The 72,089-nt window shown below is 36.6% G+C and overlaps 1 protein-coding gene and 1 pseudogene across 4 annotated transcripts; one reads left to right on the top strand and one right to left on the bottom strand.

Moving 5' to 3' along the window:
- Nucleotides 1-12,583: 12,583 nt before the first annotated feature.
- LOC111155426 (YTH N6-methyladenosine RNA binding protein 3) lies at nucleotides 12,584-51,520 on the top strand. 4 transcript variants are annotated; one of them, XM_022515577.1, is made up of 6 exons: nucleotides 12,844-12,879; nucleotides 13,365-13,389; nucleotides 16,741-16,886; nucleotides 19,213-19,298; nucleotides 28,286-29,884; nucleotides 48,407-51,520. In XM_022515577.1, exons 3-6 carry the CDS (start codon nucleotides 16,829-16,831, stop codon nucleotides 48,428-48,430), a joined length of 1,767 nt encoding a protein of 588 aa, XP_022371285.1. In that variant the 5' UTR covers nucleotides 12,844-12,879; nucleotides 13,365-13,389; nucleotides 16,741-16,828; the 3' UTR covers nucleotides 48,431-51,520. The 4 variants fall into 4 exon arrangements, with proteins under 4 accessions (XP_022371287.1, XP_022371285.1, XP_022371288.1 ...); XM_022515579.1 differs by lacking the exon at nucleotides 16,741-16,886 and having other exon boundaries at nucleotides 12,584-12,879; XM_022515578.1 differs by lacking the exons at nucleotides 12,844-12,879; nucleotides 13,365-13,389 and adding an exon at nucleotides 15,133-15,620.
- A 14,702-nt stretch (nucleotides 51,521-66,222) lies between these two features.
- LOC111155481 lies at nucleotides 66,223-66,501 on the bottom strand (annotated as a pseudogene).
- Nucleotides 66,502-72,089: the final 5,588 nt, after the last annotated feature.

The raw sequence follows: 72,089 nt of genomic DNA, 5'->3' as shown, positions 1-72,089 counted from the left end.
AGAAGAAGCAAAATAGGCAACAATTCTTAAAGATGCAGAAAATGTTACAAGACCACCTCCATGACCAAAATGACACCTTGTCCAGCTTGCTTTCCGCCAAACCACCTTTGGCCAAATTATTTCCAGCTGAAGAGTAATGCTACACTATGTAATGAGCAGTGTGCTAGGCAATGATGACATCAAGATGAAATCCCTGATCCTTATACTCAAGGGGCTTAAAGAACCAGGAAGGAATATGGGCAGCACAAGGGATGCCCAGGTTACTAAGGTACACAGAGAAAGGTATCTGACTGCACCCGATAAGATCAAGGGATACCCGGCAGATGGTATCATAAGAGAGCCCTGAAGGATGGGTAGGCAGTTTCTCAAAGAAAGGGCTGGGGAGAAAGGAAGTGTATAAGAATTTCAGGGCAGAAGCAACAGCCTATGCAAAGATATAGTCAAGAGTAAATATGGCACGCTGAGAGAGTTCTACATGAATATTGAGGTTAGCAGGTAGGAAAATATGTGTGTATGAACTGATGGGAATTAGAGGGAAGATGGCAAGATAGAATTCTAGAAAATGACTGTGCTCAGTATAGTACTCTACAGTGTGGAGAACTTGCATTTTTATTTATGTGTAGTTTAGTTTATATCTTAAAAAAATTCTTCTTGTAATGTGACATATTAGACCTAATGATACTGCAATAATACAAATATACAAATGATTAAAAATAAATTTGGCTTGAGGGGGGCACCTGGTTGGCTCAGTAGGTAGAATATGGGACTCTTGATCTCAGGGTCATGAATTCAAGCCTCACATTGGGTGTAGAGCTTACAATGAATGAATGAATGAATGAATACATAATATATCAATAAATTTGGCTGTATTGGGGATAAATGCTCGAAATTGTTTTTCTGGGTTCAGTGAAGCTTGGAGACAACTGCTCTAGGTGAAGGGAAACCATGATGGGCTTGAAGGAGGGGGGATGGTAACAAGATGTGAAACTTCGGCAGCTGGGTGGAGAAGGGTGGATGGGAGAGAGCATTCGGGGAGTTCAGAGGCATTAGTCAAAGTGAGAAATGATGAGAGCCTGAACTAGGAAGAGGGGATTGGCGGGACTGACGAGATTCAGATGGAGCTTGGTAAACTGATGTTTTGTGCGATGCAGAGGGAAAAATGGATAGAAATTACAGAAACGGAAAGAAGAGGATGGATGCTGTGTGAAGCAATGACAACAGATAAGCCAAATCAGAAGTCAAACGCAGAAACCATTAATTCAGCAATATCACAGGATGTATATTCTGGTGTAATATTTGTTTGTAATATTCGCTATGCAAAAATGCATTTTAAGTCCTAAATGTCCAGCCCCACAGATATGATACAATAAACGTGTTGTTGGCGGCTGCTGACCCAGAAGTAAACACACATTATCATATTCTGATCAAAAGAAACGTGTGAGATGTAATGAATTCCAGTGGAAGTGGTTTAAAGTTCTGAATTTATTTATACATGTAGAAAACCATAAAATGTTGTGAAAGATAATGACATAATTACAGGAGCAGAGTCTCCAAAACCTTCAGAAAGCTCCCATCTAGACACAATATAAAGCTACAGATAATGTCTAGAAATAGGCACAGGGTGTAGGAGTGAAACATTTTTACTCATCAGTCATTGCAAGTTCACTTGGCACATTGTGATAGAATATTTTAAATAATGGGTAAACTTTCCCTCTTGCTTAGACCTAAATAGGCTCCATCACTTTATCTTCCAGCCAACTTACCTAGCAAAGAAATCACATAATAAAAACAAACAAAACTTCCTTCAAGCCCAAGGCTATTCTTCCCTATGCCCACTACTCTCTAGCTATGCTGGATTTCACTGCTGGGCAGGACTGGCACTCAATAAATATTAATTGAATGAAATTGAGCCATATAGACCAAACCTACAAATCAGGGATATTGGGCCAGAATCTTCATCTACAGAGTCTTATGTGTGAGAAATGAAACTTAATTATTCAACTTGATTTCTATTTCGTTTTTTAAAAAAGGATTATATATGTATTTTTTTTTTTTTTTTTTTTTGAGTAGGGGGATGCATATGAGTGGGAGGAAGGGCAGAGGGAGAAAGAGAAAGACTCTCTGCTGAGAAGGGAGCCTGACTCAGGGCTCGATCCCAGGACTCCAGGATTATGACCTGAGCTGAAGGTAGGCGCTTAACTGATTGAGCCAGCCAGGTGCTCCTTGATTTCTATTTCGAAGCATCGTTTCACCCGGCTGGCACAAAGTTTATCTTGGTCTATTTAGTATCTTTCCTTCTGTTTCTCTAGTATTTGCATAAAGTCAGGATACTGAGATGAAATAGCATTTATCTGCTGTATCATCTGTCCCCTCGGTCACTTGAGATATCAATTTGCATCTGGCCACTTTGAATTAGTCCAAAAGCTTTCTCTGGAGAATTCCCTTCCCTATTTTATGACTCTTTTGAGCAAGGGTTTTTTTCAAAAAAAGCAAGTGACACCTGTCACTGTCCTCGGGCTCTTGGGACTCATTCTGTTATCTCGGTACTGCAATGGGCACTTAAGGCTTTCTCTGGGCCCTGTTGCCTCCCTGGAGCTTGGCTCAGAGGTAAGCTCGGAGCTCCAGGGAGTGGGGACCTCTCACACCCACTGGCCTGGTTCTACACCTGTCACTCAGCAGGGACAGCACTTTTTTCCTAGGGCACCAGCAACATGTGTCATCTCCAACTCCTGAAATTCCTTTCAGCCCTGGGGATTCTCGTTTGTCAGTGTGTACAGAGAGACTGTGGAAGAGAGTGAGAGGAAGCTGTGTTCTTGCTGATGCTATCTTTCCACTCCTTTGTCTATTCATTAGGATCTTGTTATCTCTAGACCTCTGCTTTTATTTACTATTTTTTAAAAGATTTAATTATTTGGCAGAGAGGGGAGAAAGAGAGAGAGAACAAGTAGGCGGGGAAGCAGAGGGAGAGGGAGAAGCAGGCTTCCCGCTGAGCAGGGAGCCTGATGGGGGTCTCAGTCCCAGGACCCTGGGATCATGACCTGAGCTGAAGGCAGAGAGGCTTTAACCCACTAAGCCACCCAGGTGCCCCTCTGCTTTGATAACTCAAAGACCGGGAAGAGAATCCTTCCAACTCCCCACAGCCACATTCCTTCCCTGAGTACAAACAGAAAAGCCTAGCTTCTGCTTAAATATGGAGACAGGACCAAGGGGATACAAGGAAGTGTTGACAAAAGAGAGAGGGTTTGGGTGAACCCTGACAAATATTGCAAAATTAGTATTCTGCTTCAGATTCATAAGTAAAATCTTGACTCCTGAATGAAATATTTCTCATGGGTTACTAAAAAGGAATTTGGGATTATTTGCATTTCTTAATCTGAGAATGAGTTAAAATGCAATCATCATGGTGTTGTATAGGAAAATTGCCTGGTGTCTTCTTCGAAAGGATATTGGCTAAGCGCCTCCTTGACCCAGATGCTAGACAAATGCTTCTCAATAGCCCTGTGACATAGGCATGGTGATCCCATTTTTAGAATTAGGAAATTGAGCAAGTGTTAAAAACTTAAGTTCATGTAGCTTTTCAGTGGCTTGGCAATAATTTGAAACCAAATGCATATAACTGGAAAAATCCACGTGTTCTCTTTATTTTTGTCTCTCACAGAATTCAGGATTCATGAATCGCATTGGTCCAAGATAGTATTTTATTATTTTTTTCAGTTTTTTATTATTTTTTTAATTCCCCCCAATAATTCTGATTTTCTTTTTAAATTAAGTTCATCTGATACTCTTGTTTTTTTTTTTAAAGACTTTATTTTTTTTGACAGAGAGACACACAGCAAGAGAGGGAACAGAAGCAAGGAGAGTGGGGGAGGGAGAAGAAGGATTCCCACTGAGTAGGGAGCCCGATGAGGGGCTCCATCCCAGGACCCTGGGATCACGACCTGAGCCAAAGGCAGACGCTTAACAACTGAACCACCCAGGCACCCCAAGGTCATCCAACACTCTTAAAAGGGATTTGTAAAGGATTGTACTGGTTTCCTAGGACTAGTGTAACGAACTACTACAATCTCGGGGCGGGTGTTTAAATAATGGAAATTTATTGTCTTATAGTTCTGGAGGCTAGAGGTCAAAAACAAGGTGTCAGCATCTTCATGGTCTCGCTTTGCCTCTTCCTCGCTTGTCGTGGCCTGCAGCTGCAACACTTCAATCTCTGTCTCTGTCATCGCACTCTCTTCTTCCCTTGTGTGTATCTGTGCTGCTTCTAAGGATACCAGTCATACTGGATTCAAGGTCTCTCCTACCTCATCTTAACTACTTACACCTGCAATGGCTGTGTTTGGTAAAGATACTGGGGGTTAAGATGTCAACATATCCTTCTGGGGAACATAATTCAGTCCATAATAAGTATGTTCTAAGTACTTTAAGATTGAGTTGTTACAGGGACACCTGGCTGGCTCAGTAAGTGGAGTGTGTGACTCTTGATCTTAGGGTTATGAGTTCAACCCCTACTTTGGGCATAGAGTTTACTTTAAAAAAAAAAAAAAGATAGAATTGTCACAGTTTAAGCAACATAGGCACCATTTTATATACAGAGAATTAACCATCTGGTCATTAATATCTTATAAAGTTAGAAGAAAAACAAAAAATAGTGAGTATGTGAATATCTCAAGTTTTTCATCATTAGCCACACAGTTTTGGATTTTGCAATTTTTTTAAACTTAAGTGCTCAAGCAGTGTACAAAATGCTCAGAATAATTATGGATCAGTTCATGATAACAACTATTGTTGCAAAAACACTTAATAGTTTCATAAAATATTTTTGGACATGATTTCTTTCTTAACACTCAAAACAGCCCTGATATATTTTTCTTCATTTTAGAAATTAAGAAATTGACACTGAGAGGGTTAAATACTTGTTTAAGACATGCCTCCAGAAGAGGCAGTCTTCGGATATGAGCCAAGATTGTGTTAGTAAAATTCTGGAGCTCTTATCACACATCTTGCTTGGTGCATTTTAATATTTAATGACAGTGATAAAGAAGATGGTAATAATGATAATTGCTAATGCTTACTGAATGTTTACTATCTTTGGAGGACAGTGGCAAACACTGCACATAATCATCTCTCATTTAATCTTTTCAAGAACCCTAAGAGGCAGGTGCAACACCGAAGCACAGAGATGGAGGGAAATTAGCCCAAGGCTACAAAGCTCGTAAAGGTGACTGCCAGGATACACACTCAGAGGTCTTACCCCAGAGTCTGTCCTCTGAATCACTTCTATGTGGCCTCCTTGACCTTGGGAAGCCTTCCTAGACAGTCTCCATTTCAGAGACCTCACAGCTCAAGCTCTTGTTACACTATAACAAACCAGCTTAAGAGGGTTTATTGTCATGTTACAAATTAATGTATGGCCACCCAAATAACTTGAAGCAAGTTACTTAATGTCTTCAAATGCCAGTTGTCTCTAGTGTGAAAGGGAGATATACCACAGTGAGCTTAAATTTAATAATATAAGTAAATGACTTGGTACATATTGGCTGCATAATAGGCACTCAACTTATTTTATTTATGAATTAACTGATATGATAGTTGATTGTTTAGAAGGTGCTCTGGGGCTTGGAGGAGGGGGCAATTGATTTTGACTGGTAATATCAAAAGTGTTACAGGATAAGTAACAGTTGGATCTTAATGAGAAAATGTTAACGGGTGAGGAAGAGTGTGCTATCATCTGAATGTTCAGTCCCTCAAAATTCTTATGTTGAAATCGTAATGCCTAATGTGATTGTATTAGGAAGTGTGAGGCCTTTGGAGGTAATTAACTCATGAGGTCAGAGCTCTCATGAAAGAGATTAGTGTTGTTATAAAAGATAACCCCCTACTCCCAGAGATCCTGCACCCCTTCTGCTAGTGAGGGTACAGCAAGACTGCGCTAGCTAGGGGTGCCTGGGTGGCTCAGTCAGTTAAGCATCTGCTTAACTCAGGTCATGATCCCAGGGTCCTGGGATTGAGTCCCACATCAGGCTTCCTGCTCAGCAGGAAGTCTCCTTCTCTCTCTGCCTCTGCCTGCCAATCCCTCTGCTTAAGCTCTTTTTCTCTCCCTGTCAAATAAATAAAAACAAAATCTTAAAAGAAAAAAATGTGCCCACTATGTACCAGAAAGAGGGCCCTCACTAGAATGTGACCAACCTGGGGCCTTGGTCTTGATTTCCCAGACTCCAGAACTGTGAGGAATATATTTCTGTTGCTTCTAAACTACTCAGTCCGTGCTATTTTGTGATAGCAGCCTAAAGGAACTCAGACAGGACATTCTAGGCAGAGAAGTCTTTTGGAAATAAAAAGATGATTCTGCAAGCTGCCCCTGCCTCGAAGGACAATGGGGATCACAATGTTGAGCACTTTCATATGAAATTATGGGAGCTATGACCCCCCACATCTATTAATTCCACCAGTGCTGATGAGTAATTCAAACAACATCCCTTCTGCAGCTCTCAACAGTTTGTAAGTCTATATTCACATGTGTGGACTGCTGCCAGTTACCCATGTCACTTCAGTAGTGGCAGAAATAGATGCCGCCAGGCACTGGCCCCTCGGGCCTTCTATATCTTAAGCCCAAGGGACTTACTTGATCCTTTTCTTCTCTACAACTGTCGCACATGCAGCCTGAGAGCAATGAGCCACCATACCCAGAAGGGAGAGGTGAGCACTTTGGTTTGGAGCTGGCTGGCAAGGGAGCAGTTCCTTTATTTCCACAGGTACCCTGCTGGGCTGAAATCAGTGGTAACTCATTTCTCATTGGCCTGGGAGAGAATTCTCATGTCTAGTCCCATTGCACTATTGGGGGTGGGGGAGGGGAGGGAGTAAGAGTGCTGTTACTATTAAGGTCACTTGGAGAGAATCAGGACTTTTACAAGTCAGCAATTTCAGGATTCTTGCGCCCCCCCCCCCTCCACTGCTGAGTTACTGCTTTCCTACTCCTGCTCACCATGCTCCCACCATCCAGATTCTTCCTCTTTCACTATCCATGTAAATGTTATCCACTCTTCAAGGCCCACTTCCTAATGTCTACTGGTCTAAAACTTCCATGGCACTGAGCACATTAATTTTATTATTTTGGAAAAAGCAGAGGACTTTCCAAAAACTTGCCTAAAACTTGTTCAGAAAACTGGCCTAATCATCTTAAGAACTATGTTTATTTCCAGCTCTAGCATTTTATCACCTACTATTATGATCTAAGTTTTGTCTTTGGCAAATGAACTATATACTACGTATCCTACCTCAGAGGACTGAGGTGAAGCTCATATAAGAATGTAACTCACAAACTGTAAATCACTGTCCAACTGAGGCATTAATGTGGCATATTTTCTCTTCATAACTGGACAAGTTCTTTTGAGTATAAGGATCATTTCTTTTTTGCAACTCCCCCAATGATTCTTGATGTGCTATAATCACAGAAAGCATTCAGTATCTGTCAATTAATAAGAAACAGTATTATTTTTACTAAAGAAGAGGTCTTTTGGTCAGATTTAGGAACTTTGTACACTCTATTATTAAATATAATTTAATTAACATATTCATTTACTGTTTAAAAAATTTTAAAAATTTAAAAATTTTAAATTTTAAAATTAAAATTCAAAATTTTTAAATTTTCAAAATTTTCTGATTTTTGAATGACATTTACAAACAAGTATTGTCTTTTTGTAGTCTTTTACAATCTAAATGTAATTTTACTGCTTATGCTAGACTTATTAGAAATATCAAAATTTTCTATTTGAAGTTTCTGATTTAAAAAAAAACCCACTTATAAAACAAAACTGGAATTCAACATTTTCGCATTAAAAATGAATACTTTTCCTTGTAAAATCTTTTATTTGATACATATGTGAAATTCAGGGAAGTACAAATCCTTTTTAATAACATGTACTCAGTCTTTGAGCTTATGGTGGATTTAGTATTGATGAAAATGTATTTTTACTATTTTTAAAATTTTTAATTTCAGTAGAGTTGACATGCAATGTTACATTAGTGTTGGGTATACAACATAGTGATTTAACAAGTTTATCCATTATGGGATGCTCACCACAAGCACAGCTATCATCTGTCATCATGATACACTATTACAATAGCATTGACTATATTCCTTATGCTGTACCTTTTATTTCTGTGACTTATTCATTTCATAACTCGAAGCCTGGATCTCCCACTCCCCTTCACCCATTTTTTCCCATTCCTCCATCCCTTCCCCTGTATAGGTCTGATTCTGCCTTTTGGTTATTCTTTTTTTTTCCAGATTCCAAGTGAAGTCATATTTGTTTTTCTCAGTCTGACTTATTCTTAGCAAAATACCTTCTAGATCCTTCCCATGTTGTTGCAAATGGCAGGATTTCATCCTTTTTTATAGCTGTGTAGTATTTCTGTGTGTGTATCTGTGTACGTGCATCACATCTTCCTTATTCATTCATCTACCAATGGACGCTTAGGTCAGTTTCATATCTTGGTTGTTGTAAATAATGCTGAAATAAATATGAGAGTGTGTCTATCTTTTTGAATTAGTGTTTTTATTTTTGGGTGGGATAAATGCCCAGTAGTGGATCATATAGTACTTCTATTTTTAATTTTTGAGGAACCTCCATATTGTTTTCTACAGTGAATGGATGCACCAATTTATATTCTTACCGACAGTGTATGAGGGCTCCTTTTTCTCCACATCTTTACCAACTGTTATTTCTTCTCTTTTCGATTTTAGCCATTCTGACAGGAGTAAGGTGATAGCTCATACTGGTTTTGATTTGCATTCCCTGATGAGTGCTGTTGAGCATCTTTTCATGTGTCTGTTGGACATCTGTTTATCTTCTTTGGAAAAATGTGTATTCAGGTCCTCTGGCCATATTTTATTGGATTGTTTGTTGTTTTGAGAAGAATGTTGTAACTTAAAAAAAAAAAATTAAGCTAAATCTGATTTTCCCATGGGCTAGAAGGCTATATTTGACATTCTATGACTTAACCACCACTTTTAATCAACTACAAATGACATATTTGTTTAATCTCACATTGCTTTCTAATATATTTTACTCAGAGAATCACAGTATTCATAAAAAATTTTGTTTAATAACTCAGTATCATAGTATGCACCTATAAAAGGAGAAAAGAACTCTTATTTATGGGGTGCCTGGGTGGCTCAGTGGGTTAAGCCTCTGCCTTCAGCTCAGGTCATGATCTTGGGGTCCTGGGATGAGCCCTGCACTGGGCTCTCTGCTTCACAGGGAACCTGCTTCCTCCTCTCTCCCTGTGCCTGCCTCTCTGCCTACTTGTGATCTCTCTCTCTCTGTGTCAAATAAATACATAAAATCTTTTTTTTTTAAAGATCTCTTATTTATTACTTACATTGTGTCAATCACTATTCTTGTCACTTAAAATACAGTTGATTCCTATTATTCCTGGATCCTGTATTTGCAAATGCCTACTCAGTTAAAATTTATTTGTAACCCTACAATCAATACTCTAGTGCTAAGTAAGGAAGTGAATCTGTGTAATTATGCATACACAGTTTACTACTAACTAGCTATCTCTCACGATCTATCATCCCTTTCTTCCTTCTTAGTAATCTTTCTGACATGTGGCCACCCAGAATGGTTTCCAAGTTTCCTTCAACCAGGTATTTTCATAGGACTGTATTCTAGTTAGTTGGAGGTAGGTAGAAGTAGGAAATACAATTTCTCAAAATGTCCATGAAGGAAAGAGACATGCCTTTCTTCACCTTGCTTTCTGCTGGTAGGAATGTGATTACAACATTGAGCAGTCATCTTGGATCACAGGCGGAAGTGTTATCATGAGGATGGTGGAACAACTGGGTAGGAGTCTGGATATCTAACACTGTGACAATAGCCCAAACCCTGGACTGACAACCTCCAGACTTCTTTCATATGAGAGAAAGACAGACCTCTAGCTTAAGTTTCTGTTATTTTGAACTTGATGTCACCTGCAGCTGAACCTACTTTAAACTGATAGAAAAAGTCACGTGGAAGCACAGGGCTGTTGCTTAGAGCTGTACAGAGCAGAAGTCTACTGGATAAGGCATCAAGATGGGTGATGGGTAAATGGGGTTGAAACCTAACCTACTCACTCCTTTCCAAGCTTATAGCCATGTTTTGTTTATCAAGAACCTGATATACCAGTGGCCCTGTAGAAAAGTTAAAAAGTTTGTCTAGAATCAAAACTCTAGAGCAGCATTTTTCAAAATTTCATCTGCGTACTCCTGGAGCCATTGGAAATGATTTTAGGTAGTCTCCATTGATGCACTTCAAAAAAATCTTGTTTAGGGATGCCTAGGTGTCTCAGTGGGTTAAGCGACTGCCTTTGGCTCAGGTCATGATCTCAGGGTTCTGGGATAGAGCCCCACATTGGGCTCCTTGCTCAGCAGGGAGGCTGCTTCTCCCTCTTCCACTCCTCCTGCTGTGTGTGCTCTCTCTCTCTCTCTTTCTGTGTCAAATAAATAAAATCTTACGAAATCGTATTTAATACTAAATTAAATGGGCTTGTATTTCATGATAGTTACCACTCCATTCTGCAAGTTCAGACCTCAGTGCTAAGAAGGGCAATGAGCAAGGAAGGAGACTGCTGAGGGGCAGGAATGAAAGAGAACAAGCTCATCAAACATGTCATTAGGTGGTATTTTATGGTGGCTAGAGTACAAGCTCTGGAGCCAGACTGCCTGTATTTAAATCCCGGCTCTCTGTGACTAGCTGTATTTGGGCATGTTTCTTGACCTTACTGTGTGCCAGTTTTTTTGTAACAGAACTAACACAGAAGGATGGTGTGAGGATTTAAAATAATTATTATAGTGCCTGACACATAATGACCACTCAATAAACATAACAAACATAACAAAACACTCAATAAACCCAAGATATTAGCACCATTCTGGTAATTATTTAGCAAAGAAACCCGAAACTAGCTATGCTTGGCTGAAAGCTTTTTTTTTTTCCCCCTGCCAGGAATTGTACATATCTGACCTTACTTTACTTTAATTATCAGGAAACTAAGGCTTAGAAAAATTCAGTAACTTTCCCAAGGTTATGCAACTAATTCTAGCCGAGCCAGAATTCAAACTCAGATTGGATTCCAAAGCTATGGTTTTTAACAAAGATAATTAAGGACAAGGTCTGCAAGATTTCGCAAGCTTCCTCTTGTATCCTCTTTCCCCAGTCATAGAATGTAGCAGCAAACTCTTTCACACTATAAGGAATGGAGGATGGGTAGACTGGAGAGACTGAGAACAAGAACTGGAAGCGTGGGAGAAGTCTTGGGAAGTGGCAACAATGATCAGCCTGAGCTGAAAATCTGGCTGAGGCCCTGGCAAAATGAGAGAGCATGGGAAGTTGACCAGATCTGAAAAATGCCTCTTGGTGATTTATATGGAGCAGTGGACTCTCAAGATAAGTTTCATTTGTATTTTTCAGTGCTTCTAAAATGCTGTTGCATCGTGAAACACAAAATGAACCCTATAATTCAACAATTTTATACTTTCTCAACGATCACTTATCCGATGGCTTTGATAAAGAAAGGATTTAGTCATCCAAACTATTTCTTTTTTAGAGTCCACGTCATACCTGTTAGGCAAGGAATCCGCCTTTATTGCAAAGATGTTATTTCAACAAAACTTTCAAACTGTTGCAAATCGGCTGCTTTGGTTTTGCCAGTTTGCAAAAAAAGTAGCTGAAAAGTAACTGAACCAGTTTCTTTTGAAACTAACTTTTATGACTGAAAAACTTCCTGCAACCATCTGTATCTTTCCCGAGATTACTTTGTTGTTAACATTACGGGACGGGAACACAAGTGCAGGAATTGGGTGGTAAATTCCACTCCTGAGGTTATGGATTAATGAGTTATTCCGAGCACGTGCCTGGAGTTTGGTGAGAACGAACATTCGCTGGCGAACCTCCTCTCTGCTCTGATGCCCAGAGCTCTAACCCAGCCACTTTGGGGGCACGTGCTGGCTCGTGCGGAAGGCCCAGCATCTCTTTCCCGAGGGCGGTTGACTCACCCAGCCGCCCACGTGGCCTTGGGTGGCCTCAGGAGGCTCTGGCGGAGGCCGGGCCACTGTTGCTCGCTCACCTGGGGCGGGTGCGGCTGGGGCTGCGACGCTGCAACCCACCAAGGTGCGCTCCGCCAGGAGGAGGGCACCGCTGGCACTGCGTCTTCAGCCCCGCTCTAGTCCCAGGCAGCCGCCGCCTCCCGCCCAGGCCTACTTCCTGCCCAAAGCGCAAGGGCATCCCGCTCGGGCCTGTTTCCCGCTGCCTCCGCCCGCCGCGCGTCCTGTAACCCGCGAGCCGCACAGAAGGAAGCCACTGAAGCGTCCCTGGAAGGTGGCGCTCGCTGCAGCACAGGCGCACTCCCTCCCCGGCGCATGCGTCCAGGGGCCGCCTCGCGGCCCCCGTCTCCGGTGACGTGGCGATGCGCAGGCGGAGCCAAGGTCGGTAGCTGGCGGGCGGGCGGGCGGGTGGGGGAGGAAAAGCGAGGTGAGCAGGGACGTCAGAGTGGAGAGCGGAAGGTCAGGGAGGCTCGGAGCGGAAGTGAGACTAGGGAGTCTGTCCGCCATTGTGGACCCGAGGAGCGAAGAGCGAGAGGGGGAAGAGGCGCCTGCACGCCGAAAAGAAGGGCCCTTTCCACGGACCCCCGAGCGCGAGGCCCTCTTTCTGGCTTCTGAGCGAGCGGTGGCAGCGGCGGCGGCTGGATCAGTCACTCGGCGGAGGGCGGCAGCCAACTGCTGTGAGTGCACGGGGAGAGGCCCAAGCGGCGGCGGCGGCGGCGGCAGCGGCGGCGGCGGCGGCGGCGGCAGCAGCTCTCGGGTTGCGGTGAAGAATGTCAGCCACTAGCGTGGATCAGGTGAGGGAGCAGAGGCCTCAGGCTCGGTGAAGGCCCGAGCCCTGGAGCTCCACCCTCGCGTGGGGCTTCGGCTCCTCCCCGTCGCCGCCGCTGCCGGCCCCATAACGGTGCCTTGGGCGCAAGTTGCTGCGGTCCTGCCGCCCGGGTCGGGGCGTGCGCCCTGCCCCGGAGCCTGCGGCCGAGACGGGAGGCCGCGGAGCTGCGGTGGGTGGGGGAACGACCGCTCCTAGGGGCCTTAGGGCACATCTGAGGGCGGCAGACGTGGGGCTGAGACCAGGCGAGCTCTGGGAGACGGTTTTCGAGTGGCGGGTAGGAGGTTTGAAGACTGGGGGTGGTTGGGAAATTGGAGGCTATGGAGGATGTGGTGGGTTTTACTCCTACGCGGTTTGTTGAAAATAACTTGTCTTTGATAATGTCTTTGATTAACACACTTTCTCCCTTTTTTTTCCCCTTCTCATTACCACACCTTTCGTCTTGCTGCGCAGAGACCTAAAGGGCAAGGAAATAAAGGTGAGTTTGAATATTTTTATTTTATTTCCTAATGTTCGTCTGATGTCACTTTTAAACTTTGCCGGGGTCTTTTTGTTTGATTTTGCTCCAATTTTTTTGTTGTTGTTGTTTGTTTTGAAATGTATGTTTAGAGAAATATTCATCACAGCCAAAGCAGTCAAATGCTATCCAAAACTTTGCTTTGAAGCCACTTTTTATAGAACCCACAGTGTCCAAAAAAACAGTTTTCTTAGTTGTATTTCAGTTAAGGAGGTATTATGAATGTGGGGACATTTCTTTAATTTTGCAATTTATCTGTATTATGTAACTACTACCACAAAAATTTCTCCAAATGCGTACATATAAGTGGGTATTTTTTTAGAAAATGCAACTCAGGTTGTATTTCATGTCACACTAGTGAAAAACTGTACTGTTAACCACTGGTTCTAGTGAAGACAGTTACAGTGAGGCAGTAACATGAGAGAGATCAAAACTGAACAGGCATGTCATCTTGCTGTGTAGCCCTGATTGCAAGGTGTGACTCAATCTGGTATTTTAGAAAGGGCTGGGAGAGAAAAAAATCTGTGAGGTTTCTGCTCTGGCTGTATGATTTACTCTTCAGTTAAAAAAAAAATAAAATAAATAAACCATTGAAAGTGAAGCATTTTTTAAAAATAAGTGTATTTTGTGTCCATTATGGAACAATACAGTCAACTGACTGAAATATGACATTAATCATGTGACATTAGTAAGTATAGAACAATAACTGCTTTCTTGGGATAGTGCCAGTTAACATTACAGTGAATTATATATTTATAACATTTTGTACTAGGGCTTGAAATTAGACCAAATAGAATTATGCTTCCTGTTTTTTATTTCAGTTAGTAAAGTATAACCTAGAAAATAAGATGTGCAATAGCTTTTTAGATGTAAGTCCAAGGTTTTTATTGGTGCTCTTTATATTCTTAGGGTTTTTATTTGCCTTTGCAAATTTGAAAAGAGTAGGTTCTGAGAACTCAACTCAGTTAATTTTCTTTGAGTTGTAGTTTGAGAATTTGCACATCCCAGATAAATGGCACTGTATCAGTGTAGCATAAATTTACTGCTTTATTTTGATTAAAGATGTATTTTGGAGGAGTATATACACATTTAGAAGTTTTAATTTTTAGAGTTAAAAGTTTAATTTTAGAATTATTTTCTGTTGTAAGCATAAACCTCAGAATTTGATATTGTTTGTTTTAAATGTCTTACAATATTTATTTGTAAATTTGAAAAGAATGATCCATTAATTTTTTTTTTTTTGCTAGTCTGCTCATGAGGAAGTGTATAGACCTGGAGATATATGAAATCTGTGGTCATTATTGCCTAGCATAAATTATTTTATCCTAGATCTGTGGGGAGGTGGCACTTTGCAAGGCTATTTGAAATACTAAGTGTTTTGTGTTACCTGCTTTAAGGTAAGTATGCAAGTTCACTGAAGTACTTACTTGTTTGACAAAACAAAATAAAGCATCTATAGCATTGTAAGCCATTACTCAATTACTGTAAGTTTGATTGCGATATAGTCATTTCACTTAGGTATGTCCTACTGATATCTCTGGTATAAATTATCTATGACAATAATTGCATATTGACATTTACAAATAAGTATTTTTTGGTTGTTAAAATAATTTTGATCCATCAGCATAATCTCTTTTAGGTATATCTATACACACACAAAGTATTTATTTGGATAGCTCTCTTTTTCAAAAAATTTTCTTTCTTTCACCCTTATTGTTCCATTCATAGTTTTATCCAGGGGTAGAATGTTGGACTGGGATTCCTAGGAGACCTGTGTTCTAATACTTCTGTGGCTACTGACTTGCCCAGTGAGCTTGAACACATTGCACCTTTTGGTCAGAATTTCCTCTCTATCTCCAAAATAAAAGTGATAATTCTAGCTGTAAATCGTATTGTATATTATGAGGAATTACAATTACAGTAGTCCATTGCTCTAGTTGCCGTTTTATTTGGTGGATTTATTTTCACCTTCCTCACCTCATGTATTTTTAAGATGCAGGGAGACTGTTGCCTAAGACATGGCAGAAGGGAAAAACTACCGGCCTGAGTATTGGTAATCATTTAAGATGCTTTAAAATGGTAGATGCTGCAAGTGCACAAATACACATCTACATCACTTGTATTTTTATGCCCCTGCAGGGAGAATTACAAGGCGAAGGCAGCACCTCCAGTGAACTGATACAAGTAGCTATGTGTGTGTTTGAGAAAAACTACTGTGCCTTAGCTGACTTGGTTTTCAAGCTAGTAAAATTGTTTTACAGTTACTCTGTTTACTTTTGTGAAGCAGAAAGCAGAGTTGTTTTTTTTTTAACTACAGCATGAGTATTCTAAGAATATGAGTATTAAACTTGAATTCAACTTCTCAAACATGAAAAATACATGTTGCTGAGGAGTTGTCAAAGTTCTGAAACCGTAATCCTTTTCAGATGACTTAATTTTAGAGATGCTGTTTTTCTTCTCTGAATTATCTTCATTTGACACTGTGAGCCCGACACCTGTCTTAGTGTCTTTGATTTTCTAAGTTTTTTTCTGTATATCCTTAAGGATTTAAGTGCACTAACAGAGCTAAAATTTGAAAGGAATTCTGTATCTTTGTAAGGCAAAAATGCTGTCATAGTATAAGTAATAATTCTAGGCTTACTTTTTGTAAGTTTGAGTTCTTTTTAGTTCATAGATTTTCCTTATGGTAAATATTAGAATTCTGTTATCCTTGGCTAGTACTATCCAGTACTACCCTACTAGAAATTTAGAGGATAACTCACTATAAAGTAGAAATTTAAGGATAACTCACTATTAGTCTGTAATTTATTTATTTATTTATATTGGTTCATAATTTAAAACTGATTTTATATCACTTTTATTTATTAATAACCAGCATTTTTGTTGCCAGAATAAAAGGATACTTCTTCTTTCCCTGCAGGCACCATAGATAAAAGTGTCAGATCCTGTACTCCTAGCAGCCTTGCTGCCAGCTTCCTCCTGGTGCCTTAAGTGTATAAATAGACAAATACATGGAAAGGAATTTCTCTTTTCCCTCCTCTCTTCCCCTATCCCTTCCCAACAGAGAGACAGAATTATTTGGTAAAACTGCAGTTTAAAAGAATTAGGTTGAATTTGGCTGTATTTAGTGTTTCAGAAAAGTGGTGGCAAATGTAGTGTTTGGGCAGTATTCTTTTGTATCCTCTCCCCACAGTCCCTCAGGAAATAATTGCAAAGCACTTTATTGTCATTTTAGGCTTCATTTTATTATTAATCCTCAAAACATTCCTATAAGGAGATAGAGGGTATATGGTATTGTCGCTGTTTTTGTAGGTGGGGAAACATGATGCACAGATCTGTTGACTTTCCTAACTTGATGTAGTCAGGACCAGAGCAAAGAATCACCTGGCTCCTAAGGCCCATGTTCTATCTTGATTTGACTCTGCTTCATAGAGCAGAGGAAACAGGCGAAGAATCATGTAAGTCATCTGTTCTTTTTTCCCTGAAGAACTTGTACAGACTATGGAACTGGCTTGGATATCTTTGCTATTTAATGGCTTTCAGTCTCCAAGACATTAGATTGTCATTAAGTAATGTTCAAAAACTGCAGTCTTTAAAGACAGTTGAATTTCTTAAGGAAAGGTATGCTTCTGAAACTCAAGGGCTAGCTTCTTATTCAGATTCTAATTTAATGCAAATTGCTTGTCAGTATTCATGAAATACTTTTAATTAAATATTTTTTCCTTAGATTGACATACTCCTTGAATAATCTTTTAGAACTTTTAGACATATTTATGCCTCATTTATGCACAGACTGTAGACTGTATATTTACTTAGTGCATGAGAATATTTTGTTCTTAGTCTCAGCATCTTAGAAGAGAAAGAATAGAACAGAGGAAATGAGTAAGAATAGCACCATAATATAGATTTAGGTAGATTTTAAGTGAGTACTTGTTTAATATATTTTATGAGCAGCATGGGCTAAATTTCTGAGAATTAATGAATGTAAGAAATAGTTGTAATTTTGAAATGAGTGGCTGTTTCAGATAACAGCATGTACTAGTGCCATAGTCCAATGGTGCAGTGAGGATCCCCCCCACCCCCCAGCGGTAATAGACCATGCATAACCGCCTTTGATAAAGGGGTTAGAATCTCTTGGGCTGAAATGATTAGTCCACCAGAAATAACCTAAGGTACCCCCCTCTTTATTTTTGTTTCTAGTGGCTGTTAACGTATTTAAATTCTAGGGAGCACATTTAGCTCAACCCTGGTTCTTGCAGTCCTTACCAAATACAGTTAAACCACCTCAGAGGAGCCAAGATCAAGGTGACCTTCATGTTGCTCTTGTGATTTGAGGGCAGTGTAGTATCATAAGAGGTCTACTTTGAAGGCTTCACAGAGTAGTATTTCTTTGACTGATCATTGCTACTCAGTGGGTGGCAAAGAATGAAGGGATTTTATCTATCTCTGCTCCCATGCCACTGTCAGCCTGTAATATTACATTTTTGGTGATCTAAACTCTTGGAAAGTTAGGGAAAATAAAAATGTAATGATACTGTAGAGGAACACACAACTTAAATCCATTGCCCCCAGCCTTAATTTATAATAACTTTGTGACACTGTATTTTTAAGCAGTGAATTTTCAGGTTCTGAAGGGTTTTTTTTGTTGTTGTTGTTTTTAAGGGATTAGTCAGCATCCATAAGGAACTTTCAGCTTTTCATCTCACATGTGTTTCAAAAGTAGAATAGTGTATAAAGTAGAATAGTGTATTTAGACAGTGTCAGCATATCAGGTTCTAGCCTTGTAAAACTTTGGTTTATGTGGTCCTAAAGTAATTTTTAGTCCTTTTTGGATCTTGTAATATTTTATGTAATAAAATAGTCAAGATTATTGAATACTGTCTTTGAATCCTCAGATGAACTGAGGTAGGTACTGTTAATTATCTCCTTGAACGGAGAAGTAGAGTAGAGAGGCTAAGTCACTAACTAGAGATACTCTGCTTCTCAGTGTTAGACTTGGGATTCAAACACAAGACCTTATTTCTAGTCTGTGCTCAAAGGCACTCAAATACCATTCAGAAAGTAACAACTTTATAAAGCATTTTTGGAAATGACCTCTGAACAATTACAGCATTATAAATTCTCTGGTTTTCTTACGTGTTGCAAGAATAATCATGGTTATCTTTAGTGTCTTTGTACTTTCAAGAAAGTTTTCATAATTTTTTGGTTTAGAACTAAAGGCCTTTTTATTTAGATTATTTATGATTTATTCATTGTGATAACTGCTTCGATGAATTTTAGCCACTTTCTTTAATTTCAAAACATTTAAGACATTTACTCTAACTTAAGTTACCAAGGAAAGTTTATTTACCTTTCTTGTACTAAATTATATAGAGATTTAACAGAGGTAGAGAACATTGTTCAGCAATCAGTTATCCACAACACTATTTCAGGTGGTTATTTTAGATTCAAATATAGTATCAGGGAACCCTTCCAAGAATTTAACTGCTTGCTACAATGTTGAAATTGAGATTATTTACATTATGTTTTTGGTAATGGGAAGTGTGTATATAGTTAATATTTATGTAATCTTGGGTATATACAAGATTTGTAAGTTTTTGTTTGCACATAAATATTTGTACCTAAATTGAGCTAAAATTTTTAAGAGGATTTTTTTTTTTTAAACAAAAAGAACAACTCAGGATAACTTTTTCTGAGTTGGTCAAAAAATACTGAAAATGTTAGGTTATTCTGTCAGTTTCATAAAGATAATTACCACACATCTAATATAAACATATTTTTTAGTTTCAGTACAAAACGGTTCGATTCATCAAAAAGATGCTGTAAATGATGATGATTTTGAGCCATACTTAAGTAGCCAGACAAATCAGGTAAGTCTGACAGTCCCATATTTAGGAAATTAAATTTACATTAGTATTAATGGATTTTTCAGATAGATACTTTAATTGAATGAGGCTAACCATAATATGTATTAATCTAGTGTGCCTGCATAATAGTGAATAACAGTTGCAGGTTTGTGGTACAGGAGAATTCTTTAGAAATTCTAGGTGGCTGAAATTAGATTGTGAAATTAAAGATTTGAAGATGGACATTATTTGTGTATGGTATGGTTGGACTTCTTTTTTTGAACTTTGAAAGAATTTAACCTTTTAGTTTAATGTTGCTGCCCTATCTTCATAGCTAAAGCAAATTATAAGGTTTAATTAGCTATGCATTTATGGGAAAGAACTAGTCATAACTTAAATTTTGGTTAAATGTAGTGTTTTCTCTTTTATAACTATTCCAATTTGAATTTCATTGATAATTAAAGTTAATACAACATAGGGAATAGAAGATTTATAAACACATTTGCCTTCTATATTGTAGGTTTGGAAAATTTCATCAAATCAAACTGGTACTTTTGAGGTTCTTTTGTGTTTGGAATTTTCACAGATAATTGTGTGAGTTTGTGTACAGGTATAATTTAGATTTAAGCATTGAAAAACAAAAGAGAGTTCTTTGATCTCTTTGGTCTCTATATGCCATTTCTGCATTCATTTATTTATTAATATAAATTAAAAAAATAAACTTTCATCATTAACCAGTTTCTTGCAAGAGAATATTCTATAATAAAACTGCTTTTGTTTTTTTGCTTAAAAAAAAAAAAGTATATGAAAAATGTACCATGAAATCTTCTAGATATTTTTTAAACTGAAAGAACAAGGAACCAGATATCATTGCAGGCCTTTAGAGTTGTAGGGTAAGTTTGAAAAGTAGTTCCCAATTTTTGGTATGTAGGATTGTTTTTAGGAGTGTAGAGAGCCATGATTATGTTCAAACTGATCTACCCCTTGGTCATTTCTCCTTAACCACCCCCTTCTATCTGTTGATCTACATTCCTAGCTTGTGTTGGGAGGGAATAAATAAATGAGAAAGAATAAAAATGGGTGATAAAATCTGTGAATGTTTGGCTGCTCATAAAAGAATGAAAAAATTCATTTCATACTTACATAATCCAACTTTATAATCTTTCCACTTAAAGGTTGTGAAATAACGTATAACTAGAAAATAGGAAGATCGTTGTTTTGAATTTCAGTGCAAGTTTTAAAAAAAATGTTCAGTATTCTATTATTTGGGCCCACACGGTAATCTCAGTTAACATCTCTTATGGCAGTGTTTCTTTTTGTTTAGAAATTCTGATATTATGAAGTGTGTAGTAGATACTGTCTCAAAAAGGTCTTCATGATCAGATAAGTTTGGGAAATTGTTTTAAATATTAAGTAATTGAATTTTTTTGCTACTTGATTTCATCTTTATGTGTTATAATGTAAGATGATTTTCTAAGACAAGGATATAGTTGTGAAGATCCTCTTGACTTATTTGTTCAACCCCTGACTTCAGGGAATTTTAATGGAATATAAATGTTTGAGAATTGCAACCAGTAAGAATCCTTTTATTTTACTTGGTAACAAATATTATATAATACGTTTGTCAGAGGGGCTTAGAAGATTTTGTTGTTGTTGTTGTTTGGCGTTCCACAGAGGAGGTTCAGGCCTGCCTAGGGAAAACTAGGGGAGGGTACTCTTGATCCCACTCCTGCAGCAATCAGAGCTGTCCTCTGCTTTTTATCTGTTTTATATATTGGAATTCTGCATAAGATTGCACTTGTAAATAAAACTTTGAAAGTGTCAGAAAACTATTATTTTTTTTAACTGTGGAAGGGATTTATTTAGTGAACCCAGTTTTTAAATTATCACACTAAAGTTTCCTTATGTTGGGACAAAAAAAAATCTGTAAAAGATTTGTTTTAATGTGATGTTTAAGAAGAAAATCTTAATACTTTCTATTAATTGTTTTTTTATGGTATTTGTATATTCATGTGCTATTTAAAGAGAAGTTTTAAAATTTGATGCCACTAAGGCTGTTCTGTCCTCCCTCTCCTTGTTAGTACTAATGAATAGGTTTTTAGCAATTAGCTTTCTACAATACTAAAAATAATATCTGTAACCAGGGCACATACTTACCTTTGAAAGAGTCCTCACACTATAGCATGTTGGAAACTGGGTTTATTGGAGAGAAAAATTGAAAATTACTTGAAATCTTAGAGATGATTTGTATGAGAATTTAAGTTACTCATAATAACACCTAGGTAAAGAGAAAATTTTTAAAAATTGACCCTTTACAGCAGGTTAGTGAAAATTAAAATTATTGGTGAAATATCTCAAGTAATTACTTACATATTAAAATTACACAAGCATTTATAGTTCCTTGTTCTGATCTAGCTGAAATGTTTAATTAAAAAATTTTCAACTAAATGTATAATATGTCTTTAAAATTAAACTCCATCTGATTTTCATATTATGAATAAGAAAAATGAATCTTTTGTCTGGAAAAGTGTTTCAGTTTTTAGCTAATGATTCAAATTGTTTTGTATACTTAGATCTGATTCAGATCAAATCCAGGGATACTTTAAAACAGGTTGTTGGCCTTCTGTGGTAGTGTATTATATTTTCTAGTGCTCAGTTTCTTAAAGCAGATAACTTTTGTAATCACTTGAAAAGTAAATGTTTATCCTTCGGGTCTTAAATTTAGTTCTCTAAAGTTCCCCAGAATAATCAGATAATTAAGTCGATTGGAAAGTTCAGGTGTAAATAGTACTGTTAAAGATGCTATGTAATTTGTGCATATAAATTTGAAGAACAACTTGGAAAAATTAAGTTTGAGTTTGTCGTCTATATGGGGAAATAATTCCTAGTCATGTTTGTCAAGAGAAGTGGAATAGAGAACGAAGAAAGGAAAAATATTTTGAATTTTGTTATTTATTGTCCCGGCCTTAGTTAAGGGTTTCATTTTTTTCTGCCTGTTGGAGTGATTTTCTAACTAGTAATTCTGTATTGTCACTCAGCAGTCTTCTTAAAATCCCAAGTCTGTGCCACCGTCATGTTAAAGAGTTACACAACTTCACAAGAGTGGATACATTTGTTATATGAGGGTCCTTAAAATTGCTCCATTTCCCTCCCTGCCTTGTCTTTGGTCAGCTTTCTCCAGTTTGTAAGGGAATAGGACTCACTATTTTCTAGGAATAAAAATATTTTCCACATATTTTTCTTTCATGATTTCACTTTTTGTATTTGTATTTATGATCTGTACACACACAGACTCCTATTTCTATCCCTTGATGAAGACTCTTTTGATTCCTCAATTACTTGCTTTCCTGCTCTTTGTACTAGAATGCTTGTTTTGCTTTGTTTGTACTTCCATTACAGTACCTATCAAATTGTAGGGGATATGTGTCTTCCCCACTAGACCTGGAAAGTGTTGCAGGTCAGAGTCCATGTTCTTCATCTTTTCGTCTCCAGTGACTAGCACTGTATCTGGCACATAGTAGGCATTTATTAAGCATTGAATAATGAATTGGGTTATCTGGTAGAATTAGGGAACAAAGAATTACAGTTGATGAAATACTTAGGTTAACTGGGTACCATGTATAATAAATTTTTTGGTGACATTCTTGTGATTAGATACGTGTTGAGTATACTTTGTGAAAAGTACAATAATTTTTTTAAAAGTTTTAGAAGAAAATACACATAAGCATTAAAAATATTCTAAACCTCACTTTAATTTAGAAGTGAATTCTGGAGTTTGAAGTTCTCAAGTTCTTAATGGAAAACAGTTTTTGTTTTTCTCTGTACGAAAGTGCTTTTATTGGTAAATTATGTCTTTTCCTTTCTAATTGAACTTCTGGGATATTTATAGTGTCTCCTTTCTTGGAAAGAAAGTAAAAATGGATCTTAACTTTCTTTGTGAAAGACTAACTATGGTTGAGTTGCATTAGAATGTCTCAAGTCAGAGCAGTAATCATGAACTTCTTGTTCAAGTTTTCTTTGAGATATTAGAGAAACAATTGATCTATATCATAAGGCTAAGAAATCATTATAAGTGATATTAAAATTTTGAAGAAGATCTTTTATTTTTTTTCTGTATTTTAGTTTTCAAATTAAAAAAAAAAGGGATGCCTGGGTGGCTCAGTCAATTAAACATCTGCCTACCGCACAGGTCATGATCCTAGGATTCTGGGATTGAGTTCCACATAGGGCTTCCTGCACAGTGGGGAGTCTGCTTCTCCCTCAGTCTGCCACCCTCCCTGCTTGTGCACGTGCACCCTCACTCACACTCTCTCACTCTCTCTCTCTCTCAACCTCTGACAAATTTAAAAAACAAAAAAAACAAAAAAACCTAAAGGTAAAAGGCCTTACTCCTACACTTCCATGTAGCACTTTGTAGTTAGCACAGTAGATTTTTTAAAAATCTTTACAGTTGGTAAGACCAGCAGGTATTATCCCTATTTTAAACAACAGATTCAGAGTTAGAGAAATCACATGATCTGATGAGATCACTGATATAGAAAGTAAAAGATTAAAGAATTGAGTCCATATCCTTGACTACTACATCACACCAAGAATTTATACTCATTAAGATCTGGAGTAAGTCTGAAATTATATCATGTGTTTGGTTATTAATTTACATTTTAAAGGGGCAAGTTGAGTTGTATTAAATATAACTATTGTTGATTGACTACTACATTAGTATCTTAGGCAGTGTATCTTTATTTTCTTTTAGTAGATGAGAAAACAATGCACAGTTTAAGTAACTTGGCTGCTTTCATATAGCTGATAAGTACCTGGGATGGAATTGAAGTTCAGGTACCTCATGGCTTCACTTCAACCTTGTGTTAAATGCCCTCCCCAGATTGTGTTTCTAAGTTTATGCTGTAGGTAAAGGGTTTGTGGATCTGTTGTTACAAGTGTGTTTCATTATATTCAGTGATTTTTTAAATCAATTTATATACTTCTATAAATTGATGTTATTTTTTCCCTTCCAAATAGTTCTTTGACTGTGAAGGAAACATCAAACATTTCACATTATTTGGTTTAAAGGTTGCATATCTTTAAAGAATATAGTAAAATTTCACTATAGTTAACCAGTTTCCAAATTAAGAGTAAACTATTAAAGCAGTTATTTGAACATAAACTGTTACATTGATTATGTCTCATTATCACCAGGTTTGAAGTAAAAGTGAAAGTAAGTTTTCGGTTGTTATTTTCCATCATCAGTAAGTGGAACTTTTGTTCCTCTTCACTACCAAGGTAGATTCCTCTGATTGATATTCCACATAGCTAGCAGAAATTAACAGAACATATTTTTTAAATATTTCCAGTTACAGTTGAAGCTCTGCTAACTCAAAATATGTTGACCATATCTTACTTTGAAACTCTGGAAATTTCCTATAGCTTTGTTCTTATTGGAACCCAAAATGAAGCCTTGCCTTTAGAAACTGGTTAAGTACTTTGATGGAGCTAAGAAAAAAAAACATCTCATTCAGCTGAAACTACTGAAAAAACTGGAAAAGTAAATGGTTAGTGTTGTTTGATAAACTGCAGAAAGCTAGCCACTTACCCAGGATACTCAAGAAATACAGGTGGTTGCAGTAACACTGGACAGCTCTGTAGTAAGACAGGGACAGCAGTGTACATCTGCTTATTAGCCAGAGCTGTCTGTTTGATAGCAGTTGTGACTAATGGAACACATTTTAAGTAACTTAAACTTAAATTATTTTGGTAAGAATAATTTACAAGTGAAGTAGTAAAAATTACGATTTAAAAAAATAATTGAAAAGCTATCTAATATAAAAGTCCTCATACCCGAGAGTTTGGGCCTGGTCCAGCCCTATAGGTCACAGAGTTGGCAGAATTTGTTTTCCCATTCCCCAGAGAATATGGGCTTTCTTTTTTTAGGAATTAGTACAGATTAGATAATCAGTTAAAACAGGGTGGATAAACTGTAGCCCGGGGATCATAGTTTGTGCCCTGTTTTCTTAAAAAAAAAAAACCCTAAGCTCGAAGCTTTTTAAAGGGTTGTTTAAAAAAGAAAAAAGAAAAAAAAAAGATGACTGAGTGACAGCAACTAGATATTATTTGTCTTTCAAAGATTAAAATATTTACTCTTTGACTTTTAGTTTGCTAGCCTATGAATTATTATGGAGGTAGATAAGTTAGGAACTTGGTAGGTAACTGCAAAATTCAACATTTGTGATGGTGAGATAAGAATATTCAGTGTTAAGTTAGGAGTGTAATTTTTGCAAAAACTTGATTATGAGGAATGAACTTTAAAAACTTTCTACCTCTGGGTGCCTGGGTGGCTCATTTGGGTCCCATGTCAGACTCCCAGCTTAGTGGGGAGTCTGCTTCTCCTTCTCGCTTTCCTTCTGCCTCTCTTGCTTGTGCTCTGTCTCTCTCTCTCAGATAAATAAATAAATAAATAAAAATAAAAGCTTTCTGCCTGGTCTGATTTTCCACTCTCACATCCAGGTAAGGACATACTGAAGTCCAGATTTCAGTGCCAGCATTCTAAGTTAAAAGTTTGAAACTGATTACCTCCCTATTCAGCACAGCTCTCTTGCTCTTCCCCTGTTCACTTCCCTATGTTTTGTGTCTCTAACTGTAGATTTTCTTTTAGAATGAATGAATCGGTATTTTTCACAATGTAGGCATTCAGTAAGTATTTGAAATAAATAATAAAGTAATATGAGGATCTTTTTAGCAATTTCAAGAAAAAGATAATTTAAAAAATATGTTAATCATGAGCACCTGGGTGGCTCAGTTGGTTAAGCATCTGCCTTCAGCTTGGGTCGTGATCTGAGGGTCCTGGGATCAAGTTCTGCATCAGGTTCTCTGCTCCGTGGGGAGTCTGCTGCTCCCTCTCCCTCTGCCCCTTCCGCTGTGTGCTGTCTGGCGTGCGCTCTCTCAAATTATTAAAATCTTTAGAAAAAATGTTTATTATATATGTTATACTGGCTGACCTATTCATTTTTATTAAGTTTTTTAAGAGTTTTATATCACAGAGACCTTCTTGTCAGTCTGAAGCCCCATGAGTACTTTTATTTTCAGCAGATAATTTAGTGATCAGATTACACACGTGTGTGAGTGTATGTGTGTGTGTGAGATCTTCATGGGTAGTAAAGTTTAATCATTACTAATTTCTTCAAGATTTTTTCTTTGAAAACCATTGCTGGTGATTGTAAGCTTTCCTCAGGCTTCTCTTGTATTAAATATGGCAGTTAGTATTTCCAGTGTTGGTCTGTGTGATGATGCCAGTACTGTTGTGGTTCCCAAAATGTTCATTGATTTCCTTCATACTAATATTGTGAGCATTCTTTGAATATATTTTTAAATGTAGTTAGTAATTATGTAATACAGTTAAAGAATATATTCGGTCAAATTAGTAAACAGTAACACATTTATTTCCCATTCTAAATATCGTAAAATGTATTGAGTATATTTAAAAAGTCATTTTTTCTTTAAATAGTACTAAGTATTGGTTGTTTTTGTTTTTAAGTCCCAAGTGTTGCTGGAAATACCCAGGAAATCTATGTCAAAATTATTTATATAAGTGTAACCTTTATTTGATTCTCATAAGTTATTTTTATATCAGTTATATCAGAATTATTTCAAAGGACAAAATATTAACTTTCTCATAGACAGTGGACAGTTTCAACAGTTGTGAGGTGTGTCGAAGTAACAGTAGTGATAATATCTCAATGTTCAAAGTTGGCCTTTAAAAGGAATTTCAAACGAGTTCCAGGTAGTATCTGTGATGTTACTGTTACATATTTATATTGATACACTTTCTTGGGTGGGAAAGTAATGGTGACATAGTTCTAAGAGAGTAACAGGAAAAAGAAAAAGTTAAATACTTTTCTCTAGGGAACTTAGAATAAGAATGCCTATATAAATTAAATGAATAATTAGCCTTCAGAATGGTCCACCCTTATAGGGGGAGTACCAGTTGTCCTGACTGGATATTTGCTTAATTTTTAAATTTTGCTTAATTCTATACATTCTAAAGGTCTGTCCAGTGTTTTAAAAGTCACAACTAAACCAGAGTGAAAATCTATTCTCAGACATGTTTTTGGTCTAAGAAACCCATTTCAAAATACCCTTAAAATACCTTGTTTTTACATTGACTAGTAACAAAGTTGGAGTTTTTTTTTTTTTTTTTTTTTCTTTAAGTAGAATTTGGTGCCTTCATTTTTGGCAAATTACTAAATGAATGATTAGTTTGTATTCAGGACAAACGATTTAATAGCAGTAATTTTGGGGAAAATACAGGAACTAACAGTTTCCAAATTAAAATTCTGAATAGGAAAGTGATTTTATTGGGTAAAATTTGGAAATTAGAGTATAAAGAAAAGAGGCACCTGGTAGCCCACCATTAAGAAACCATAGTAAGGATTTTGATTCTTTTTTAAAATGAGCAAGACAAAACAAAACAAGCAAATTTAGATGATGCCGTAGGTATAATCTTGAATTGTTACTTTCTTCTCAGTGTGCGCATTTTAATAAAAGTACAAAATTTAATTGCTGAATTGGATTCCACCATATAGATAGGTATACTATAGTTCCTCTGTTATTTGGCATAGCTTCCAGATTTGTTTAATCTTTGCATATAAATTTTTGGATACATCAGCTGCTTAAAATAAAGTTGGCTGTAAATGATCAATTTGTGTCTGCGAGTTTATAATTCAGATTTTTGTAGAAATGATGGTATTTTTAAAATGTGCCAGAAGATCTCTTAAAAATTATCCCATCCTACCCATCTCCTCCCATCCCAAAAAACCCCTGCAATTTTATAACAAATATTTTAAAATTAAAATACCAGCAAATTTTTGCCTTGATAAAATTGGATTTGAACTTTTAATCTGGAATAGGTGCATCTTTTTCATTTATTTAAAACTACTTGATTTTAATTTTTCAGAGTCTTTTTTTCCCTTGCTCTTCAGAGGATATTTCGCTCCTGATTATGATCTTTTGTCTTCCAGAGTAACAGCTATCCACCAATGTCAGATCCATATATGCCTAGTTACTATGCTCCATCCATTGGATTTCCATATTCTCTTGGGGAAGCAGCATGGTCCACGGCTGGAGACCAACCTATGCCATATCTGACAACCTATGGACAAATGAGTAATGGAGAACATCATTATATACCAGATGGTGTGTTTAGTCAACCTGGGGCATTAGGAAATACCCCTCCATTTCTTGGTCAACATGGATTTAACTTTTTTCCTGGTAATGCTGATTTCTCTACATGGGGGACAAGTGGATCTCAGGGACAATCAACACAAAGTTCTGCTTATAGTAGCAGTTATGGCTATCCACCTAGTTCTCTTGGGAGAGCTATTACAGATGGACAGGCTGGATTTGGCAGTGATACTTTGAGTAAGGTGCCTGGCATTAGCAGTATTGAGCAAGGCATGACCGGACTGAAAATTGGTGGTGACCTAACAGCTGCAGTGACAAAAACTGTAGGTACAGCCTTGAGCAGCAGTGGTATGACTAGCATTGCAACCAATAGTGTGCCCCCAGTTAGCAGTGCAGCGCCTAAACCGACCTCCTGGGCTGCCATTGCCAGAAAGCCTGCCAAACCTCAACCGAAACTTAAACCCAAGGGCAATGTGGGAATTGGGGGTTCTGCTGTACCACCACCTCCTATAAAACACAACATGAATATTGGAACTTGGGATGAAAAGGGGTCAGTGGTAAAGGCTCCACCAACCCAACCAGTTCTGCCTCCTCAAACTATAATCCAGCAGCCTCAGCCATTAATTCAACCACCACCATTGGTGCAAAGCCAACTGCCTCAACAGCAGCCTCAGCCACCACAACCACAGCAGCAACAAGGACCTCAGCCACAGGCCCAGCCTCACCAAGTGCAGCCCCAACAGCAGCAGCTGCAGAATCGCTGGGTAGCTCCTCGGAATAGGGGAGCTGGATTCAACCAGAACAATGGAGTGGGCAGTGAAAACTTTGGTTTAGGTGTTGTTCCTGTCAGTGCTTCACCTTCTAGTGTAGAAGTGCATCCAGTGCTGGAGAAGCTAAAGGCCATAAACAATTATAATCCCAAAGACTTTGACTGGAACCTGAAGAATGGACGTGTGTTTATAATTAAAAGCTATTCTGAGGATGACATACACCGTTCAATTAAGTACTCTATCTGGTGTAGTACTGAGCATGGTAATAAGCGTTTGGATGCAGCTTACCGTTCCCTGAATGGGAAAGGCCCACTCTATTTACTCTTCAGTGTGAATGGCAGTGGACATTTTTGTGGAGTGGCTGAAATGAAGTCTGTTGTGGACTATAATGCATATGCTGGTGTCTGGTCTCAGGATAAGTGGAAGGGCAAATTTGAAGTTAAATGGATCTTTGTCAAAGATGTTCCCAATAACCAGTTACGGCATATTCGCTTAGAAAATAATGACAACAAACCAGTTACCAATTCAAGGGACACTCAAGAGGTACCCCTAGAAAAAGCTAAGCAAGTGCTTAAAATAATTGCTACTTTCAAGCATACCACCTCAATCTTTGATGACTTTGCACATTATGAAAAGCGTCAAGAAGAGGAGGAAGCCATGCGTAGGGTAAGAGTATAGTAATTTTTTGTGTAGGGTCTTTTTATTGGGGTGGTGTGTATGGATGGGTCTTCTTTAATGTTACATTCTGAGTTTAGGAGCTTTACTCTAAAGGAAACCAACTACTTAGCTTAAAAAACAGAACCCTGCAAACTCCCTTCAGGGCCTCTCGTGGCACATGGGCATCATTTTCTCTTCCCAAGGGTCGTCCTTATTCTGAATTTGCCTGTTCTTCATACTCAGGTGATAAAAGTCATTGAGTTGTGTTCATCAAAGTTCCATAAGTTCTGCATTTATAACTAAGATTCAGGAACTGGTGAGGGGCTCTAATACTAATACTAAAATTAATTTTATGCAAAAATGTGTTAGGTATTTGAAACAGCTTTTATAAGTAAATGTTTCAGTATTATTTATTTCCTGTTTATGAGAAGTAAAACAGACTTTTTCCCTGAAATTCTTTTCTGAACCATTTTGTAATTTGTACACTTAAAGCACTTGTCCAAAGTATAGTAAGGATTTGACTTGAGGAAGACAACTTAGAGTTGGGAAGGCATGGGCTTTTAGATTTTGACAGCAGAATTTGATTTCTTAGTCTGTTATTGACCTTCTGTGGGACTCTTAAGGGAGACTTTCCTGAAGTTATACACTGTTTATGCTTGATTCATATAGACCAGAATTTGATCACGGGGCGCTCAGAGCAAGACATGCTGGGGAATTTTTTTTGTGCCAAACCATGAAAAAAAAAAACTGGGGTCCTGTTTTTAAGAGGAAAAGAAAGGAAGGATGGAGTAGACAACTAGCAGACTTTTTTCCATAGAGAGTACATTTAAATTTCTTTTCAAATGCAGCAGGGATAAAGTTAGAAGCTTTTTAAATAAATTATGTTGGTTACTATCGAAAGCTCTTATGTAGAAATTAAGATAAAGCAGAAACTTAACTCTATAAAATGTCAGTAATTTGTTTCTGTGTGTGAACTTACATGTCTTATGGCTTCTTGGTGTGTGCAGACAAGGGAATTATTTTGGTGAACATTCGTCACTGGTGAATAATAATTGAAATAATGATTCTAGAGCAGTCGTTTGTATACCTTTAGGGCACTTAAATTATTGAGGTGCTTCTTGGAAATACAGGTTCTTGAGACCCACTGTAGGAAAATCTGATATACAGGTGGTCTTTGAACAATGTGCAGGTTAGGGGTGCCAAATTCCTAGTTTGGAATTTGTGTATAACTTTTGCCTCTCCCCAAATTTAACCATTAATAGCCTCCTGTTTACAGGAAGCCTTGCTGATAACACAGTTGACTAACACATATTCTGTATGTTACATGAATTGTATACTGTAGTCTTAAAATAAAGTAAGCTGGAGAAAAAATGGTATTAAGAAAATCACCAGGAAGAGAAAGTACTGTATTTGACAGAAAAAAATCTGTATATAAGTGGGCCCACACAGTTCTTACCCATGTTGTTCAAGGGTCAGCTGTATTTGGTAAGGGACCTTGTGGTGTACATTTTTAACAAGCTCACCTAGGTGATTCTGGTGCTAGTGATTGCAGTTAAATGTGGGAGAATGAGGAAAAAGGGATCAAAAGTATCTCCTGAATTTTTGAGCTTAGCAGTTGAGTAAATGGTTAGACTGAACAGCCATTACAAATAGTGGATCAGGAGAATGGATTTGGGATATGAAAAGTGGGGTGCAGGTTTTCCTTTTAGGATGTGCTGATTGGAAGATGCTTTTGAGATATACAGTGAAATCTCTGATTAAGCAGTTAGATGTGGGAGTCAGATTTGGGAGCTTTCTGTTCTTAAATAGTTGTTTCTGTGAAAGTGGGATGAGATTGCTCACGGAAAAAGATGCATGGCAAGGAATTATTTCTCAACTCTTTTTTTCCCCTCCCACCACTTAGGAGAGGTCACCCTTGTATGTCTTCTACATTTCTTCCCTACCCAGTCTGAAAATTTAGTCCTAGTTTTATTTATATAATTGTCTCAGGAATTGTTTATGACAGTTACATATTGTTTTATGTCAACACAGTGATTTAAAGTTAATAATTTTCAAACTTTAAAATTGTACATTTATATTGTTTCATGGTTTACTGCCAGTCTTGATGATGTCTGACCCACCTTTGACATGTTTATTTTGAATCCTTTTTTTTTTTACTCTTATGTAACTTATTTATTTATTTATTTATTTATTTTAGGAAAATTAATTTGGTATATATATTTGTTGATTATATATAATATAAATATAATACATTTGTTAAATCCTTCTAGATTCAGAAAATGTCTTTCTTTGGCCATGATATGTGAACAGCAGTTTACCTGGATATAAAATTCTTAGGCTACAAGTTTTTCATTCAGGCTTCGATTTATAGTTTTATATTTATATTACATTATTTATAGTTTTATATCATGGAGAAGTTTGAGGCCAGCCTAAATTTTCTTTCTTTGGAAATAGCTATTTCTGTGTACTACAAAAGATTCTTAAAATATGAACATGTATTTGGAATGTGTTTAATATGGACCTCTGTTGTAATTTTCCTTAATCCTTTGTCTATCCTTATTCCTTTTAATTTATATTTTCTTTTTTCTGGTTATGTCAAAAAATATAGTGCATCTTTGTCCTTGGGTGCTATTGGTTCTTTATCATTTTTCTCTGCATTCGGAGACTTTAAAATTTGAATTTCCATGTCATTATTTTGGTTTGCTTTGTGTTGGTTTTGTGATCTGTCAAGTTTTGAATTCTTCGGTGACAATGTTAGTTTGCTTACATTATTACATATAGTTCCCCCTTATGTCTGTTGATTTTCTTTTTTGTATTTGATCCAGAGTCCATCTTGTTCATTGAGCACAAAGCTGACTGCCTAAAGCTTATTTCTGTTTTCTGTATTTATCGTTTTTGAAACTTCTTCCTCTTTCATATGGTTTTTAACTTGTTTCTTTTTTAAAATTTACATACAGTAAAATTGTAAATTCCCCTTTTTTGCCTCTTTGTAGTCAGATGCTTCCTTCTCCCTTTGGATTAATCTGTTCTCTGTCTCTGTAAGGCATTTTCCATAATGTCATATAAACAGAATTACACAGTGTGTAATCTTTTAAGACTAGCTTCTTTGACTTAGCATGATATCTTTGCAGTGTATCAGTGTTGTTTTATATATCAGTTCTTTGTTACTTTTAATTACAAAACATCATTCCATTGTGTGGATTTACCACAGTTTATCCATCCAGCCTCTGAAGAAATGATTTCTGGGTTGTTTCCAGTTTTTGGAGAATGTAAATGAAGCTCCTATAAATTCGTGTACATATCTTTTTAAAAAGTTTTTTTTTTTTTTTTTTTTTAAATCATGCAGTATAATTCACTTTTTTGGAGTGGGCAGTAAATGAATTTTAACACATTTGTAAGTTTGTGTAACCACCACCATAATCAAGATACAGAATAGTTTTATCATCCCTGGAAAACTGTCTTGTACTATCCCTTTGTATTGCATTCTTCCCCCATGTCTAACCTCTGGCAGCCATGATTTGGATTTTTATATATATATATGATTGACAGTGTTAGTTTCAAGTATACAACTTAGTGATTCGACACTTTCACCACAATAAGTTTAGTTACTATCTGTCGCCATACAAAGTTAACTACAGTAATTAACAGTATTGAATATTTCCTGTTCTGTACATTTGGTCTCTGACATTTTATTACTAGAAGTTTGTACCTCTTAATCTGTTCCTCCTCTTTACTTATTTTACCCATCCTCACCCCCTCCCCCAACTCCTGTACCTTTCTGTATTTATGAGTATGTTTCTGTTCTGTTGTTTTTTAGGTTCCACATATAAGTGAGCAAAATCGTATGGTATTGTCTTTGACTTATTTCACTTACTGTAGAATAACTTCTAGGTTCATCCATGTTACATATGGCAAGATTTCATTCTTTTTTTTTTTTTTTTAATGGCCAAGTAATGTTCTATTGTGTGTGTTTGTGTGTGCCCCATCTTTTTTAGTCATTCACCTATTGATGGGCACTTGGGTTGCTTGCATATTTTGGCTGTTTATAAATACTGCAGCAATAAATATAGGGGTGTATACATATTTTAAAAATCATGTTGTTTTCTTTGGATAAATACCCAGAAGTGGGATTGTATGGTATTTCTATTTTTAATTTTTTGAGGCACCTTCATACTGTTTTCCACAGTGGCTGCACCAATTTATATTCTGACAAACACTACACGAGGGTTTCCTTTTCTCCACATCCTCACCAATACTTGTTAACTCTTGTCGTTTTGATACTAGCCATTCTGACAGGTGTGAGGTGAGATCTCATTGTGTTTGCGTTTCCCTAATGGTTAGTGGTGTTGAGCATCTTTTCTTGTGTCTGTTGACCATCTGTCTTCTTTGGAAAAATGTCCGGGTCTTTAACCCCTTATTGGATATGCCATTTGTATTTTAAGTATCTTCTCCCATTCAGTAGGCTGCCTTTTAATTTTGTTGATGGCTTCCTTCACTATACAGAAGCTTTTTAGTTTGATTCTTTATAGTTTGATTAGTATCCTTTCTTGTGAAATGATATTTTAAGACTCATTTTGACTTATTTTCTGTGATCATTGAACCTGGAAGAGGATCATTCAAGTCAGGTATTTGCTTCAAAACAGGGTTGTTTTTTTCTTTCTTCTTTTCAACGCTTAGTGTTAGTTGCATGTTCTCTTTCTGCTGTTCATGTGGAGATGAGAGAATCATGTTCATTGTTGACTTCACCAGTGTAGTGTTTCATCAGTCCGTGAGAATGAGAAGGGAGAACCAGTACATGGATGTGCTAGTAAGTGTAATTTAACTTTGCTTTGAGTTTGAAATTACCATGTAAGGTAACAGTTTTCCCTGTTTGTTAATTGTTTAGCATTTGCGGTACCATGTATCCTTGTCCAGTTTTCTTTCTGGTGCTGTTATCCCTTGTCCAGGAAGAATGTGTAGACTTTTATTTGTAGATTTTCTCTTAGATAAGCTCATGCTTGCACTTAAGCTTTCCAGCATAACTGCTTTTAAATACTCTTGGCATCCCAGTGATGAAGGATGTGTTTGTTCCCTGTCTGTTATCGGTCCTCCTTGGCTAAGGAGGATAAATCAGTGGTGTGTTGGTAGAATTTTTTTTTTACTTGTTATGCCTTTTTTCTTTTTGACATAAAAGGATTTGCAAGTCATTGTTTAGTGTGACCCCTTTGGTATTTGCTGAAATTCTTCAAACCTTGTGATATTTGGAGGTCATATTTTCCCAAGTGCATAATTCTTCGGTCTTTGGGTAAAGTAGGATTTCTTAAGACACACAATAGCACTAATTATAAAAGAAAAGATTGATGAAATTTGACCAAATTGAAATTTGTTTGTCAAGGGGCGCTTACTTGGCTCAGTCAGTACAGCATGTGACTCTTGTGTTGTGAGTTCAAACACGATGTTGGGCGTGTGGAACTTACTTGAAAAAAAAAAAAAATCTGTTCACCAAAAGATGCTTTAATGAAACTGGAAAGACATGTTAGGCACTTCAGAAATGTTGGATGTAACTGACCAAAAATTAGTATCAAGAATATGTAAAGAACTCCTGTGAATCAGTTTAAGAAAAAGATGACCCCAATTGGGAAAAATGGGCAAAAGATGGATAGTCATTTCATGAAAGAGGAAACAAATATGTCTAATAAATATGTAAAAAGATATTCAGTCTTATTAATAACTAGGGAAATGCAACTTAGGACTATAATGAGAAAATAGTTTATATCCATTCATTTGGCAAAATTAAGAAATTTGATGATATAAGGTACTGGAGAAACTAGATCAACAAAATCTCTTCTACAGTTGCAGATAGGAGCATTGATAATAGTATGTGAGGAAGTAGTTTGCATTCTCTTACATAAAAGCTGAAATTTCATTTACCTTCGAATTCAGCAGTTTTCCTGGATTATACCTAAGAGAAACTTCCAAATACCCGAGAAGACACACAAGAATGAAGTAAATAGAATGAAATAAAAAGACTGGTAGAAACCTAAATGGTCATCAGCAGGAAAATAGCCAAAATACATTGGTGCCTTAGTAATAGAGTAGTACAGATTGAGAATGCAACAACATACATGAATCTTTTTTCCTTCATTATTTTGTTTGGAAATAATTTTTAATTTATTTGGAAGAACAAGAATAATACCTGAAACACTCATGTGCCTTTTATCCAGATTTACCTATTAACATTCTTCCCTGTTTGCTTTATGTGTTTTGTTTTTTTTTTTTAACGATTTGAGAATAAGTTCCATATGTCATGGTTCTTTACCCCCGCTCCAAAACATATAGTATATATTTCCTAAGGATAAGGATATTCTCTTATATAACCATAATATTCTTATCTATTGATCTACAGTGTCCTTTATGCCTTTTTTCTAGTGTAAGACCTGGGCTAAGATCAGGTAGAGGACCTAGAATAGCCAAGCAATTTTAAATAGTAAAAACAAATTTAGAAGGCTTATACTAATCTGACGCCAAATCTTTGCCTTGCAAAGGCAAAGGTTTGGGAAGATTTTTTTCCTATGGTTTTTCATAGAGTTTTTAGTTTTAAATTTTAGATTTGGGTCTGTGGTTACTGTAACTTTCTTTCATTTCTCTTCCTAGTGTGTTCATGTTTTTCATGAAGTTCTTATCCCTACTTGTGGTAGAAGACAAGGACTTTAAGAAGCTAATTCCATCTTCTCATCACTGGGTCTTTGATTGACTTTTTTTGTTTGATTTTTTCTTCTGGTTACTTTGACAATGGAGTAAGTCTCCAGGTTACCTTGCCATCAAAGCACTCAGTGGAAGAGTTTGCTAGATGTCCTGTCAGGTTATATAATACTTAGAAAGTCATGCTCTGTCTTTTAGAGTAAGGGATATTGGTGAAACTTAAAACTGGAAGAGAAATCCATGCTAGTTATCATAGTATTTGCCTACTTCTTTATTCTTAGATTTGAACACATATTTTTGATATATTTGATTAAAATCAAGCTTAATGACAGGAACAGCCAAGACAAACTCACTAAAAGAATTTAGGGAGCAGAAGATAATTTAAAAAAATAAAACTAATTTGTTGTTAGTTTGGGTTCAAATGTAAAAAGAAAACTAGAAAATGTTCTTGGAAATGAGAAATGTGAAATGTGCAAATAAAAGTGAGCAGCAGATAATAAAATGTTCATGTTTTAAGTCCAGTTGATCTGAAATTTCAAATCAAAGAAATTTCCAAATGTGGAGTAACAGATGAAAAACAGAGGTGATATAAAAGGTGAAAGAAGTGATGGAAAGAGGGGAGAGGCCCACTGTCTTTCTAAAGGAGTTTTGAAAAAGTAAGGAAAAAACCAAAGGAAGAATGATTGGAGAAAAATGCCCAAAGACAAAAGATTTATGTTTTCAGAAGGAATGGGCTCAGGCTGAATAACTAGCAGTATTTTTTCAAATTGAAAAGAACTAAAGGCAGGATAAAGGGAAAATCTTAAGCTCCCTGAGCAAAAGACAGATTACCTACTGCAGATGAAGGAGAATCAGATTATCATCAGAATTTTTCCATCTACAACTCTGGATACTCGTACAGAAAATCTTATTTCAGAATGGAGGGGAAGGGGGTATATAGAATTGTGTTCTTAAATATGTATGTCACATTATATCATTGAAGGGGAAATGCAAAATAAAGATTTCAGGTGTGCAGGAGTAGTCACATAGCCTTGATGAGAAAGTAACCTGAAGAGGTTTTTCAACAGAAAAAGGAATTCAAGAAAGGTAACACCTGTTAACTGGTTATACTAGAATAAGTCTCTCTCAACAGGGACTATGCATCTGATAGGTGTTCGTTGTATATAGTTTACCTCAGGACTCTGTGCATCTCCACTCAGTCTGTTAAATTGGCACTGTGGTCTTTGAAGCCTGACAAATGAATTGAGCCCTCAGTGGGGAACCAGTGACCTTGGAGAAGTGAAGGAAGCTAAAAAGAAAATAACATTTCTAGCCAATCATGTTCTCATTGGAACATAAGCTCTGTGAGAGCAGGGCTTGCCTTTTTCTCTGCTGAATCCCTAGCACCGAATGATTGGCAAATAAGCAGATGATTAACTGTTTGTTAACTGAGTAGATGCTTTGAAGAATCTCTTTCCTTTTGTAAAGTTTGAAAGCTTGAATGAATTTTTTTATTTATTGGTTTAAATCGCTGCACTTTTTTTATTTAGGAACTATGTACTTGATCATTCAAGTTACATAATGAATGCTGCTTTTTGGTTTTTCCATCTGTAGAAATGGACACTAGCATATAAAAGATTTAATTATAGTTAGATCAAAATGTTATGAGATGGAATGGGAAGGAAAGATTTGAAGAAGGGTAAATAAATGCAGTATTTTTCTCATCTTTCTAAAGGTAAAATAATTAGTTGTTCAAAGATGATATATCAAGCAGTTGTGCCTGGCATATTATTTAGAGTCATAAAGACAATCACTAAAACTAAAAATAGTGTGGCTTCTAGTGTAAGGAGGGAGGAGAGAAGGAGAATATAACATACCCATCCACTGTGATAAATTACCTGTCATATTCAGTGGGAATGGATAGTGTCTGCATTGAGAAAACAAGAAATACACACACACACACACACACACACACACTCTCTAATATATATTAGTATATATACTAACGCTACTTACTTAAATAGTGGCAACCCATTAGGAGGAACTTAAAATAGAAAGGGTTAGAGGTGGATGGAGGAGCTTACTTTTTACTTTAACTTGCTCTTTGTACGTATTACTTCTAATAATAAAGCTAGTTTAATTAGAAAATGAAAGAAAACAAAGAACCAATAATGTTCTGGGTATATTTGTACAGATAAAATAAATTCAAGTAGTCTGCACAGCAGAATTTACTTTTGACTGTTTAGATAATCCTTTTATTGAAATTTTACTTTTGTTGTACTTGACTATGAGTCATTTAGATCCTACTAGTTTCTTTCATTCTTATAAATCCTTATTGACCAGGAAACATAATCTCAAGTGAAATTTTTTGTTTAATAGTTCTTTCCTCTCCATACAGAAATTAGAGTTTTCAGTTGCCTGTAACTTTGAGATGAATTTCCAAAATGTGGCATTTACCTGTTCGTACAGAAAGAGATGAAAACCTGCAGTTTATGTAGAATTAAGTAAGACATAATTATAATAAATTTGTTATTAAGTGGTTTTAATTTCTAGAATCTTCTGTGTATTTTGTTCATGTATACTATATTATATTGGTAGGTATTTTTAGGCTAGAGTAAGTTTTAGTACCTCATACAGTATTTTTCGTGATGGGAATAATTTTGAATCTGAGGCGATAGGTCTATCTCAAGAGTAACCAAATCTTTGTTAATATACAGAAGTCACTTCAGCAATAACTGTTCCTGTGACAACAGTAAGCATTTCCCTGACAGTTCCTTATTTCTTTTTCTCAAGTAGAACACTTGGTTTAATGCTTTTCCATTAATCAAATTATAGTTCTTAGGATCAAGAATGAGTTGAAGTCTGTGCTCAACCACCTTTTGGTAAATTTTTTTTTTATGGATGGACTTTCTAATTTATGAAGTGAGTTGATTATGATTAATAGTAACAAATTCAGTACATAAAATCTTGCTTTTCCTTTGATGTTTACAGTAAAATTTGGAGAATATTTCTTTGGAAAGTAGATTTTGGCACCTGGATACCATAAACTTTTTTTTTTTTTTTTTTTTTTTTTTAAAGTAAGCTCCACATCCAACATGGGGCTTGAATTCATGTCTCTAAGATTTCACATACTCTACTGACTGAGCCAGCAGGTGCCCGGATATCATAAACTTTTTTATATTGCGTATTTAAGTGACAAATTCTCTGAGAAAACATTGAGTGACATGTTGTATATTCAAGATGATACAGTTAAAAAAAAGATGATACAGTTTTAATTGTCGTAGACTCTTGTTTTGAACTTGATAAATATTCTTTGTAGGCCAGAGGTGAGAAAAGAGGTGCTTTGATTTAACATTTTATAATACTGATTTGTTTCTGTTTTTTTCTTGGATAAATATTTTTACCCCATAGGAGAGTTCGTGGCTGTATTTTGTTCCAGTGCTGATAAAGAATTTTTGGAGTTTTAGTTAAATGAACTATCGGTATTTACTGGATTAATTACATATCCTTCGGAGATACCACTTTCATACCTGTAATGGTATGAACAGTCATTAAATTTAATGGTATTTGAGTTATTTTTCTTGAGCAGCAACTACATAGTTAACTGCAGGAACATATCTAAGTTAATATGAAATATCTTTTTTAGGTTTCAGGAAGTAACTCAAATTGTTGAATTATCTTTTCTATTTACTTCTTATAGTTTATTTTAAAATTTTGATGTGCAATTTCTTTAGAAATTTACTTATATCGCACTGTATAATTACTGACTGAAACTGACTTTACTGTTTCTTGGCAGAAAACTTTGAATTTATTGAAAGGTATTTCAATTCTTACACATTCAGTACTGATGTTTTTTGGATTTGAAATAACATAAGGGAATAAAAAAGATTACAGGATATATAATAAAGGAACTAAGATATAAAAAAGCTACTATTGAACAGTTCCACTTGTGAATGAAAGTCTGAAATGTAATTATTTTATTACTTTCATTTTATTGTAAGTAGACTAAAATCTGATCCAAAACGGAATTGGATATGAATTCCTTTGTTTGACTTTCAGAGCCTCTGTTCTTGGGTCCCCAGACCATCCTTTGTAACCCACTGAGCCACCCAGGCGCCCTCCCCCCCCTTTTTTTTAAAGATTTTATTTATTCATTTGACAGAGATCACAAGTAGGTAGAGAGGCAGGGAGAGAGAGAGGAGGAAGCAGGCTCCCTGCTGAGCAGAGAGCCTGATGTGAGGCTCGATCCCAGGGTCCTGGGATCACAGACCATCCTTTTTATATGAGAAAACTAGCACACATCTTGTGTTCTGGTCAGCCTATATCACCATATATTTTGATCCTGTATGTTCTTTTCTTAAGTGTGGTCCCTTACTCAGTCAACAGATAAATATTAAAGGTTACCAGTGAGCAGCTAATGATAAAGAGCCCTTTCTTTGTGGAACTCAATCTGCTTGGACAGACAGACATTTAATTTCTCTCAGTGAAATTTTACATTTGTCAATGTTGGGGACCTGCACATGTCTCTAGATGAATTTATTCTAAGTATTTTATATATGTATTTTTTAATTTTTAATTTTTTTAGTGTTTTATATTTGTAAATGTAATTGTAATTTCATTTTTTTCAGTTGTTCATTGCTGGTTTGTAGAAATATTTTGTATCCTATGACTTTCGTAAATTCACCTATCAGTTCTCTTAGTTCTTAGTTCTAATAGAACATCCTTAGGATGTTCTGCCCAATAGTCAGATTGTCTGTAAATAGAGACCATTTTATTTAGTTTGATCTTTATGTTTCATTTTGTATGTGATTTTATTTTTTAATATAGTGTGTCTTAAGTGAAAACTATAAAACCAAAATAAGGCTACACATCAACAAAAAAATTAATTTAGTGTGGTGAATGATGTTATTTTGTTGAAACTAAATTACAGCTCTAGACATGAATTAGTCCTAATTCTAGGACTTCTTAGAATCATGTTATTACTCATTTGGACCTAAACTAACACATATTGTAGCTGTTCTCCACCATTTTTCACTATTTGAACTTACTCTTAACTCTTCCATTTTATAGTACACTTTGAGATTACTTGATCTTTGGTTGGTACAGATGAATTGTTTATAAATTACCAGACTGCATATACTTACTCAAACCTGAAATTCTTCTTTATTGTGTAAATGCAGACTTGAGCACTGGAATCTTTTAAAGCAGTTTCTTTATTATAGTGTGGTCATGCAGAGGATCAAGAATGTTCCTTCTCACTTACATAGAAATCTAAGTTTAAAAAAATTGAAGAATTGGCTTCCCAAAACAGAGCCTCCAAAGCATAATCATTATCCTTTCCCTTGATGATTTTTTTTTTTAATTTTGAATTTATTTTACAGTATGGAACTGATCTGTTTCCTTTATATTCTTTGTCTTTTGCTTTCTTAATGCAAAATGATTGATCATGTTTTTGGGATAGTGCAGGTCAGAAGCTTATCTCAGTATTAAAACACTTTAATGGATCTGGACAAATGTACAGGCTTTTGAACAGCTGGGGGTTTTATCCATCTGTTACTGCCCTTGTTTTGCTCTCTAGTGTGAAATTTTTCAGTCAGTAAGCCAATCTGAGTAGATTTTATTCCTGTTAAGTAATTAATTTTCCTGAAGAATTGAATCTGTTACATATTAACTGTAGTCATTCTTTGTCTATAATTTTGTCTTTTTTTGAAACATGCCTATGCCCCCACCCCACCCCCCCTTTTTTCTTTAATTTAAAAATGAAGTCTGATAATTTACTTGTTTTAACTTTGGGACGTAATTTTAACACTTTTCCCAATAAACAATAAAAAGAAGCAGGGCAGCCATTAAATTAACAATACCCTGAAGAACATCTATGCATTTCATATTTCTATGGCAATATGATATTTAATATATTTGGGATTTGTATTTTTCTGGCTTTTATTATGCTTTTTTAAAACTTCATTTTGAATAATTTTTAGATTTACAGAAATGTTACAAAGATAATACTGGATGTTTCTGTATGTCTAGTTTCTCCTAATATTGATATGTTACATAATGCTAGTATGTTTATCCAAACTAAGAAATTAACATTGGTACAGTTCTGTTAACTATAGATTTTTTTCCAGATTTCCCCACTTTTCCCACTAATGTCTATTTCTGTTGAATATCTGGAAACCTGGTTTTGCATTTAGTTTTTATGTCTCCTTAGTCTTCCCTAAGCTATGACAGACAATTCTTTGTCTTTCCTTGTCTCTCATGGCTTTAACACTTTTTAAGACTACAGGGCACATGTTTTTTAAGGTGTCTTTCAGTGTCCGTTTACCTAATGCTTTCTCATAATTAGACTGAGTTTATGGGAAGAAAACTGTATAACTGGTGTGTCCTTCTCAATCTAATTATAGATAATTTAATACTCAGTGATACTAATTTTGATTACTTGGTTTAGGTTGTATCTGCTAGACTTCTCTAATATAAGTATTTTTTTTCTCTCTTTGCATACTGTGTTCTTAGAAGCAAGTCAGAATATCCAGCCCCACACTTTAGAGGAGGAAAAGCAAGCCCTACCTCATGCAGGAAAGAATATTAAAAGAATTTGTGAAAATTTTTGTTACTTAGTTGTTATTTATTTGGCTCTTGTGTTTGTTCTTTTTCCTACTTCTAGAATATTCGTTTTGTCTTAGATCTATCCTACGGTTCTCTTATTTTTTTTTCTTTGTGATTTCTAGCTCTCTTTTTCTGCTTTGTAATTTGAGGTAATTTTTGGACTTAATATTCTACTCCTTAAATAAGGCAATGACCATTTTGAAGCCCTTTCATTCATCTGAAATTTTCAATTTGAAAGTCAGATTTTCAAGCTAGACAAAAGGTGTTTGTTGCATTTGGGTCTCAAGTGACTGCCTGCCTGCTTTCTCTCTTTTTGTCTCTCTTTTTCTACGTCCTCACCCCCACCAGGTATTCACTGGCTCTTTCAGCAGTTCTCTTTTATTGTACTTCTATTCCTTGTGCTTATTCTCATTTTCTTTTTGGATGGTGAGACTTCTTAGATACACAGTTGCTTTTTCCCTTGTGGCTTATGTAGTCTCAGTTCTGGTTACTGAAATACCATTAATAGTGATAAACCTACCAGTGATTAAAAGGAAGTAAGTTATCTATTTGTAATGTTAAGGGCAAGCTTTTGGCTCTTCAGAGGACACTGAAGAAAATTTTGTTTTCCAGCTGATTCCTAGGTAGGAAGTCTTAGCTCATCCATTTTGCTCTGTCAAAAAGACATGGGTTAGCGAGTAAACTTCCTCCTGGAGCTCTTCTCCACTGGCCAAGTTCTGTGTCTGGGCCTTAGGTTCATACATTGGTCTCCAATGTCTACTCAGCTCAAAATGGGGAAGAAACCCTATACCAGAGATGAAAAGCCCTCAAATCTCCAAATCTGACTGGTTGAGACCTAGCTGTATTATTAATGGAAAATGAGAGAAGGAGGGATCTCAGCAAATTGTTTTTTGAGTTGTCAGTCATTGTTAAAAGTGAAAATTCTGTGAGTCACTTTGGAAAGTTTGTGTCGTAAAGAGTGTGTGTTTAAAGTGCCTTCTTCTGAACTATCACTAAAGACATAGCCCTTTAGGTGTACTGGACCATGCCTCCTTTTGTATAATTCAGTTTTTTTTCTTCCTGTATTACTTCCAACAACACACTAGTACATGTTATTTATGATGGCAGTTGTGTAATATGTATGTCATTTTAGAATAGCACAAGAAGTTATCACTGTTAGCTCCATATTGCTTAATCTCATATTTCTAGTGGTCTGTAGTCAATATCATGCCCATAGATCTCTCATTATATTTAAATACTTATTTAATGTTAACAGTGTCAGGCTCAGTTCTAGATCTTGTTAATATAAATATGGGTTTTGTTGTCTTAAAGCCAAGGTATTGACCATATTCAGGAAGACCTGAGTTTTGTTGATGGACATTTATAATGCTAAGACTTCCAAATATGTATACACCCCCCGCCCTGGGCCTTTCCTCCTGTCTCCAGACTCATATGTCGAACTGCCTATTTGATATCTTCTCACAGCTGTCTAATAAGTGCCTGAAATCTAACTCCCCTCTTTCTTTGCCTGCCCCAAACCTTCTCTATGTACAGGGCACCACTGCCCTTCCAGTTAAGGGGACTCATTCTTGACTCTTTCTTTCTTAAACTCTGTATCTAATCAGTTGCTACATCAGTAAGTCAGTCTTGTTGATTCTGCTTTCAAAATGTATCTCAAAACCAAGCTCTGCATCTTTCATCACCGTCTAAGGGCTGTGATTATTGTACTGGATTATTAACTGTGCTAGACTTACTGGCCTTCCCATTCTCACCTTTGCTTCCCTACACCGTTACCAGCAAAACAGCCTTAGAAGAGATCCTTTTGTGACAAGTGAGACTAAACTGTTACTTTTTCATTCTTCTCTTGACACTGTTAGTATCAAAGTATTGCTACCCTCAGAATACTCAGGAGATGCTCCCCCTTTTTCTAGTCTCTGGAATAGTTGGTGTTAGTTTAGAATGATCTGTTCTAGGACAATTAATTAAATGTACATCTAAAACCATGTGAGTGTGGGGGCTCTTGGCTGGCTCTTGATCTCAGGGTCTTGGGTTTGAGCCCCAGTGTTAGGTGTAGAGATTACATACGTGCATGCATACATACTTACATAGGTACATAACAAATAAAAACACGAGCCTGATGGGTATTTGTGTGGGGTAGTTTTTAATCGTTGATTTATGTTCTTTAGTTATTAGAAGTCTCTTCTGCAGGTTTTCTGTTTATTCTTGAATTTAGTTTGGTAAATTGTATATAGGTAAATTATATTTTTACGAAGTTGTCTTAAGGTTTTTTTCATATTGGCATGAATAGTATTTTTATTTTTTAGTTGTATCAGTCTTCATGATACTAAATGTATCTTCGTTTTAAATCAGTCCTTCCAGAGATTTTTCTGTTGCTAGGTTTTTTCCCCTCTCCAGACACTAGCTTTTTCCTGCAAACACCAATTTTTATTCTCTTTGGTTCTATTTATTCTTGTTTTCTGTTCCATTATTTTCTGCTGCAATCTGATTTCATTCCTTCTACTTTTGGGGACTTATTACTCATTTCCTAACATACTGAGTTGGATGATAGCTCATTACTTTTGAGCCTTTTTTTATTCTTTTCAGTTTTGCACATGTAGATTCCTAAGTGTTTGGTGGGCTATAGACTAAGCATTTTCATTGTACTGATGTAAAAATTTTTGAATTTCCATTATGATTTTTGGGGAGACTTTTAGGAGTGTGTTTTTAGAATTTCCAAATGTTGGTAAGGTGTTTTGTTGTTGTTTACCTGTTTTGCTTCTAAAACTGATGTCAGAAAATGTGATGTTATATGACGTGGACTCTTCAGTATTTATTGAGATTTGCTTTCCAGTCTGACATAAGTCACCTTTTGTGGTGGTTCATTGTGAACCCTGTAATTGCCTCGGTTTTCTGTATTATGTATATGCAGCCTATATTTTTACTAATATTTCCATTTTACCAATTACAGAGAAATGTGTTAAATTCTCCTGCTGTAATGAGAAGCCAGTCAAATTTTCTTTATAATTCTGACAACTTCTAATGTATGTAAAGTTTTTTTAGTTTAATATTGTGTCACAGCTTATTTTAAAAATGTCTGTTATTTAGTATGTAGTGACCATTTTATCTCCCAACAATGGTTTTTGCCTTTAAATCAGTTTTGTCTGGTAGTAATATAATTCTATCAGTCTTTAGTTGGTTCGTGTTGTCTTATGTCTTTTCATTACTTTTAACTTTGTGTCATTATGTTTTAGGTTATTTTCTTGTAATCATGTATAACTGGATTTTTGAAGCATCTGAATTGTTTTCATTGATGAACATACATTTTTTTGATGCTTGATATAAATGTGTATTTTTGCTGTCTTATTTTGTACTTTCTAATTAAATGTAGATCATTCAAGCCCCCCGCCCCCGACCCATCTGTTCTATTGGATTGATTTTTTTTTCCTCTTTTTCCGTCCACTGAGTTGGAAGTTACGCATTACACACATAGATTTATTATAGTACATGTGTAATTTTACATATTTTAAATTTGATCCAGTTAAAGTGCATAGTTGATTACTGTTCGAACTGAAATAGCATCTCTAACTTCTATTTAAGTAATACGTGATCCTCATTGATACAGCTGATCATCTTCCTTGAGTTAAATTTCTCTTTGTCTTACATATCCTTAAATAGTGCCTTTTTTTTTTCTTTTGGTCTGTACTTTTGGGGCTCTTCGTGGAGTTGATGAATTTCTCTAGATTTTTATATCTGGCTAATTAGAGCAGGTTTCAAAATTTTTCATACAAATCTATTTGTTTCCTTCAGTTTAAAACTGGATTTTATGTTTAGGCTGTTTTTTTCTAAGCGCTTAGGGCCTTTGTAAAATTAAACTGTAGCTCCCCAGTACCAAATTATCTTTTTTTTTTTATGTTGTTGGATTTTTGTTTTTATCCTTTTGAAATGTGATTAATTAGGTAGCTTTGTGTCTGCTTTCATTTTGTTTTATTTAATTTCAGAGTCTTTCACTGATAATGTGTGTATAAAATGATTTGTAGCTATCATGTGGTAGGGCATTTATTTGATTAGCTTTCTGTATAAGTAGTGTTCTTCAAGTTCTAGGAGTAAATTAAAATAAAAAAGAAAGGAATTTAGTAACAAAGAACTTAAAAAGTTCTCTTTGGAATGTAAAATACAGTTTTCTGATGCTGTCACAGGATGGGAACTTATTTTGACCAGTTGCAAAGTGCATTCATATTTATTATAGAACATGTAATGCTTTTGGGAATATAAAATGGGAGTAGTGAAAACAGAGAGTGAGTCTTATAATTTGTTTAAACACAGGTGGTTTTCAAAGTGTGTTATCTGGACCAGCAGTGTCTGGATCACCTGTGAACTTGTTTAAAATAAAAACTTACAGAGGCACCTGGATGGCTCAGTCCGTGAAGCATCTGCCTTTGGCTGGATCATGATCCCAGGGTCCTGGGATACATCTTCACATCCAGCTCCCTGCTTGGTGTGGAGCCTGCTTCTCCATCTCCCTCCTTCACCCCCTGCTTGTGGCTCTCTCTCTGTCAAATAAATAAAATCTTGAAAAATAATAAAACAAGATGGTGCAAACAGACTACATGATGCTTTTACTTGATAGACATGCACAATGCTGGTCATCCTTTTTTCACAGGCAGAAGTACTATAGATAAATATTTGGTTAATAAACATTGAGAAAACATCACTCAGTTTAATTTTTGTTCAAGGGATTTCCACTTAAAGGAATAATAAGTAATCATGTTTCTTGATAGGGAAAAGTTACAATATGATGAATGTGAGAATGTGATATAGAGGAAGTTTGTGATTCACGGTATTTTTTAGTTACTACTAGAATCTTAACGTAATACAACTTGAATGCAATTTAATGCAACTCTTCCTTTCCTCCTAATTCTGCCTAGCCAAAAGTTTTCATATTGCTTCAGAGGCCTTTTTGTCTGTTTTGATAACTCACCATTAAAAACTCATTGAAAGGCCTAAAAACACATTTCATATTCTCTCCTTAAACAAAATTTCTTGGGAAGGTAGGGCTGTGGAGAGGGCCATACTCTCCTGAAATAGATCTTTGTGTTTGGATTGCTTAATTTTGAAATGTTTCATGGTAATCAGCCCTCTATGGTTGTGTGCAGGTAAATCTTTTTTACTTACTCCAATTAGTATTTGAAGAAGTTTTTATGAAGATGGTTTGCATTATAGTACAAATAATTTAAATTTTTAAATAATGGTAGTATTTTATTAAAATTCTTTGTGTTTTTCTTTCAGGAGAGAAATAGAAACAAACAATAACCATATGAAGATGTCCTGTTAGAATTACAACACTAATGATGTAGACTCTGGAAATGCCTAATAAGTCAAAGAAGACATTATTAAAGCTTTTTTTCTGCTTAAGGTGACATCTTTGAACTCTAACACAGAATTGACTCTTCTTGTAATGGTTTTCATCAGCGCATCTGCCCTTATACTCTCACCAAACACACTTGAGAATTGTAACTTCGTCAAGCACTTTCTGTCCTGAAGCTTTTACCAGTATCTGCTGTCTTTTGTAATTATGCATCCTAGCTAAGGCACAGAAGACTGAATGAATGCAAGGATTCATTAACTCTTTGAATTTGTTAAATACTAACAGTTAACCATTAGAAGTGGTTCAATGATGTAAGAGTCACACTGCTTCAACTTTTTCTTTGTTGTAGTTTTTAAATTGTCAATTTTTAGCTCTTTGACAGACTAAAAGCAAAATAATCATGCCATATTTAGTCCTGGAGTTCAAGTCTAAATGTTTATGTGAAAAATTATTGTAGTAAACTTTTAATATGGCAAAGCAACCTTAAGCTCTATTTTAGCCAAATGAAACATAATCTGAAATTATATTAGAACATTTCCCTTGTCTTCAAACTGTTTGGTGTAACAGAATATTGATATGCAGCTTGGTGGATTTCACCAATTAATGCACATTCTTCTCCCCTCCTTCCCCCAATAATATGTATACTGAAAAATGTGCATTTGTCTGAGGAATTATTTTGTTTGCTACCACTTAATGAATCTCAAAATTTTGAGTAAATGTACCTCAGTCTAATCAGACTTTTTATGACCTTTATAACTACATTTAAAACCCTTAATTCCTATTTCTGGGTGTTTGCGAGCCTGATTGCTATCATGAAGTAAAAATTTATTACTCTAGGTATTCACTAGCTAAATAAACATAGTTCTTGTTTAGCAAGCATATACTGTTCCTCAACTCTTTTCTCCAGCTTTTGCAGTGTCCTGGCATCCTTAAAATACTTTGAAAATATGGCCTTGATCCATGGATTAAATCAGTATCTAAGTGAATGTGTTGATGTTTTATTGATCAGATCTATATAAATGGGAATACAGCATATATCTGGGTATTCTTATAGTTATCTTTTTAACATCTTATTTTTTTTTCATTAATTACATATCAACATTAATTTTGTAACTTGAAACAAATTGATTTTGTATAATGTGTCAAGCATCTGTATTAACTGATTTGGTGGCATAAGGTTATGAAGATAATGTACCGCCCCTTATATTACTGTTCCAAAAGGAGAAAACTATGTAGAAAGATACATTAAGGGTGAAAATAGCAATATAGTAGATTTGAATACCTTGATGTTTTGCATTACTCCATTTATGTTTACATCATGTTTAGAAATGTTTTCATTTACTATGGTCTTTGGTCACTTCAATTCAAAAATTTAGTGACAGATATTTCTTTGAGGCTTTCATTTATATTTTTTTGTACAATGTTTTCTTAAATGTACAAATACTGTATTCAAGTGGAAAAAAATACAGTATTTGTAATAATTTTAGCTACTTCACAGTTCTTTGGTAGTCCCAGTGTAGTTTTATCAGTGTTTACTGAAGGGAACATCAAAATGTTAATGGTGTATTACAGAATAAAGTCTTTCTTAAAGGAAAATTGCACCTATTTTACCTTTTTAAGAGTAAGCCATGAAATCTTGTAACATGTCTCTTAACTATTTATAATGAAAATTGGCATTTGGGTATAGTCACCATAGCAATGGTCTACATCCCTAAGATTGTATAGGTAGGACATGTCAAAGATGACTGTTGTCACTCTGGAGGTCCTATTAGACAAAACTGTAAAGGGGTGACCTTGTAGGAAGGGTCTGAGTCCTCTCTCTGAGGTTCTCTTTTTCTTGGTGCTTTATTAGTGACTCTGAATATTTTTATAAAACTAGTTACATTATAAGTGGATTCAAACTTGTTGAATTTACATTAAGTTTCTATGTGAGAAGTGTCGCTCACTCAGCAAGCAGGCTGACTGCAGTAGCAGACTCTGATGTCAGATGTGGTTGAGTAGTCTGTTCATGGTGAGGAATACATCCCAGTGCCTTTAACCTGGACTTCTAATAGTAAGTGAAATGGGTGCAGCATTCCTTTGGGTGGGGGGTACAAAATAACAAAACAAAAAAACTTTTTTCAAAATTGGTAATTTTTTTTTCTCATTTAAGTTTTCTTCAGAGCACCTGCCTTCTCTTCCTCTTTGGTCTGTCAGTGTATGGCAAAAAAGTTTTTTTCTCTAAGCAAAATTATTACAGATTGTCTCAATAGCACAACTAACTAAATATTTCTTAACTGTAGGGACCAAAAGGAAGAGAACCTGGGCTCTGCAGCAGGAGACACATCATCAAATGTTGGAATAATCACGAATTAAGACATTATTGGCCCAGCAAATTTCTTGCTTAATATTTTTCCAAGATCTGGTTTGACTGTTTCTAATTAAAGTTATCGTATGTGGGTATTTTATTTTGAAAGGTATTATAGTTTGTATATTTAACAGTAAGGGGGAAAATGTAACCAAAATTAGTATTCTTTCTCTATACATATTGGTACTTGAAGATTCCTTTCAGAAGAAACCCCAGCCTTTTCCTAATTTTTAGTACTTAATTCCTCATTTTAACTCGAGTGATCTTTCTAATTAAAAAGCTGTGTTCTTTTTGAATACCATGCATGGGGGTTAAGCTGATGTTAAAACAGTTTGCAATAAAAAAGAATCAGCTTAAATCATTTAATCATTTCAAGTGCATTCTGCATCCTATAAAAATAAGTTTGAAAAACTTAAGAGAATTGTGTTTTCATTAAGTTTTGCATATCTTTTGTTATGCCATGTAAATTCCCTTCTTTTTCGTATGATTAAAGAAAGGTTATGATAAAATGATTAGTTCATTTACATTCACTTGTAGCAATTACATGAGAAATTGAATTTTGTCGTGTTTGGGTTTGTTCATTCCTGTGAATGATGGTACAGTTAGGTGAGATTTTCTGTTATGGTACCCAAACTCACCATTTGGTCCTCTTTAATCTTTGAGGGTTTCAATAAAAATTGTTCACTCATATCTGTGTTTTTTCCATTTTATCTTCAAAAATATGTATTGCCTGCCCTATTATGGATTTCCTGATTGACGGTTCTCTCAAGTACAAATAGATTGTATCGCTTGTTTTAGTTGGCCATTTAAATTAACTGGGGAAATTAAAGAGAGGGGGATAACAGTTTATCCTAATCCTTATCCACTCCAGTGAGCTTATTCAATTACATGCTCTTAATACTAAACTTAGAGCAAAAGAAAAAGAGGCCTATTTGTTTTCATGTAATAGGAGGAAGTGGTGGTACCAGCTGTCTAATAACCCTAATCCCCCATTCTTGGTACCAAGGAATGCTTTTCTAACAGTCTTTATGTTATCTTTTGGGATAGATCGAGCTTATGTAGATCATGATGAATCTGGCTGGTGCATTGATTATTGGCTGGGCTCTAAGGTACTTGTTCTGATGGGGGAAGAAACTAAAAAGAGTTTTGTGCTGTCACAACTTAGATTTGTAGAACATTATTGGCATGTGATGGGGGCACAGTTTAACAGATTCACCCCAGGTGTCCCACACTGGCATCATCAGAAACCTCCTTTTTACTGGTCATTTCCTAAAGGGAGGGTTTGCATCTCATCAGCATATTTATATTCAAGGCTACTCATTTGTTGGGACCCTAATTCTTACCTGCCTGGCTTTATCTTGCTTAGTGCTGCTAGGTTTAGTAAGTCAGTCTAGGAACTAAAATATTATTGTAGTCCGAAGTTAACAGGCTAACTCAAGGCTTTCTAAGTACAGTACTTGTGATTGCATGATCTTGAGGTGTACTCTTTTCTCATTCCTTTCGGTGTACTAGTGAAAAGTAGAACTATGTATCACCTACACGTGGTAGTAGCAGTTTAAATACAGTTTATTTTTAAATTCCGCACTAAGTTCAGAATTTGTCTACTCTCTAATTTGAGTTGCCTGTGCAGCATTGGGACTAAATGTAAATGAAACACTATTTTTGTAAAACCTAGAATGCAAGGAAGATATAAGTGCAGTTCATAACACTGACCGGCTCTTCATCCCTTCCTGCCACCCTACTTGCGTGTCAAAAGAATACCCCTTACATAGAACACGCTTAGGGATGTAGATATTTGAATGTTGTTTAGAAACATATTGGCTCTATCTGACATGTCTGTAATCAGAATGGAATTATTATATAGCTGAAGATCTTAGAATTGAAAGTTGAAAGACCAGACTTTGAGTTACTTCTAACTGGTAGGTCGATACTGAGCAAATTTCCTTTGTTTCAGTGCACTTACCAAGAGATTAGTGTAGAATGCCTCCAAGTTCTGAAGTTTTATAATTTATGATTTTTTAAAAGATTTTATTTATTTATTTGAGACAGAGCACAAGGAAGAGCAGAGGGAGAAGCAGACTCTCCGCTGAGCAGGGAGCCTGGTGCGGGGCTCAGTCCTGGGACCCCTGAGACCATGACCTGAGCCACCCACCCACCTCTATAATTTATGATTTCAATAGCTTTGTACACTGTGACTTACTCTAGCAGTGGTGAATGTTAGGTCTTTTGAAAAGTTTGGAAACCAATATAATTTTTAATAGTCATCCTTTATTTTCAGAATATAAGTAATGAAGACCCCAATTTAGATTTTATTTATTTTATTTGATGGGAATATGACCACTGCTTCCCTTCAGTGAATTTTGAAGTTCAGTGGTACAAAATCTCCATCTTTTCATAGTATTGCTAAAAAGAGACAAGGGAATGTGTTCCAAAGAAATCCAAAGTTTTTTGTTTTTTGTTTTTTTTTTCATTTTACTGCCATTTTACATTATCCTTACGGATTTTTTTAATACAGTTTTTTTTAGAATAGTTTTACAGAAAAGTTGGGGAGACAGGACAGAGCTCCGATATACCTTGCACCCAACTTTCCTTATTAACATCTTACATTAATATGGTATGTTTGTTACAATTAATAGACCAGTTTTTATGGTACATTATCATACTTCGCTTGAGATTTTTAAAGTTTTACCTAATGTCCATTTTCTAGTCTGGGTTGCCATCGAGGCTAGCACATTACCTTTAGTTGGCCATGTCTTCGTAGGTTCCTCTTGGGTGTGGTGGTTTCTCGGACTTATTTTTGAAGATCTTGACAGTACTGAGTACTGGTCAGATATTTTGTAGAATGGCTCTCTGGAATTTTCTCACAATTTCTCACAATTTTCTTAGGATTTGACTGAGGTTATGAATTTTGGGAGGGGGAATACCCCATAGGGAAATTGCCATTTCCATCACATCGTATCGAAGATGCATAGCCCCGGCATATGCTCGTTGATGTTGACCTTGGTCACCTGGCCGAGGTGGTGTTTCTCCATTGTAAAGTCACTCTTTCTCCTTGCTGAACTGTGCTCCTGAAGAGTCCTAGTCTACACTTCAGTGGGCAGTTGTGTTCCCCCTTATCCTCGTATTTTTGAAGAAGAATATAAGAATATATTTTATTACTACTTAGCCTCATCCCAGCAGGCTGTGTCAATGCATTTTCCTTTTTGCTTGTATCATTTTAGAACTTTACTTTCACTTTCTCCTTTTTTTCAATAGAACAATTGTATATTGGAGGAATTCCAATGGAGGAATTCTAATTCATACCTACTTCCTGAGTTCTAAATCTGTGTATAGAGTGATGATTTTAACAAAGGGATTGAAGATGTATTAAATAATTTTTTTTAAAGATTTTGTTTGACAGAGATCACAAGTAGGCAGGCAGAGAGAGAGGGAGAAGCAGGCTCCCCATTGAGCAGAGAGCCCAATGTGGGGCTTGATCCCTAGGACCCGGAGATCGTGACCTGAACCGAAGGCAGAGGCCTAACCCACTGAGCCACCCAGGTGCCCCTTAAATAAATCTTAATAAAGGAGATTTAGATAAAGGCAAAATATCTTGATCTTACGTGTAAGTAAGAACAGATGGTCAAATCTGAACAAATTCAGATTTGGCTGGGTTGAAAGCCCCGAGTTCAGAGCTAAATAGTTAGGTTACAGTGCTTCTTTCTATTAAAAAGAAAGGGTGATTTAAATAGCTTGGCATCTGTCTTTTGATGGAATTCTTTTGAAATAACTTCTGAGTCTGCTGCATAATATTCTGGCAAAGAGCATGGACTTTGGAGGCCTACAGACTTGTCCTTAAATTCTAGGTCCATTAAACTAGATCCAAGCCTAGATTTCTTCATCAATTAAAAAATTAAAAAGTAAAAGAATGAAAATATATCCTTTTTCAGAAGGGTTAAATGCGGTAACACTCAGAAAGTGCTTAGCACAATCCCTGGACCTGTGGCAAATCTTCAAATATTAACTGTTATTTTTTATTCAGAATTTAGAGAATTAGGAGGATTTAGAATTTATTGATTGCCATTGAAGATTTCTCAGGGTAAATCTTCACTAACATGCAGTTTAGAGGTTGTAGAAAACTGATTACTTTCAATTCATAATGTTCTATTACTGAGATCCTGAGAACAGTCACTTCCTGAATAAAGCTTAAATTATCATTTATCTTTGTTTTGCCAACTTTTGGTTTCCAGAATTTTAACTGACTGTCAGCCATACTTTTTCTAAATAAGTAAAATATAACAACATAAAATTAGTTTCTATCTGGCTAGAGCAGAGCAGATGGCAGAACCAAAGGCAAATTAGACCAAAAAGCAAATATGGGGGAATAACATAAGAAAACCTATAAACAATAGAAGAACACTGAAGCCAAAGATGAAAATTAGATCTTAAGAAGTTTTTTTGCTTTGTTACAGACACTCCTTGATACTGATACCATTTAAGTGTGTTAGTATCCAATGACAACGCTAAAACAATTTAGTAATGAGTTTGATGCCTTTTATTCAAGGGAAAATAATCCATGGATTAGGCAGTACAGTGCTTCCCAAGCAGCAGAGCACGCTTCCTGAAGGATTTGGGCAAGTGCCAGTTTTACAGAATGCTGGAAGAGGCAGGAGGGAAACAGGTCATGACTGGTTAGCAGGTCCTTTTTTCTAGGGTAAGGTGAGCTAGCTAGGTTGAGTTGGAGGACTGTGATTGGTGTGTGTGCGGTTTCCTTGACAGGTGTCTCAGGTGTAAGTGCAGGCCGAATTGGGTTCAGTTTCCTCACAGCCTGGCCACTGGGGCAGCCTCCATTTTGTGGGTGCCAAAATACAAATCAACTATCATTAATAAATAGTAAGGGCTTCATCATGAATGGTAACAATTTAGAATGAAAACACTAATGTGTATGTGTTACCTCCTTGTTTCATCAGCTATACTGTGCAATTTAGAAGCAAGAGGTGTTTGACATCCATGAAACAAGATGGCGGTTTTAATCCTTCTAGTATGTATTTGAAAGAAAGCTATCTTGAGTTGAAAACTTTACAGGTAGAACTTTAACACGATATCATTGCATGCTAATATTGAAGCTATGATCTCCAACTAAGATACTAAGTGTGTTATTTGTGCTTGGGCTTGCTGTATGAACTGACTTGCATCCCCCCCTGTGAAGCACCCGGTGCCTGGAGCACACTCGGTTCGTTCATCTCATGGCTATTCTGTAGTTTGTCCATGTGTGTAAGCTGCCCAAGGGTCATCTGGGCTTCTGTCTAAACTCACTGATTCCAGTTGTACTTGTTTATTTTATTGTGAAATTTAAATACGTAAACTGATAAAATGTGACTGAATGAGTTGTTTCTATGAAAATGTAAATTGGCGGCTTTGGAAATACCTGATAGAGGTGAGTTGTCTAATTAGGTGTAGATTAGAAAACTGTAAGCACTTGTCAGCAAAGTCAGAAAAACGTGCAAGTTTACACACAGTGTACGAGTGTATCTTCAGTTCTCACTCCCGTGGGAAATCTTAGGTGATGCAATAAACGTGAGGCATGGTTTATGGAAGAAAGACATCAGGGAACTTACATCACCAGATTCCTATTCAAAGAAAAAGTCTTGGACATATATCAAATAATTGGTGAATTAAAGTATATGTCTCTTTTAAGTTACAATGCTTCAAGTTTGTTTGTATCACTTCTTATGAATCCATTCCTTAACTAACACCAGTTTCATTATTTAACACTGTTCATTTTTAAGATTTTTAACCTAAATTATGCTTTTAAAGTCCAAAAACTTTTTTGCCTCTGCATTAAACAGGTTAACCGTTTTCTGCATGTGGCTGCTTGCGTACATGTGTAACGATAAGCTGTTATGATATCTTTGCAAATAAATTTAATAAAGAGAAAGAAGTATTCATATCACTTAGAAAATGGAATGGGCTAGCACTTACATGTTTATTTCAAATACCTAAAGTGTAAGAAGTGTTTTCTGTATGAAATGCTGGAGAGAAGACATTCACCCAGTAACAATTACTGGTATCTACATTGACAGCCGCAGAACTCTTGTCAAGTCTTGGAAGTTGCCTTGAGTAAACCACTTCTCTTTTGGGAAGAAAGGCACTTGTTTCCTTTCTAAGAGCTTATATAAACTGATGGCTCCCCCCATTACTCCCTTTTTAATAAGGAAAAAAACAAAGGAATTAAAAATCAGCATTAAGTAGTTATTTTGGAATTATGTTGCTTTGGCTTTCCAGATAGGCTTATTTTTTTTTTTTCATTTTGATTTTGCTTGTTGATAAAAACAAACGAAAAACTGATAGAGTGCTTTCCTATAGCATATAAATGAAATAAACGACTTATTCACATTAGTATTTATTTTCAACTGGATTAAATGATTTTACAAAAGACCTTTTGAACAGCTTTCTCTCAAAGGTTCAAATTTTTATAAAAGACCCATCAATACCAAGTTTTATTTACATGTAGTTACCCATCTTCTTTAGTTCATGTTTATAGTTGTTTGAGGAAACCCTTCCATTCACAGTGAGGTCTTAACTAGTTTCAAGGAAAATCTCAGATGTTTCATTATTGTGCATTTTTTTTTTTTAACACCATTCAGGAACTTTGCACAAACTCACAGTAGACACACAGATTATTTACTACCTTAGAGTGGATCTACTTCCCAGTACTTACTGGACTCTCCAGTAATATATTAATAATAAATCTACCACCAATAAATGTCCCATTTGTAATATACAATATTCACAATATGTAATATTAATAATGTCAAATCTATTAACAGGTTGGGTAACAGTACTCAAAACACTTTAGTCTCAAGACCCCATTACACCCAAATTATTGAGGAATCCAAAGAGCTTTTGTTCATGTGGCTTGTATCTTGATATTCATCATACTGAAAGTTAAAACCCAAACACTTCTTGTGTTCAGTCTTTGAAGTATCACTTCCCATGTAATCTGGAAGACTGGACTTGTGCCCTCCTGAGAGAATGAAAGAGGAAAAGTCTTAGTGTGATTATGAATATATTTGGGCACTGCAGACCCCTTGGGGCACCACTCCTCTGAGGCACACTTCGTTGATGGACTGGGGGTGTTCATACTCCACTGAGTGAATGGGTATCCTTAACAAGATCTGTCGAATCACTTCTTGAGTTCTGTCTTGGCAACTCCCCACCATACACACTCCTAGGGCCCCTTACCTTCCTGCAGGTGCATACCAGTTTTTTCCCTTTTTGATCTATGAACATAAAGTCAAAAGCACATCTCAGCAGATTCATTACAAGGGGTCTATTGATTCATTAGCTTTTAGTCATCGTTGCACTTAAAAAAATTTTTTTTTAATTTATTTGACAGAGACAGACACAGTGAGGGAGGGAACACAAGCAGGGGGAGTGGAAGAGGGAGAGGCAGGCTTCCCACTGAGCAGGGAGCCCAATGTGGGGCTTGATCCTAGGACCCTGGAATCATGATCTGAGCCCAAGGCAGATGGTTAATGACTGAGCCAGCCAGGTAGCCTCACTGCACTTTTTTAAACATCGTATTTCCTCGCCTTATCTGATACTTTATTGCCTAGGAAAATAAGAACAGGAATGGTTTAACCAAAAATTAGTTTTGATTTGTGCCATGAAATTAGTATTGATATGTATGCATAATGAGTTTTTATGAGGATACTTGTGTCTGAAGGGAAATGTTTGTTGTCATCTTGGGTCTTCCTTACTTGTCTGCCCTAAACCCCGCCTTTCCCATGTAGTCAGCATTTTCTCACTGTGCTTGGCCTCTGCTCTTCTCCCCGTTTCACTGATTTAGAGCCAGAGAAATTGCTGAGTAATCAGTGATTGCTGTCTCCACTTTCCTCAATTGTGTCTCCATTCCTGTTAGGCAGCCTAGATCCCCGCTGGGGTCCCTGCCTTCTTTTCGCCCTGTCACTCTGCTCCAGCCACACTGGCTTTTTGTCCCCCCACAAACCCAAGATACATTGCTACCTCCAAGTCTTTCTGTTCCCTGCCTGTATTGGGTATTTGCTCTCTTCTCTGCTGCAAGAACTTTCAGATAGTAAGTCCCGCATCGCCATATCTGAAGTAGTTACTCTGTTATACTATTGTCTTAACTCCCATTTTCTTCCTAGAACTTATCTAAATTTTTCTGTGTATGGTCTTTGTTCTGTAAAGTGTGACATTCACAAGGTTAAGGGACTTAGTCTTCTTTATAGCCCTAAACCCTGCCCAGCACAGAAAGTGCTCAAGGGCTATTGGCTGATGAGTCATTCACTCCTCCAAGCCTGTTCTTAGATTGAGGAAGGCGCCCGTCGCCATCACTGCTGAAGTGATGGCCTTCATTGCCTGGGAACTGGGAAGTCAGTGTCTGATCTGGGGAATGCACAGAGTAGGAGAAAGTTGGTGCTGTTAATTACTGCTTGAAAAAAAGCTATGTGACATTCATTTTCCTTTTCAAGGAGCAAGTTGACTGCTTGATAATATCCCCATTTACCTTCAGTATTCTCTCTAACTGCTTTGGAGAACTGCCTCCTTTCCTCCCTCCCTCCCTTCTTTCCTTCCTTCCTTCCATCCTTCCTTCCTTCATTCCTTACTTTTTTTCCAAAATTGCTTTCAATTCTAATTTAAACTGGATTCTCTCTGGGTCAGATAAGGTGTGGGAATCCAGTGATTTATCTGAGATCATTCAGACTGCTGGAAGGGACCTGGGAGGTGATTCAATCACAGTTTACAGATGAAGGAACAGGCTGGAAGGCTCTGATTTTTCTAAGATCCCAGAGAGTGAGACAACTAGGACTTCAAGCCCAGAGTTTCTCATTTCCACTTCAAAGCCAAACACTTATAAATCTGGGCCCAAACCTTTCACATAGTTCACTTAGTTGACTGACCAAACAATTAAATTCAGCTGTCCATTTTCTTACTTGTAAAATGAGAAATATTCTCACACAGGTTTGTTGGAGAATGAAATGGAGAGGTCCAGTGCATGGCATCTTGAACCCCTCGACTTTTCAGGCTTTTCCTCTTCCCTCCCTCTTCTCCCTCCTGCGGTCCTGGCTGCCCACATGTGGAAGATCATGTTCTTCTCCTAATTCGGTTACTGTCTCTTTCCTTCTTTGCATCCAGCTGCAGATCTTCTTCAAAGCCTCTTCAGCTTCCACTTGACCAAAAATTGCCCGCCCAAGTGAAACATTAAACATTGCATTGTTAAAAATTAGTCTTATTTTTAGAGACGAATGTTTCCATGTTATGGAAGCATATATATCGCTTTTCACTTCAGAAATGTAAACACTTCTTTCGGTGACACTAACCCCTCTACCATTTAGAAGAGGTTGGGTCATGCGATGATCATTATTCGTGGCACAGGAGGGATGCTTTCAATTGTAGACAAAGTGGTAAGGATTTTATCGACTGACTCTGAGGCTACCCAGTTTAAAGGGGTTCCAAAGTGAATAATTACAAAATAAAACAAAGAACAGAACATTTTTGGAATTATTCAAAATGACAGCAGAGGGAGCTATTGAGGTTTGATTACACTTTCCCATTGCCCTGGTTGAGGTTTTTAGTTTTTCTTTAAACTATAATATTTCGACTTAGGCTTTCTCATCTCAATAGAAATATGCAGGAAAACTTTTATCATATCTAAGGATGTATATGCAGTTTGGGGGATTGCAAAAAAATGAAGCTTTTTTTTTCTATCACTCTCCCCCTCTTTCAATTCCCTTACCATCCCTAGAATTCCTATAAAAGTGGTTGAGCTATAAAATAATGGTGGCAGTTTTAGAAACGAGTCTGCTTACTATGAATCTGGGTTGTCAAGGTCAGCTGATCTATAGGTCATTGTCCCACACGGTGTTTTTGTCTGACTTCCAGGGACCTCTGTTGGGTTTCAAAAGTCTTTCCAGGGATTGCTTGTATGATCCATGTCGCTCTGCCTGGCTTCAGTTATATGGGATGGCATAGGAGACGTGGAAGGGTTAAAATTCACAGCACTATATGAAAAACTCTCATTAGAATGGAGGACTGTTACACCTGGGACTAGGGCTGCTGTGTGCGTTCACGCGTGTGTGTAGTATGTGGTGGATGGGGGTGAAATGGGTGGGCAAAAAGTTTGCTTTGGGCTTTCTTACAATCTTCTTTAGGTCACATCTGTGTTTATGATCTACTTCTGCTCTTGATACTTTTGTCTTTCTGACACGAGCGACTGTCCTGGTGCCTCCTAAGTGGATCCTCAGCCTCAGTGTACCCCCCACTCCAAGCCCATAATCTTTGAATTCTTCTTCTAGGAATTTCTCCCTCTGGGCATGAAATATGTGGGGATGTAGGGATGCTCCTTGTAGTATTATTTGTGATAGCAAATAATTAAGAAATGGAAACAAGTCCGTTTGTCTAAAATATAAACCGTGGAATTCCTTACAACAAAGCAGTCTACAGCCACGAATGCTTATGTGGAGAGATGTTGGTGTATTTTAAATTAAAAAACTCATGTCACATACGATTTGAGTGATCTGTACCGTGAGTTTTAAAATCAAACACATAATTGAAATAGAAGACTTACATAGAATTTTTACACATAATTTAAATGTAAAGCAATTGTTTGAGGGATTTTATAGATAAAGTTTCTAGAAATACACGCAAGACATTCATAACAATGGCTAATTCTGAACTATGGTGCTGGACTTGCTGGGTATGAGGGCAGAAAGAGGAGAGATCTTGCTCTTTGTCTTATATCTTTAGATATACAGAGCTTAGAGCTTATACTTATAATCAATAAAATAATTGAAATTTAAATAAATAAATCTATTATCTTCCAAGATCGAATCCCAGCATCAGTGTTTCCCTGAAACCTTTTGTAAGTCCTTGGTCTGATTTAGACGGTGTTCCAGTAGTCCTCTTCTCTCCTTGGGACTGCTTCATGGGATAGAACCAGCAGAGACTTTGATGTCAGGCATATCTGGGGCAAAATGATGTTATATTGGGCAAGATATTGAACCTCCTTTAACCTGAGTTTCTTCACTGGAAGACTGGGAACATTGACACCATATTGCAAGATAGTTATCGGGGCAGGTAAACTTATGCAAGAGCATGATGACAGGGAGATGGAGATGGTCGACAAGAGGTAATAGGTGTTTTTTGTTTTTAAGATTTTATTTATTTATTTATTTGTCAGAGAGAGACAGAGAGAAAGAGCACAAGCAGGCAGAGTGGCAGGCAGAGGCAGAGAGAGAAGCAGGCTCCCCACTGAGCAAGGAGCCTGATGTGGGACTTGACCCCTGAACCCTGGGATCATGACCTGAGCCAAAGGCAGCGGCTTAACCAACTGAGCCACCCAGGTGTCCCAACAGGTGTTTTTTCTGAGGATGAAGATTGTTTTCCCTATTCTTATAGCCTTGACACTTTGTTGAAGAAATGCAGTAATGCGTTATACACTAGATTTTTCTTCTGTGGTATGACATCATGCTCTAGACCTTGGTATTAAATTGTACCTGAATTATGTCTCATTCACTTCAAGCTGTACTCTCAGCTAGCAGTTTGGATAAACAGTCTTGATTATTACTTCATACCAAAGGCTGACATGTTTCCAGTGGTCCTCTAATGACTTCCCTAGAAGGTGAGTCTAATGATGACCCCAACGCACCATATTAGGACAAACGCAGTTACGGAAAATTCACAGTGAAGACTTGACACTCTCAAACCAACTGTATAGGTAGTTTCTATACTGCTGATGGGATGAGTTTTTATCTGTTCTTGAGGACATCACCAGCCTGCATAGGAGATAGTGGGTAGTTTATAATTTTAACAGTGTTTCTCCCTCTTATGAGCTCCCCCTTTTTAAAGTCACTTCTCCCATATTGCTTTCTCTTATATTTTATTCTGAAATCATAAGCAGTATTTGTCCTGTAGCAGAGTCTTGGCAACACAAAATTTTGAATGAATGAATTAATCCATGATTTGTGCTCAACTCTGATAATATTCCCAGGCACCTAATTTTATGTCATTTTGTTTAATGAGGTATAATCAAATATTTTCTTCTGCTTCTTGAGAAGCATGTAGATATGGCAAAAACCTGATCAACTTGATTGTTCCATAAAGATATAAATGCTACTGTCAGAGTTCACTTGTTTAGAAGGTGCTTCTGGAAGTTGGTACTGCATTAATGTGAGAAGGTGATACATCCAGGTGAGCAAAATGCAAGTCAGAAATAAACCCTATAAAAATTCAGTGCAGCCTGTCTCCTTCCAACAACAAAAGTTGGAAGTGTTCTTGGTTTTAACTTTCCGTCTCTTTTGACACTTTGTTTTTTTATCAGCAGCGAGAGATGTGTTATTTTGTCCTCTTTTTTACTTTTTAATTTGATGAAGTGTTTTAATTTTTTCCTTTGTGACTACTTCCACTGCTTCTGTGTTTTGAAATTCCACCCCTATTTCAACATTAGATATGTATCTATTTTAAACTTTCCTAATATTTTTATTCTTTTATATTTAATTGTTTGGAACTTTCTTTTCTTTCTTTTTTTTTTTTAATATTTTATTTATTTATTTCACAGAGAGAGAGAGACCACAAGGAGGCACAGAGGTAGGCAGAGAGAGAGAGAGGAGGAAGCAGGCTCCCCGCTGAGCAGAGAGCCCGATGCGGGGCTCGATCCCAGGACCCTGAGATCATGATCTGAGCCTAAGGTAGAGGCTTTAACCCACTGAGCCACCCAGGCGCCCCATCTTTCTTTCTTTCTTTCTTTCTTTCTTTTCTTTCTTTCTTTTTTTTTTTTTTGTCTTCCATTTTTAATCTCTGCTTTAAACCTCCCCCTCCTCCAACCAAGAATAAATTAAAGATCTATTCTTCTTCTTTTTTTTTTTTTAAAGATTTTATTTATTTATTTGACAGAGAGAGATCACAAGTAGACAGAGAGGCAGGCAAAGAGAGAGAGAGAGGGAAGCAGGCTCCCTGCTGAGCAGAGAGCCCGATGCGGGACTCGATCCCAGGACCCTGAGATCATGACCTGAGCCGAAGGCAGTGGCTTAACCCACTGAGCCACCCAGGCGCCCAAGATCTATTCTTCTTAATAGCTAAGATTGTAATCCCAGGAAATGAGTCAGTGAAAATATGTCCTCATCAAATAGTTGTAGCAAAAGCTGTTCTTAATGAAATGCATGGTTCTACCAAGAGTCTAGAGCTGAGCAAAGAGGTCAAATGATTATCACAGATGACCACAGCTAGAACCTTTACCACCAAGTCAGTATGCCAAGTTATATGTATACCTGGGAGGAAATACTTCTTAAAATATGTCTCCAACAAGCCTAAATATGTCATTAAAGTTATAACAAATGGCCACAGTTCCTTTATCATGCCTCTGATTGGGAGGTAGACTTTATGTCTCCTAAGGATCTTCCCTGCCCTGTGACTCTTTAACCAACAAAAGACAGTGTTAAGTGACACTTACCTAAGTGGTGTAAGCCTTAACAAGGTCTAGAATATTCTGGTTTTACATTTTTGGGAGCCCTGATTGGCCATATAAAAAATCTGGCTGCCCTATTGGAGAGACCACATGACACTACATGAAGAGAAAGATGGGTCCATGCCAGTGTCTGAGGGAAGCTTCAAAAGATTCAGTCTCATCCCCTTCTGATTATAACCTCATGAGAGATCTATCACAAAATTTGTAACATATGGGTTTGGCTTTGGCTTTGGGGTGGGTAGAAGCTGGAAGGGACTCAAGGAGACTATAAGTGAGGCCTGGAAGGATGGAGTGGAAATTGTCATTGAAGGCTGGAGAAAAGATGACCTGTGTTACCCATGACCAAAAGCTTGGCAGAAAGTTGATAGAATGGAAAATAGCAAATATATCTGATGGATCTATGGCCAGAGCTTTGTGCTCTATAGCCGCACAGCAACTTTGCAAGGATGGCATCAATATCCCTATTACCAAGGTGAGGAAATTCAAACTAGAGGAGATCTTTTCCCAATATCACACAGCTGGTAAATAACAGAGTCATACTTTTAACACAGTTTGGCTAAGGGATTGCCATGCAGCGTTAAAAAGTATCAGCGGTTTTCTTTCAGCTATATGTGAAAAAGTATCCATAGATAGAGATGAACTGGAGAAGAAATTATTGAATTTTTGAGCAGAATCTAAAGGAGACATTTGCAGCAGACACTCTTAGAGACTTGGCAGGTGTGTCAGGTTGATGAGAAAACAGCAAATATTCTGTTGTTAGAGGGTGACTGGCAGCACCTAGGCTGTCTCACATGTAACCCAATGCCTCGAGCCATTATGCAAGCTATTCACTTGGGATGGAATCATGCTCTATAGAAAGTCTTTGGATTTCTGTTTCAATGGTTGCAACATGGCAAACCCATGGAGAATTTTTCCAGCATGATAAAAATTTTCAGGAAATACCATGGAATAAGCTATCCAAAGCATGAGGGTGTAGCTTCTTCAAACTGCTTAGAACAATGGAAAAAATGGCAAGCCCAAAAATGAGCCCCATACCCAGAGAATGACTTATGAGTTCTTAAAATCTGACCTTCAAAGTGGGGAACTCTATGAATTTTGTTGTTGGTACCTTGAGGCCCTGTGCAGGAGACTGTGATGATTGTCCAGAGTAGATACCTTCCTGTCTCCCCAAAATAAGCAATGTCTCCGCAGTCTGAAACAAAATGAAGAATGGGAATAAAAATGATACCCCTTCAAAGGAACCCAGCAACAAGGCCATTTTGATATAGATTAGCAGGGGTTTCCCAAAGAAGAGAGGGATGGAGTGAGCACTACCAGAGATGTCCTCTGGTAGCTGGAGGTTGATCACCATAGAGGAATCTAGTTCTAAAGAGGCGCTTTCTGTTTTACCTGGGTGGACAGCTGCCTCTTGGATCCCACCGTCCCCAGTTGATTATAAACCAAATTTCTCCAGTGCTCACTCCATCCATCTCTTCTTGGGAAACCCCTGTTAATCTATATCAGGGAGCTTTCTTACCTTACATTCTTATGTCCAGATTTACAGCCTGTAAGGAAAAGACAGATTAAGGGTGGGACCAAAAAGGAACTGGACCTAGAAGAAACTCTCTGACCCTAGAAAGAACTAAAGATCTTACACTCCATTGAGGGTACAATGGCATGGGTTGGAAGGGTTGGGAGCGCAAACTTTTAAGGTTTTTTTGGCTACCATTGTTCACATGATTATCTTATCAAGTTTTTTGTTTTGTTGTTGTTTTTTTTTTTAATGGAAACAATCCCGCAGCATTTATTGTTCTCTGGTAATAACATAAAGGTAATCAAAACAATATGAACAAATGTTTTAGAACTACACTTCCAACAAAGGACATCTAAAAACAAACAAACTACATGGCCTTCTCAAGAACTTCTCACTTCATTGATCATTTCTAGTTGGAGAAAATTTGGAGCCGGATAATATTATCTCCTTCTGGCATAATCCGACCCAGTTGTTTTCTTGACATTGTTTTAGAATGAACCTCTTCTGCATCATCTAATACAAAGTTCATGTACTCACCAAAACCAATGATACAGCCCTCTATCTGCATGTTCACTTGCTCATAAAACCATACCTGAATCTGAGATTTATTTTATAAGTATCTGAAGATGAGGTTGATGAGCTGTACCATCATGTTCTGTACTTTTTGGCCCTGGCCATTGTATGCCATGGTGGAAGCTAACCTTTTATCAGGTTCTTTGGAGCAGTGAGAGCCACATATTCAACTGACCATATTTGAAAAAAGGAGTGAAATGTGGAAGAGAACTGTAGTCATCTGGACTGAGCTGCTGAAATCACTGTTAAGCACTGCTGTTGTTGTTTTCATGGGAAATGTATACTTCGTATTGATGCTAGAAAGATGGACATCACATAAGTTTACATAATTTAATTATAAAGTGGCAACCCCTCAATCCTGAGGTATTCTATTGATTTAGAAGCAAGTTACTGAAAAGCTGGATCATACAAAGGCATGAATGCCAGGAGGCAGGGTTTGTTGGAGGCCTTCTTAGAGTTAGCACACCACAGACCTCATAAAGAACAGGTGGCAGTGACCTTAGAGCATATACTAACTCACACGAGAGCACAGGAGTTAATTTTGATAAAACACAGAAAATCCCAAATTCTTGAGAGCAATGTGCTATGAGGCTCAAAGTGTGACTTCTGAGACAGTAAAGAAAAGTTTATCTACCCTCTGGCCCCCACTACCAAAATAGAGTCCAGTTCCTTATTTGATTATTTTTTTTAATATTTTATTTATTTATTTGACAGACAGAGATCACAAGCAGGCAGAGAGGCAGTCAGAGAGGAGGCAGCAGGCTCCCTGCTGAGCAGAGAGCCCAATGCGGGGCTTGATCCCAGGACCCTGAGATCATTACCTGAGCTGAAGGCAGAGGCTTTAACCCACTGAGCCACCCAGGTGCCCCCCTTATTTGATTATTTGGGTTAGAGACAATGTTGCCTTGTTTAGGCATTTTGTTCATCCTAATAGATAAGACAACATGAAAATATGCTAAATTTAGCTGGAGATTTGAGCAGCAGCAGAAAAAGAGGCAGAATAATAGGCTGTTTCAGCAGCCGTACTCTTGGGGCTCATGAACCCCAGGATGTCCTTGCAGTAGAGGTACCAGTACTGATAATAATGCTGATTTGAGCCTCTGGCAAAGAGCAGTTGGTTTTCTGAGGGTTGAGCCAAATAAAAAGCTAATAGTGTCTACTGGGGAGTGGCAGCAGCTGGCTAGACCAAAGACAATTTTGGAACACTGAATGTGATAAGGTCAAGTCAGCACAATGGCCTAACTTAAAAGCACCCTTTATTGCTATAGACAATACTCCTAAAGGCCAGCTGTGTTTTATTTTTATTGACTCTTGAGCCATGACCAGCAACATAACTATCTGGGTACCTGAGTGATGACTGACTGGGTATATCAAAGACATATCTCTATGAGGCTGTGGGCTCTGGAAAGCCTTTGGTGAAGCCAGATAGGACATTCTTGTATCTCATATGAACATACTTTGGAAAAGTCCATACTGAGATAAGACTCAGTGAAACGATGTGGTTGATCAGGCCTACACAGCCTAGGCAGGCAGCATCGATAACTGAATATGTCCTTACATGCTAATTATATTATCACTGCCATCTTGGGGGACTGTTTTTACTGACTGACTTGTATTCTGGTTATAGGTCGCATTTTCCTGCTACTTGGCATATCTGGCATGATTTTGATTGGCATTGTAATCTTGAGTAGTTGAGTTCCTGGATTTTGTTGTCTTCTTTAAAAAATAGTCGAATTTTGTTTTAACACGTTGGAGATGTTACTTAGAGTTTAGCTTGATTTTTGGAGGCTTGTTATTAAACTTTCTCAGGGCACATCAAGAGTAAGCATTATTGCAGTGCCTGAGTGGCTTGGTGGGTTAAGCCTCTGCCTTCAGCTCAGGTCATGATCTCAGGGTCCTGGGATCGAGCCCCGCATCAGGCTCCCTGCTCAGTGGGGACCCTGCTTCTCCCTCTCTCTCTGCCTGCCTCTCTGTCTAGTTGTGATCTCTCTCTGTCTCTCTCAAATAAACAAATAAAATCTTAAAAAAAAAAAAAACCCAATATCCCAACAAATTTGGAGGGATTGAAATCATATAGCTAAAAAAAAGTCTGGAAAAAAATCTCCAAGTATTTAGAAAGTAAATATTATTCTTCTAATGACCTGTGGCCAAAGGTAACATGTAAATGAAAGTTAGAAAGCACTTTGAACTGATGCTATGAAAAATAAAATCTATTAAAATTTATGGAATGCAACTAGAAGAGTGCTTTAGAGGAAAATCTATAGTTTGAAATGTTTATATTAAAAAAGAAGATAACTTTAAAGTCAGTTATCTGAACTTCCACCTTAAGAAACCAGAAAAAGAAACAGAAATAAATGTAGAGTAAAAAAAAGGAAAGAAATAATAACAGGAAGAATAAAAATTAATGAAATAGATAACAACAGTTGAGAAAATCAAAGAACCTGAGAGATGGTTGTTCATAAAATAAATAAAATTAATAAACATTTAGCTAAACTAGTCAAGAAATAAAGAGATGATGCCAAAATAACCAAAACCAGAAAAAAAGAGGAGGTATCACAACAGATCTTATAGATATTCAGTAGGTAAGAAAGAGATATTAATGTCTTAATGCTCATAAATTTGAAAATGTGGATGGTATGGGTAGCTTATTTGAAAGAAAAAAATATGAAAAATGAATTAAGAAGAAATGCTTTAAATTATGAATCTAATTTATTTTACAAATATATGAAAGGACTCATATTTATAAAATAAATTAGATTCATAATTTAAAAGCATTCACACACAGAAAAACTAAGCCTTATGATTTTACTGGTTATTCTGTCAACATTTACAGTAAAACACACACACAGAAAACATACCAACGCTACTCAAGCTCCTGTCAGCAAATTGAGAAGGAGGGAATATTTCCTGATTTATTTATGAGGCCATCATAAATAAATAAATAAATAAATAAATAAGTAAATATTATAGGTCTTGAACTAGTGAGGTTGATCTAAGAAATGTAAGATTTGATAACATTCAGTAGTTGATTAATATAAATTGCCACACATAGGAAAACCACATAATACTCTCAAAACATACATAAAAAACACTGGACAAAATCCAACACACACTGACCTCCATAATACCCACCACCAGACTCCCCCAACCTCCCACCCCCTACCCATTCAAAACCTCAGATTGTTTTTCAGAGTCCATAGTAAGAGAGAGATTTCTAACAATATCATCTGAGACCTGGACTCTTCACTAAATGAACCATTTCTCGTGGTTTGGTTCAGCTTCAGTTGGTCATGGAGCACTGGGTGTGGTGCATAAACAATGAATTCTGTTACACTGAAAAGAAATTAAATTTAAAAAACTATATTAAAAAATATATATAAAAGAAATATCTCTCTTTTCTTTATTTTCATTCTTAAGAGGATTTTCCACAAGTAATGACAAAGAGGGCACCAGTAGTCTGAGTTTATATCCTACAAGTCTCACAACTCCCTCCTAACCACCAAGCAGGTTATAACACTTAACTTAACTGTCTTCTATTACTTAAGCAAACCCAAGGAACATATGTCTCTTTCAACAATTTCATAATGGCCCCAGGACCATTTTGTTGACCTGGCTTGTGTCATCTGTCCATCTTTGAATCTATTCCTCTGCCTGAGAATATGGCTGGGTATGTGTGTATCCCTCATTGGGAGATGGATAGAGTCAGCCATAAAAACTTAGGTTGAAAGACAAAGAAAAATCGGTCAAAACAATGGATGTGTAATAGAAAATGCATAATATTTGATTTGAGATGGGCTTATGTTTCAGCCCCATCTTTGTTGTTACGTGGTTTGTGATAAGGGTAAATTAATCATCTTTCAGGGCATTTCCTTCCCCTTTAAGGAAGCATACCCATTTTGCATGGTTTTGAATATATGACCTAATGGTTGTCACATATCCCGCACAGAGTAGCCACTCAATAAATAGTAGCATTACTTCTAGAAAAAGAATATAACACTCATGTTACATGCGCTTACAGCCTGGCTTAAAAAGAAAACATTACCATTATATCTGATACCCCCTGTGTACCCTTCCTTGACCACATTCTCTTGTTTCCAGTAGGATATAATTTTCCTGAAATTACTGGTTCTCATTCTCATTATTCGTGTTGTTTTGCATATTGATAAACTTTACATAAATAGCATTACACTGCATTTTTTCTTCTCTAGTTTGCTTTTTTGAGGGGGTTCAAAATTATAGTCGTGAAATTCATCCATGTTAATACATGTAGTTGTAATCCACTGATTTCTGCTTTTACATAATATCCCAATACATGAATACATAGCAATTAAAAAACTCCATTCTCTTCTTAATGAATATTTAGGTTCTTTATGTTGTTTTTCTACTAGAGATAAGATCGCTTTGAAATTTCTTATGCATGTCTCCATGTAAATACACAAGAGTTTTCTCTAGGGCACATATATGGGAATGGAATTACTGAGGTTTAAGATACGAACATTTTCAGCTTCATTAGATTCTGTCAATTTTTTTGGAAGTTGTTTTAATAATTTATACTCCTATGAGCAGTGTTTAAGGATTCCCATCATTATTGAATATGGGCAGAGGAACTGACTAGACATCTTTCTAAAGAAGACATACAAATTACCAACAGGTATATGAAAAGTTGCATGACATTAGTCATCACCAGGGAAATGAAAATCAGAACCACAAGGAGATATCACCTCACACCTCTTAGAATGGCTGTCATCAAAGACATCTGATAACAACTGTTGGTGAGGATGGGGAGAAAGGGAACCCTTGTGTACACATTGTTGGCAGGAATGTAAATTGGTGCAGCCACTATGGAAAAAGATATGGCAAATACTCAAAAAAATTAAAAATAGAGTTACCATAGGAGCCAGCAGTTCCACTCTGGGTATGTATCTGAAGGAAAAGAAATCACTATCTTGAAGAGATATCTGCACCCCTATGTTCACTGCAGCATTGTTTACACCAGCCAAACCAGGAAACAACCTAAGTGCACACTGATGGATGAATAAGGAAGATCTTTACATGTATGTGCGTGTGCACGTGCACATGTGCATGCACACACACACACACACACACACACCGAGGAATATTATTCAGCCATAAAAAAGGAAATCTTGCCATTTGTGACAACGTGGATGGACCTTGCGGGTATTACACTAAGTGAGATAAGTCACAAAGAGAAAGACAAAGATTGTATGATCTCACTTATATGTGAAGTCTAAAAAAAACAAACTCCTCAAAATAACTAATAGATTAGTAGTTACTAGAGGCAGGGGAGAAAATGGGTGATCAAAAAGTATAAACTTCCAGTTACAAGATATATAAGTTCTGGGGATATAATGTACAGTGTGAAGACTATTGTTAATGATATTATATATTTGAAAGTTTCTGAGAGAGTAGATATTAAGAGATCTCATCACAAAAACAAATGTAACTATGTGAGGTGCTGGATGTTCATAAAATTTATTAGGGTAATTATATCATCATATATACAGATATCAAATCATTATGTTATATGCCTTAAACACATACAATGTTATACACCAATTACATATCAATAAAACTGAAAAAATGTATTTCCCATTGTTCCTCATTATGTGAAAACATTTATACCACCTTACCTTGCTGACAGAAGATGAAAATGTAAAAATATTAGATAGTACAATGGAGTAA

Source organism: Enhydra lutris, unplaced genomic scaffold (assembly GCF_002288905.1).
Source record: "Enhydra lutris kenyoni isolate GAN:26980312 unplaced genomic scaffold, ASM228890v2 scaffoldscaffold41, whole genome shotgun sequence".
NCBI lineage: Eukaryota > Metazoa > Chordata > Mammalia > Carnivora > Mustelidae > Enhydra > Enhydra lutris.
This window is presented reverse-complemented; position numbering and strand designations above follow the sequence as displayed.

Excerpts from the sequence above, each read along its gene's own strand:
- LOC111155426 (XM_022515577.1), top strand. The coding sequence starts at position 16,829 with ATGTTCTATCTTGATTTGACTCTGCTTCATAGAGCAGAGGAAACAGGC. Across the intron at positions 16,887-19,212 it reads GGAAACAGGCGAAGAATCAT|TTTCAGTACAAAACGGTTCG; the intron begins GTAAGTCATCTG and ends CATATTTTTTAG. Across the intron at positions 19,299-28,285 it reads TAAGTAGCCAGACAAATCAG|AGTAACAGCTATCCACCAAT; the intron begins GTAAGTCTGACA and ends TTTGTCTTCCAG.